The 72089-nt window shown below is 43.4% G+C and overlaps 1 pseudogene; it reads left to right on the top strand.

The window, feature by feature from the left end:
• The first annotated feature begins 28926 nt into the window (after positions 1-28926).
• Positions 28927-35253, top strand: LOC144753701 (G2/M phase-specific E3 ubiquitin-protein ligase-like; annotated as a pseudogene).
• Positions 35254-72089: the final 36836 nt, after the last annotated feature.

Below are 72089 nucleotides of genomic sequence, written 5' to 3'. Positions count from 1 at the left end.
AAAAACACGTGCAGAAACAAGGAGAACACAATCCAGACACACCCTTTTCTGCTTGCTATTGGGATCACAGGGCTGTCAATCTCCTGGAGTCAAAGCTCTACCAATGAGGCCCCTGCATGTGGCCCTGCCCCCGCGCTCCAACCCATAATTCTATTCAGGCCTTCTTCGTTGGCAGTACGCACGAGTTCCCTTGCTGAAGCTTCCTGCCATAGGCCTCAGCTAAGGGGAGTAGAGCCTTTGGTGGCAGTGGCACTGATCAACTGGTTGCCAGTGCCCAACATCCGCACCCAGCCCCAGCCTAGCTGAGCCCTGCAGCCCTGGTGCTGTGTCGCAGCAGCAAGGACAGAAATTTGGACTGGAAGCCAGGGTACGTAGACGGGATGCAGCCCTTTCGTAGAGGTCGCAGTGTTAAGTGTGTGACGGAGGAGTGGTTACATGGCAGGGTGGTGTGGGCTCCGACAATCTTATTTCGTGAGAGAGACCAGAGGCTTCTCCCTGTCCTAGGCAGCGCTGTTGTACTGTTCTGGGGGCAACAGCTCAGTGGGCAGACCTGCGGACGGAAAGAATGGACAAGCCACTCAGATCTGCCTGAAACAGTCCTGAGGACCGGTGTAAATGCCCCCAAGCCCTGCCCAGGGTGGAGCGAGGGTGAGCGGAGAATGTGTTGCACGAAGCATAATGTGCCCATAGTTGTGTGTGGCCGTTACATTTGACTCGAACACATTTTAGAATGGTGAGCAAACAAGAATCCGTTGCCCTACTTTTTTCATTTTCAAAATGTGTCCTAGGACGGCAGAATTAGCGAAGGCCTTTAGATAAGGCTCGGCCTTTCGGGGATTGGCGGTTGCGCAGAGAATGAAAACAACTCTCTTTCCCTTCTTGCCCAGAGAAGAAAAGGACAGAGAGATAGATAATACTTTTATTTGATTTGTAAAAAAAAAAATCATAAAAGGGTGAAACTTACCAACATGCGGTCAACATTTACATCTTTAAAACAGCACAAAATAAACAACAAATCGGATTAAAAATAGTAACGTAAAATTACACAAACTTTGCAGAAATGATCTAAGGGGGAAAGTAAAACTTGGGAGAGTAGTGTAAGTTGGATCACATTACACTTTTTAACTCAAATTAAAAATACTTGTACTATACTAGTGGGTGGAGAAAAGAGAATCCATTGAGCAAAATGAAGGAGGGTCCATGACCGGCAATAGCCAGGCCTGTTATCCTGAGTCCTCTTTGGTTGGTACCTTGTTTTCCAGCTCTTGAGCGGTATACTCCAGAAATTTTATAGTATTACAGGATAATTGGATCCAAGACCCGCTAAGGCATTTGATGACAGCCGCCCTGCAGGTTCTCACCTGAGCGTCTCTTAAAGAAAAGGACAGTACACTTCTGGAAGCTACTACCAGCGTTTCTCTCTTTCTCTTATTCTCTCCATGTCTCACTCCACATTTGCTTTAGACCGTGACTAAAAGTAACGGTTATCACCCTTTCTTTTCTCTCTTTTACTTGTTCACTTGAGAAAAAAATCTGAAAAGAAGAAACGCTTTTGCCGCAAAGTTAGTATTTTTCGGAAGTTTTTTTGGACCAAATGGCAGCCTCGGGACTGAGAGAAGATAAAAGTTTAACATACGGAAAAAAATGAAATAAAGCAAGATAGAGTGCTTTCGAAATCGACAGCTTCGTTTTAAACACACCCAAACACCTTAGCGCCACTTGACAGAGTTTGCCAGTGAAGGCTACTATCATTTTCTCCTCGTTCTTTGAACAGCATTGTTTTCCCTGGATGTGCACTGTTACCAGAGGTATTGCAATATCTGGTTGATGTATGGAGTGGAAAGCTAAACGTTTATTGTGATCCTTATCAGCTGTTTTTCCTGTTTTGGTATATGAAATGTGTAAGGCAGCTGTGTTTTCAGGGATGTGGTCTTTTTAAACTATAGTGCTTCCATTTTGTAAGTATGTAAGCAATGAACATTAAAACTTGTCCTTTCCAGGCCCTGTAGTCATGTCCTTAACTTTTCAGGCAAAAACACTGATTGATTTCTGGATAAGTTTAAAAGTGTTGTACCTGCTTACTTTTCACATGCTTTACTTAATCTCGCATTCCCTATAAGTGTTTGCTTTTTCCAGGATGTTATCACTTGTTTGTTTCACGCTCCGTTACTCCTTTGTAAATATGCCTCTACGTTTGCAAACTTTACATTCTCTCTGCTTCATGCACGATCCCTTTTAACCTCTCCGCTGCACCGAACGTTCCGCACTGGTGCGGAACGTTCTATTGCGCAGGCGGGGCCGCAACGTTCAGCGGACGTGCGCAGCACTACCGAGGTAGTGCACGCGATGTCCGCTGAACGTGCCCTGCACGGAAGGGGTTAACATGTGCTGCATGTTTTGGGGCCACTGGAATTATGCAGCAATAGAGGACAAAACTATGTTGCAGTGTTGACTAAATGATATACCAAAAAAGGCAGCAGCGTAATGCAGTAAATTTTCTGATACTTTATTATTTTGAAATTTTACACATACTAACAGTCTCTGCAAAGATTTTGCCTCATTAGAACCAGTATAACGTACAAATGCAGCAGTGAGAAAGGTCACCAGTCGACCTTTGCAAAGGGCCTTCCACTTTGCAGCGACATAAATCACATTTTTAGTATCTTTTAATATGTTCTAACTACAAAAAGCTTTTAGTTAAAACCGTCAGATTATGAAGCAGATGATGTAGTATGTGGCAGGTATGGCAGAGCCATAATTATGTAGAAAACATTTACCAACTGTGATATTTTGCCAGTCATGTTTGAACTGCTCTTGTTGAAAAAGGGAGAAGTGCTGATGACCGAAACTGCATGGCTCAGAGACAAATGGCTTGTGAGTCTACGTTTAAGCCTATTTGGGACATTCTGTGATTGGTAAGGTATCCCACTTTGTGAATGTATTTTAATGTCAATAAATCATATTAAACCTTAAACATGTGTGTCCATTAGTTGAATTAAATAATATAATAAGCTTTAACTGGTCAGTGAAATGCCAAACAAATACTAAAGCTTTGTATGTGCTTTCTGGACAGACCTGACTCCACCCAATGACCTAATCCTCAGGTTATTCCCACTATCTGATTCTCCTCCCACAGTCCTGCTACTTTTTTCCCCTCTTCGACAACTGCTTATTGCTCTCAGAATGTTGGCAAGAGTGAGCGTGGATGCACGAGAAGCCTGTGTCTAGGTTGCATTGTGTATGAATGAGAGGCTGTGGTCTAGGCATCAGCGTGTGTTAAACAGAGGGTGTCGTCTGGGCATCAGTGTGTGAATCTGAGGCTGTGGACTGGGCATCAGTGCTCACCTTTGGACCGGGGCCAAACAGCGTGTATTAATGAGAACCTGTTGAGTGGACATCAGTGTGTATGAATGAGAGACTGTAGAGTTGGCATCAGTGTGTATGAATGAGAGACAGTAGAGTGGGCGTCAGTGTGCATGAATGAGAGACAGTAGAGTGTGTATCAGTGTGCATGAATGAGAGACAGTAGAGTGTGCATCAGTGTGCATGAATGAGAGACTGTAGAGTGTGCATCAGTGTGCATGAATGAGAGACTGTAGAGTGTGCATCAGTGTGCATGAATGAGAGACAGTAGTGTGCATCAGTGTGCATGAATTAGAGACAGTAGAGTGTGCATCAGTGTGCATGAATGAGAGACTGTAGTGTACATCAGTGTGCATGAATAAGAGACTGTAGAGTGTGCATCGGTGTGTATGAATGAGAGACAGTAGATTGTGCATCAGTGTGTATGAATGAGAGGAGAGACAGTAGAGTGTGCATCACTGTGGATGAATGAGAGACAGTAGAGTGGACATCAGTGTGCATGAATGAGAGACGGACATCAGTGTGTATGAATGAGAGACTGTAAAGTGGGCATTAGTGTGCACGATTGAGAGACTGTAGAGTGGACATCAGTGTGCATGAATGAGAGACTAGAGTGGACATCAGTGTGCATGAATGAGAGACAGTAGACTGGACATCAGTGTGCATGAATGTGAGACTGTAGAGTGGACATCAGTGTGTATGAATGAGAGACAATCGAGTGGGCATCAGTGTGCATGAATGAGAGACTGTGCAGTTGACATCAGTGTGTATGAATGAGAGACTGTAGAGTGTACATCAGTGTGCATGAATGAGAGACTGTAGAGTGTACATCAGTGTGCATGAATAAGAGACTGTAGAGTGTGCATCAGTGTGCATGGATAAGAGACTGTAGAGTGTGCATCAGTGTGCATGAATGAGAGACTGTAGAGAGTACATCAGTGTGCATGAATAAGAGACTGTAGAGTGTGCATCGGTGTGTATGAATGAGAGACAGTAGATTGTGCATCAGTGTGTTTGAATGAGAGGAGAGACAGTAGAGTGTGCATCACTGTGGATGAATGAGAGACAGTAGAGTGGACATCAGTGTGCATGAATGAGAGACGGACATCAGTGTGTATGAATGAGAGACTGTAAAGTGGGCATTAGTGTGCACAATTGAGAGACTGTAGAGTGGACATCAGTGTGCATGAATGAGAGACAGTAGTGTGCATCAGTGTGAATGAATTAGAGACAGTAGAGTGTGCATCAGTGTGTATGAATGAGAGACTGTAAAGTGGGCATTAGTGTGCACAATTGAGAGACTGTAGAGTGGACATCAGTGTGCATGAATGAGAGACAGTAGTGTGCATCAGTGTGCATGAATTAGAGACAGTAGAGTGTGCATCAGTGTGCATGAATGAGAGACTGTAGAGTGTACATCAGTGTGCATGAATAAGAGACTGTAGAGTGTGCATCGGTGTGGATGAATGAGAGACAGTAGATTGTGCATCAGTGTGTATGAATGAGAGGAGAGACAGTAGAGTGTGCATCACTGTGGATGAATGAGAGACAGTAGAGTGGACATCAGTGTGCATGAATGAGAGACGGACATCAGTGTGTATGAATGAGAGACTGTAAAGTGGGCATTAGTGTGCACGATTGAGAGACTGTAGAGTGGACATCAGTGTGCATGAATGAGAGACTAGAGTGGACATCAGTGTGCATGAATGAGAGACAGTAGACTGGACATCAGTGTGCATGAATGTGAGACTGTAGAGTGGACATCAGTGTGTATGAATGAGAGACAATCGAGTGGGCATCAGTGTGCATGAATGAGAGACTGTGCAGTTGACATCAGTGTGCATGAATGAGAGACAGTAGACTGGATATCAGTGTATATCAATGAGAGACTGTAGAGTGGACATCAGTGTGCATGAATGAGAGACAGTAGTGTGGGCATCAGTGTGCATGAATGAGAGACTGTGCAGTTGATATCAGTGTGCATGAATGAGAGACAGTAGACTGGATATCAGTGTATATCAATGAGAGACTGTAGAGTGGACATCAGTGTGCATGAATGAGAGACAGTAGAGTGACATCAGTGTGCATGAATGAGAGACAGTAGAGTGGGCATCAGTGTGCATGAATGAGACGGTGTGACAGGGCTGCAGTGTGCATGAATGAGAAACTGTGGACTCTGCATCATTGTGCATGAATGCACATTTCAAATCACCTTCACTGACGGGTTCCACTCCCTTTTGATTCGTATTCAGCCTCCTCATGCTCATCGACAAATGGGGGGGAGGTCATTGTCCTTTCAAACATATTTCTCCCTCTGTTAAACATCGGACTTCACCCTCATTTATACTGTTGTCAGGTTGAGCCTAGTACACAGCACATGCACTGTCTGTAGCAAGGCATGTTGTGACTTAAAAAGTACATAAAGGGCTTGGAGCCTCACTTGATAATCATCAGCTTGGCTGGTATGTGGATGAGAAGCTGTGCGCTGGCGGTAGGGTACATCAATGAGAGGCTGTAGGATGTGCAGCAGTGTACATGATTGAGAAACTATGGGTTTGTAGACTATTTCAGTGAGAAGGTGTGACTGGACTGCAGTGTGCATGAATGAGAGGCTACTGACTGGGTAGCAGCACAGCATGCATGAATGAGAGGCTATAGTCTGAGCAGCACGTGCATGCTGGGCTGCAGTGTGCATCACTGACAAGGCGTGCATTAAGTGGCAGTGTGTGTGTGAAAGAGAAGCTGTGGTCCAGGTGTCAGTGTGTGGCTATGTAATGAAAGTGAAATACTGTATTTGCTGCTAGGGAGATCCTGTTACTGTCCAGCAATATTTACCTTGTGCCTGATTTGTTTATGTTTTCCTTCCTCAGTTGCCTCCTTCTTCCTGCTGGTGGTGCCTATCCATCTGACCGTCTCCTAATTACAGACTTAACATAACACCTCTTCCAACAATGACTGGCTAGGGTGCCCAGGTTAAGGGTAAATGTTTTAAGGCCCTTCCTGTGGCATCTATCCGGTTTAGGCTTGGAAAGGCCAGTTATGGTCTAGGGTTGAAATTTTGGCCCTTAACTGCCTGACGACCCGACCACAGTCCTTTTACCATTTCCCCCGTTTTCTCATGTTTCGTCCATTTTTACTTAACCTAACACCTTTTCCTACAGGTGCCCTTGACCCAGCCACTGTTGTGGTATGCTTACTGTTAAGGCAGTCATTATTCGGTAATACGCAAAGGATTACTCAGTGGTCTGTACTTAAAGCCCTTTGTAGGCTTATAGAGGTTGGGCGTATTCCGCACCAGGGTGGATTCTGTACAATACTTACATTGCTTTAGATTGCCTCAAGAGATTGGACACCTGTCACTTCTGGCTGGACTTTGTGAAGTATTTACTGGTGGCTTGATAGTGCTTCAAGATTCTGGGCTTATATCTTACATAGGTGCATTTCATATAGTATGTAGTGGTGACCACTTTAACGGCGACATCAGTGGTCGGGTTTATGTCACTTCCAGATGCCTCAACATCATAATCTCCTCTGGTGAAGCTCTTCCTCTTTCATGACATGCAAGGCCTGGAGCACACTTCCAAAGAGATTAGGGATCAGCAAGATCCATTTAAAAATCATAAAAAAAACTACAATGTGCCGCTGCAACAAGTCTAAAGCACATATACTCACAGCTGACACCTAAACCGACATCCTTCTCTGACCATGTCAAACAAATAGACTTGCCACATAATAGACCATTCTGAAAGTGCTTTGGCAATTCGTTAAGGTTTAAAAAAGCGCTACAGAAATACTACGCTACAATACGATACTTGGCAGCAGTGTGCATGAATGTGAGGCTATGAACTCACAGCATTGTGCATAAATGCGGGCAAATGGACTAACTATTTATTGAAAGTCTGTGGATTGGGCTGCAGTGTCTACGTGTATGAATGACAGGGTGTAGATTTGTAGCTTTTGCATAAAGGAGAGGTTGTGGACTGGGCGTTAAGTATGTATAAATGAAAGGCTGTGAAGGTTGCAGCTCATGCATAGGTGACAGGATGTGGACTGGGCTTCCCCTGCAAAATGCAATGAGGGGGCCTCTAAAATGGCAATTAAAAAGGTAATCATGTAGATATAGAAAAAGTTGTGCTGAGCATGGGTCCCTTGTGTGATGGGATTCCCAGCACTGCTAGGGTTGTAGGTGCCACTGTTATGGTCCATGATTTACCTCCAGGAAGACTCCCCCTTACCCGGACGTGGGGAGAGGCTGATCTACAGAGGCAGACAGCTTGTCTACCTCCATGGTCCTGAGTTCTGGAACAAATAATATCTTTCGTAAATTGAAGGTACGCAGAGGATACCCAATAAAAGGTAGCAAAGCCACGAGAATTCCTGCTTCCTTCTTGCCAGTGGGAACATTCAGCTTATATGCCACGCAGTATGGTAGGCTTGGTACAAATATTGAAACTGAACGAACTTAAGCCTTGGATACCACAATACTCTTTCACATATTGCATACCTCATCCCTTGCAAGTAGGTACTGGCAAAGGAGCTGAGTATAGCATTACCACGTTTTGCAGGTAAGGGGATTCTACTAGTCGGCTATGCTATGCTGTGTCAAGTTAAGCTGTGATTTATTATGCTACAGTAAGAGAGGCTCTGCATTGAACAATATGTTCTTGATGCAACTCATTTTTAGGTCTCGCCTGGTGTTGTAGCGCCTGCGAGAGCTATAGTAAACAAGATTTAGAAAGGGACTTGAATGACCGCCCCTCTTTCCGATTGGCTTGCGTCCTCCGTTATAGTTAAAGGTGGGGCGTGATTGGATATCGGGCTTTGTTGTTACCGCCCTTTCGCCTTTTGGTACAAAATGGGGTGGTGATGGACGGAGCATCTGAACCAATCAAACACTCACACCCAGTCAACAGATCTGGGTTTAATCCATCACCCTTCTTTAGCCCACTCTGCCACCCCAGTTCAGACATGGCCATATGCAAATCAGTCTGACCCTGTGCCTCATGGGAACAGTCCAGCCCGAACTGCCAAGCCATGCCTTCCCTGGACCAGAAACAAGCTTCCGAGGACCGGTTTCTGGCATTTCAGCCGTCTTCAGCCCGGCTTGCTTAAATCCAGTGGCAAATTGAGCAAGGGACTCACGTCTGAGCATACCCTGCCAACTTATGGCGAACAAAGTGGTACAAAAGGGGGTGGTGATGGACGGAGCATCTGAACCAATCAAACACTCACACCCAGTCAACAGATCTGGGTTTAATCCATCACCGTTCTTTAGCCCACTCTGCCACCCCAGTTCAGACATGGCCATATGCAAATCAGTCTGACCCTGTGCCTCATGGGAACAGTCCAGCCCGAAATGCCAAGCCATGCCTTCCCTGGACCGGAAACAAGCTTCCGAGGACCGGTTTCTGGCATTTCAGCCGTCTTCAGCCCGGCTTGCCTTTTGGGACGGTCCATGGCGACTGGCCCACGCCATCTATGTTTCGGTAGCTTGTTTTAACAGTTATTAACAGTTATTATTAAGGTGCTTGAAACTTAAGGAACAATCACCCAGGCCCCACTTAAGGGCAGGTATTAATGTATATAAATCGCCGTCTCCGTTGAATTACTAATGAAATTATGCCCCGCACTCTCCTTATTGTAAAGTTTTTAAAAAATCCAGTCCAATTCTTAAAAGGCAATGCACATAAATCCACATCCGATGATATAAAACATCCTTTTTTATTTTCTTAATTCTATTCATACAATTGCTAGGGTGAGTGTGTGGCGGAAACTCCAAAGCTCCAGCGGCACTATTTACCACTTGCTCTGGGCCAGTAATCCGTGCACCAAGCGAGCACAAGTTCACCAACTCCTTGCACGACTCGTATGACCCGCCGCGCAGGTAATTTACTAACAGTAAATTACGTTGATTCACGTTTAGTGTTAACTTGTCGGCCTTTCATATATAATGTGATCTGTGTCACCAGTATTTCAGTCTGCCAGCGGTCAAAGCCGTCTGTAATATTTTAATTTGTTTTACAAAATTATTTACTGAAATAGATCTCTTCAAACTGAAAAAGATACAATATAGGGTTCTGGCGTCAATCGCACGAGGAGAGGGTGTTGTTTAACGATTACATCGGCCGAAGTTGGGGAACCAGGTTCGAGTCTGGTGGGAAGCTCTGATTCTGGGCAAATCACTTAGTCTCCCCGGGCCTAAAAATAATGTGTCCGTCTGTAAAGCAACTGGTGCTCATGTAAAGCGCCCTGATATCTTCAGGTGTTCGTGCTATATAAACAACAAAAATAGCACTTTACCACTGATAAATTCAAATAATGCCAACAATAAAAAAAACGTAAATACCGCCAACATAAACGTGTTCACAAGATGTAGCTCCTGGTTAAAAATCCAGTGTACCCAGAGTTTCTCCTAATTGTGAAACAGGAAAAAAGTTCACAGATAACTGCTGCGTGTATTATCCAGGTACTGTCAACATGGCTCGGCTCCAGATAACATAATCAGAGCGGACGAGTGGCCTCGTCACACCGGTTTGAAAGTGGATTATCGGGCTGGACAAGGCAACGAGAAAAAAAATACAATCAAAACACTCGCGATTTACAGGCGAGAATGAACCTGGCAAAGCATGGTGTCGCCGCAGAAACATGGTATTAAACATGCTAACCGAGTCCCTCGGCTCACTCAACAAGCATTGAAAATGCAATAGGTCTTGCCTTTGATTAAGTTAAAGCCATTTGGTTTGCTAATGGTATTGTAAAGCAAAGCAAATGGCTTTAACTTAATGAAAGGCTCGACCTATTGCATTTTTAATGCTTGTTCTTGTTGTGTTTTATATCACATGTTTCCATTTGTAAGCAGTGAAATGTTGTGGTACCGTAGAGGTCTGGACCCTTCTTTATGAAATGGAGCCATCTAGTAGATGATCTTGATCGCGGTACGATTATAGAAGGCCAGACTGGACTATATGAATGTTCTTTTATGATGACCGCCTACATTACACAATTACATTGTGCTCGGGCTATCAATACCTCAGAAGGCCAACAAGTGGAATTGGCCTTTCCAGGTTTTAAAAATCTGGCCCACAGTATTAATAAAGATGCCAGCAATGAGCATTCCCTGCATATATCAGGCAGATGCATTTCTTCAAAGTGGTTACCCTGCAGATTTTAATTTATCTTGTTAATGACCTGTTTTCAAGATAGGTGAAACAACAATTGTCCACAGTGAAGATACATTAGCACAAGTCAGTAACTTACAGATGCCATTGCGGCTAGACCTGAACACTAACTGGATACTGATGCCAGTTCTAATACAGCCAATCATTGGGAATTTTAAAGGGAGGGAACACTATGATGATGAAGACCACACAGTAGGTGTAAGGGGACGCGGTGTTAATGGTATCTGACCCGCACGAATGACCAGATAGTTATACACAGATTTCCATGCTAGAAGCTCACGGCACTAGGCTATTGAGGCAGCTGCTTTTGTACAGCTATTTCGAAAGGTTTGAAGCAAGGTCACAGCATGCCTAGCTCATTGCAGCCTGGTTTTAAAGCAGAAGTTTCAAATTCACGTCTTGCGTTCCAGCTCTTGTCTTGGTCAGCGGTCTCTCGCAACCTAAGCTCTCTCGCCACCTCAATTCAAGCCTGTGATGCACCATTCCCCCAGTAAGACACATTTTGTACTTGCTGCTGCCATCTAGTCCAAACCCTGAATGGGCTGATGCATACTTTCCTTCTTCTATGTGAGTAATATGAGCACCCATGAGTTAGAAAACAACATCACCACTTTTTACCACCTCAAAATAAATTAGTAAAAATAGTGAGGTTGGAACATGGAGTGCATCTGGAGGGTTTGACCCAGTGGTGGGAAGGGGTGAGTGTGGAGTGGAAGGGAGTGCTTTAATTGAAAGGTTGTATCTCAGCTGATCAGGGAGTCATGCAGTGGCGACGTGCAGATTTCAGATTTCTCACAGCTGAAATGCACCAGGTGCAAAAACAAGTGCATAGTATTTAAATCTTGTCTCGCTTCGGTTTTGTGCAGTCACTGCCAGTTCTGTGTTGACACTGGATAGTTCACGAAGTCCGAAGACCAGTTACAGAAGAGAAAATATCTCATAACAAGAGGAGCTGTAGCTACCATGGTTAATGATGGGCAAGCCAACAGCTTACGTGCAAGCAAGATCTGTTAATGTTTGCAATGTAAATCATACAACACACATCAAGTAAAATATTATAACGTTTCTATAAATCTTTTTGTGAAAATCTTGATATTAATACGTCACATGATAACACTGCACTGAAAGTACTTATTAAAGGTGATAGCTTCAAACATGAACCAGTAGTGAACTAAGAGGCAAAATAGCTGTCATATAGACCTTTACTGCATGGGATTATTATAGCCTTTACAGACTAATGGAGTAACCCATTCAATGTTCAAGGACCTGGGTAAAGTGTAGGCTTCAATGAGCTATTGCCTTTGGTTGGTTGGGGTATTGGGAGAAAAAGAAAAGCGGATGCAAAGTCATATTGTTAACCGGTCTTGGATACATTTGTATGTCATGTATGCGCTCATCACTTCAATGGATAATGCCGCCCGCCCTCCGGGTTGTGGGCTGAATGGCCGTGTACTGTGAGATCACGTAACATACATATAGTATATATTGTTTGTATTGATGCTGCCCAGAATCATTGTTTATTATCTCAATCTGCAATAAAAATATATATATAAAAAAAAAAAAAAGGACCTGGGTAAAGTGTAATAAGAATAACAACTGGATCCTGACAGCCGTCGACAGGATAGGAGCGTTTTTGCCCATGACTCAACTGCAGTTTAAAGATCTACAAGCGTGATTGCTTTTCCTTTTAAAGGATGTTAAAATCGATCCTTTTTCCTTTTTAACGGATACATTCACATTGGATGGTATTTGGTTTATAGATTACCAAACTGGCATCCTGATTGATTTGGATTGCTCATTTGCTGCTACACTCTGCATTTCTATGCGGACTACCCAGCGTCGGGAGCTGTGACCTGGACCGCCACTACCGGGTGCCCGATATTGTTTGCCTTTTACACAGCCCCCTGTCCTGAAGAAAACTCGTAAGCGGAGGTTGTAAGTTACCCTCTACGCCTCAAGCAATGTCGAAAAGCCGACATATACCACCAATCCTGGGCCTGTCCTACATTATATCTCCCCGTCCCATCAACAGATGATGCTTTTCTGTGCTCAATAAAAAATAGATAAAAAATGACACACACAAGCCCTGCAGTGGCAGGCCTAAGACAGGTCTGATAGGCTACTTGAGTGGGCTGTACAATCAGTGCTATAGGCCCACTAGTAGCATTTAATTTACAGGAATACCATTTTACAATGCACCTACAAGTAAATTAAATATACCAATTGTGCATAAACCAGGTTTATGGCAGAAGCACAGGCACACTTTAGCACTGGTCAGCAGTGTTCAGAGTCCTAACTCCAACACAAATAATCATTAAAAAGTGGATGTAAAGAAGCAAAAAGTATGGGGAAGACCACTCTAAGGCTGACACGGATAACAGATTGTCAGCATTGCTAAAAGTTGGTCAGCTTATTGACAAACAGGTTTACTTCTCCCTTCATAGATGATATTCGGAGTGATACAGATTTAGCATTTCTGATATTTTAAGATATGTTTAAATGTATAATTTTAAAGTTCATGTGTAGTTAAACTAACACTTCACTTTTTGTTTTTATAGCATAAAACTTCTGATGCCATGCCATAACAAATTAGTGCAGCCATTGCTAATGGACAAAGAGTCAGTCAGGTCTTATATTCTCAAAACTCTTCAAACAGAAATCAGTCTATTTACAACCATTAAGGCACATTCTTCAACTTCCTGATTCACAGGTGCCTGTAAGTAATACTTGCATAAAGTATGCTCTGTGGTTTCCTTTGAAAGGTATAGGAAACATGTATATTAATAAATATGCATGCATTTCCATATTCCCATAACATTTTTTATATTGCATGTTATTTCTAGTGCAGTTAGAAAAATATTTTTATAGTGTAGCAATATCTATCTTATGCAGGAAGTAAAATACTGTACTATGTTGTTACCGAAAATAAAAAGGAGGAACATCACTTGATATTTAGATGGGAGTATACAACTTTATAACATAATTCAATATGATCCACTTTCTTTTAATTTGGGCATTGAACAGCACAGTCCAATATTTATCTATATTCATATAGCTATGTATCACCATCCTATGCGGTTCTCTCTTACTCTATATGGAGTGACTGCCAACAAATGTGAACAATTGATAGCTTTTACGGGACCAAGTCATGGAGTTAGGGATGAATGAAATACAACATCAACACAAGTATGGTTATTTAGTAAAATACTGAAATCTACAAAAGGGTTAGGTTGGTAGCCTGTGTGGCAAAAGCTTTGGAATAATGGGTGATGACGTGAGAAGTATTCTTACCATCTTGTGCTGATTCTGAAGTTGGTCTTACAGGGAGGTCAGAAAAGAATAGTGAGAAATACATTTGCCTGTGTTCATGCCGAAAGTACGACATTACAACGCGTTCTATTACAACGCGTGCTTTCACAACGCGTCCCTTACAACGCAAGTCGTTACCAAAACTTGGGTTGGGGGCACGGATTGAGAATAGTATAATTTACTATTCTAACACCAGTCCCCGTGGACACTAGGGAAGTTGTTGGAATAGTAAATATACTATTCTTAATCCTCTAGCGCCCTCCAGCGCAAGTCTTGGTTACGACTTGTGTTGTAACGGACGCGTTGTGAAAGCATTGTGGAGTAAAATCCGCGTTGTATAGGATGTTAACCGTTCATGCCTAATGTCTTGTGAGTGGGTCAGATTCTACTTGAAATGCAGGTGTTCTGGCTTTACTTTAAGGAAAGCATGGCATCTGTTTCAGAATAGTCTGGTTATTATTGCCTTCCTCAATTACATTTGACTATGTTTCAAATATTATGTGTGAAGAAAAGAAGTTGTCCCATTTTTTCAAGTCTCCATTAAGTACAAGATGGTCAGTAAATGGTATGTGGCTTGAGCTGAGAGTTCTATTACACATGTAATGTCGGAATTTACATTTAAAAAATATGGAGTTGTGCTATGGATGATCTGGTAGGCAGTTTAAACCACCTTATAGGAGTAGGATTTGTGTATGGTCAGCTGACAGTGAACAGTGGCAATGCTTGTGTGATGCTGTCCTGAAGGAGTAGTTCTTGCCTGGCTACTACACACTGGCTATTTGTAAATTGTTTGATTACTAACATTTCTTGTATATCTTCATCAAGATTCATGTGATGTGCCATTGATGTTTTTATAGGATAAAGGCATAGATGAAAAAACGCTATAGAAAAAGAGAGGAACCCCTTGATAAAGTTCAGGGGAAATAGGGTACTAAACCGAAATATACAATTCCCGTGACTTGTGAATAGAAATATCTAGACAGTAGTCAAACTAATACACTCATAATTGCAAATTACAATATTCATTTGTATTTATTAAAAAAAGTTTAAAAATGGAAGATACACATCCTGCTCATAAAAACAGATAAACAATACATTTAAAAGATTATTACATAAAAAACAATTCAAATCAATATCACAGGTTATCACAATTCATAAGAGTTCTTCTTTAAACATGCGTAAACTCTATCATACTATTTCTTCTCATGCCAGCATAAAAAGAGACAGTTTCAGTAGTTTGACCTATCCCCTTGTCAAATACTTTTACACATTCCGGAACCATCAATTTAAAACCCCACAATCAATGTTACAAAGATTTACACATTTGATCAGAAAGGGTCGTTCCTAGAATTATGTATCCCCAGCGTCGACGCGTTTCGATGGTATGTGAGTTATTCTCCCATCTTTATCAAGATTTAAAACAAATGTCTGTCTCTTTGCTCTTTAATTCGTGTCCAATTTTCTGTTACGCCTCCTTCTGTAAGGGATTTCATAGGCTGTATCTACTTCCTGGGGGTCGTGCTTTCCTAAATTACGCCTTCTCTTGGCTACTTTCTCCTCTATTTAATCTCAATCCCGAATTTGTCTAATATTTACTCCTTCCGACTTAATAAATACAAATGAATAATGTAATTTGCAATTATGAGTGTATTAGTTTGACTACTGTCTAGATATTTCTATTCACAAGTCACGGGAATTGTATCTTTCGGTATAGATGAAAAAACAGACATGGTGATGTGTCTGGAAAGTGAAGAACCTTTCAGCAATGATTCTGCTGAAACAGAATACCTGAGTACTTATCCATTGAAAGTCACCAACATTACAGCAAATCCAATTTCTGCTAACACTACAGAAGAACATACATCTCAGATATCGCCCACTCCCACTGTCATTAGCGAAGGATTTGATGACCATTATCAGTACTGCTTTTCTCAACCCAGATACTCAATTTGAGATTTCCTTGTTTTTTAAATATTGTCATATCGTTTCGAAAGTATTTGGCTTTCGTAAAAAAAGCTATTCTCTTGCAAGTTTTGTCATGACCAGCCCAGTAATGCTGGACCATGAAGAACTGTTTTCCCAGCTCTTTCCCGTGATGTAAGGCTATTGGATCATGCAGTTAATGTACAATGCATCTTAAGTGGTCAAATACTCTAAAAGAAAAAATAGTCAGTATATCAAGGCAGATAATGGTATGTACAGCAGTCACTTAAATGATGCAGGAATACAACAATGTAAAATGTACAATCCCAAGGAGTAGTTGTGTGGCATAATGTAGTGTGGTGGCAATGGCATCTTAGCATGCAGACAGAATTACCACATTCTTAATTTAAAAGATGTAAAACCAAATGTCTAGGGGCCAAGTAGTCAATATGGAGTACTTCCGAACTATAACACCCTTGGTGTGTGGCATGGCGCTAGTGGTTTGTTCTTGTTTCACATATTGTATGGATCTTAACTATATGCTACCACTAACCCATCTTCTGTCTATTAAAAGGCATTGATGGTGAAATTGTAATCTGCACTACTATGCTACATAAATGTGTAGGGCAAAGACAAGACTGGCGATTTCTACAAGTCTAGAGTAATTGGCTTACACAATTAAGCATAATTAGTCATTAAACATACTCAGGTTGGTTACATGATCATACCTTGTGTGCACAAATTAGACAATGAGTTCTCTAGTGATGATTGTTGCTTAATTTGGTAAAACGTTAGTAATCCAAACCTAGGAACATGTACATGTAGTCGCAAACGTCCTATTCACAGTATCGGGCCATTTGCGTCTGCAAAAATGCTTTCATAGAATCACAATTTGGGTTCTGTGGTTCTGTATTAGGAAGGGCATGAGGAGGGCATCCCTTCCTAACACCAAATTGGAATGGTATGTACGAATGTTTTGCGACTGAAATATGGTGGAAAAAACATTAGCAATTTACCGCCAATTGGTAACCCATTCACAAATAGGAAGAGGTCCCCAAGAGACCCCTTCACCTCTGAGAATGGTTGAAAAAATATTCAAGGGGCCACTGGCCTGCTCTTAATAAATGAAACTTGAAGTTTCATTTATTTCTTTTTTAAACTCATCCTGGTTTCCTGTAAGAAAAATGGGTCGCGCTTAGAAAAAAGCAATAGTTCCTTTATTTAAATACAATCACAGACATGGTTGTCTGCTGACCCCAGCAGGCCACCATCCCTGTGATGGCTACGATTCCTAATGGGTTGCAAATTGCGACCTACCTCCACCCACTACAAATCAGTAATTAAACTCAAAAGACGTCCATACATTAGGAATAGTGATTTCCTAATTGTGATTCACAGGGAATCGCAATTAGGAAATGGCTATTTCTAACTTTCACGTTTGAAAAATATCAATCCTAGGCAATCTAGAATAGCAGACTCAAGATAGTTAAAAAAGTAAAGCAAAACAGTTCGCACTATGTAAATAATTAACAGGCAATAACTATAAAAAATATTCACATTTTAATAAATTTGTTTAAAAGAATTTTTCCGTTGTGGAAAATACATAATATATTGCAATTTTTCTGTATATATATATATATATATATATATATATATATATATACACAATTAGGTACTCTATTAATGTGCAGTCATGAAAGGCAAACATAAAAAAACAAACATTAAAACACTGGCAATTTAATCACAATTTTGTCTCCGACGCGCGTTTCGGCGTACAACACGCCTTCTTCAGGAATAGCCACAATATATTCTTTAAGTTTATAAAACACATAATTTAAAATCACAAAATCGTTACAAATATTCATCATCGTCACAATCTATATAAAAAACTTTACATATCTGAATACAATATTATTTGTCAAAAAAAGCACATTCCCTATGTACATATATATGGCTATAATTATGTACTTCTCATAGATGCATACTATAAATCCAATACAGTCTGGGTACTCATATCTACGAAACAGCAACATTGATAAATCTAGGGACCTAAGATGCAACTCATAGATAAATGGTCCATTCTAATGAGGTCAACTAATAGTGAGACCTATTTATATTTATTATCATCTTATTGTGTTGTGCTTATATATTGGATATTGATTTATCATAGAAGCGAAAGTACAGATAATGAATCGATGTACTGTTATACATAAATCTGGTTATAACATTTCTAACTTTCATACATGTAGCCCTATAAGTCATGTATAAAGTTGACTTGTAACAGGAAGCTATAGGATGATACTTTGATTGAATGTTTTTTTTTAACATAGTAATAGTTGACAATATTCTTACTGTTTTAGATGTTACACTGAACTGTTGGTTGATAATGTGCACATTCCTGACGATGAAGAGTTTGATACCTCAAATATTAATATTGCTGAACAAAATGAGGCGCACGAAAGGTAATTTTATAAGTTTAAATTCTGATTTATACGTTTAATTTTGAACTAATACATTTGATAGCTTAGCTTTATTTCCTGTATTTCAGTGAGAGCAATGATGTAACGTTGAAGGATCTACTATCAAACCTAGCTTTACAAATTGACTCTGAAAAGGCATGCAAGTTCTACATAAATCGGCGAAACATTTGGGATGGAGCACGTTGTGCCTTCCTTCGCAAAACCTATAAAACAACCAACCGTATATCTGTTATGTTTACTGATTCCTCTGGTAACTCTGAAGGCGCTGTTGATTTTGGCGGTCTAACATGGGAGTTTTTGCGATTGTTAATGCATCATTCACAACACTGCAAACTGTTTGAGGGACCAGAAAATAGGAAGACACTAAGTTGTGATACCCAAGGTACCTTACATTTATTATATTCCAACCTTCCTAAACTGCTCAAATTCTAGAGGAGGGAAAGAATAATTCTTTAAAGTGTGAATAATGTTTATATTATATTACTTATTGACTTCTTCAAAGTTTGTTTGATACCACTGATCAGGCATTCTCAAAGAATTTGAACTAATAAAAAAGGGGAATAGTGAAGGGAATACTGCACTATACTATACATTTATGCAGCAAGAGCAGACTGATTTCAATTCCACCCACTGAATATATCCCTTGCAGCCTGTAAAATAATCTTTGCTAGCATGTACTCCATTATTTATTTTATGTTTGCTTTGCATTAAATGAGGGGCTAAGGTTTTCCTGCAGTAGTTACTGTTATCAATTTAGAGAAAAACCCACTGACAAGTACTTCAAATAATGGCTAACTTTAGAGATTCTGCATTAGGTAATCTTAGTTGATGCTCTGGTGCAGCAGTGTGTATGAAATAATCACCCAAACTGTACAGATGCATCCTGCATATTTGGAAACATAGGCCCGAATATCAAAGGCAATAACCCACTGCGTGAGTTAGTTTGATACATGAGACTTGAAACACTGGTCAGGTCATAAAGGTAGGAGTTCTTGTTGTGCGTAGAAATTAAAGTCTTCCAGTCCATTGTAGATGCAGATCTTAAAAAACAAGTTCTAGGATAGACTCTTTCCTCCACTGGAGCCCATCAAGACATCTTCTAGGAGGTTTGAGAACGGAGAACCTTTTGGGTACAGCACCTTACTTATGGTAAAGTTCGGAATATGTTGCAGCTTAAAGAAAGAAACATCTGGAAGGTCCAAAAATGGTATGTAATATTCTATTCCTGGTTAAACACCCTGTTGTGAATCTCTTTGGGCAGGAATGAGTTGTACATTTTAATCAGGTAATAAATATATAAGCACGAGGTGGAGACATTTAATCAGGGTTATTAATGCATGTTCCCAACAATCATCCTCCAAGGAATTTAACTTTGCCAGCTTTCATCCCTTATTGGAAGTTGTTCCTGGTGATGTCGGGTTCATTGGTGAGGAAGTGGATGGGTTGGGTGTCATCAGCGTAGGAGACGATGTTGAACCCATGGTTTCTGATGATGCTTGCAAGGGGGCCAACTTTGAAGAGGGTAGGGCTGAGGCAGGATCCTTGGGGTACTCCGCATCTGGTCTCTGTTGGTTCTAAAAGGAAAGAAAGAAGTCTTATTCTCTGTGTTCTGTCCATGAGGAATGAGCGGATCCAGTCTAAGGCCTTTCCTTGGATGCTGGCGTCGTGGAGTCTGGTGGTTAGTGTGCAGTGGGAGACAGTGTCAAAGGCTGCTGATAGGTCCAGGAGGATGAGGGCTTCCGTTTGGCCTTGCTTAAGGAGTGCGCGGATGTCATCTGTGGCGGCGAGGAGGGTGGTCTTGGTGCTGTGATTGCTGCGGAATCCGAAATTGGAATCCGGATTGAGAGATGTCTAGGATGTTGTTGACTTCAATGAAGTATGTTAGCTGGGTGCTGATGGCCTTTGCGATGTACTTGGCTGCGAAAGGAAGCAGCAAGATGGGCCTGAGGTACTTGCGGTCCGCCAGGTCTGCGGAGGATTTCATTCACAGGGGGTTGACTTAGGTGCGCTTCCAGTTGTCGGGGAATGTGACGGTCACAATGGAGAAGTTGATGGTTCAACATAACTGGGATGCGATGGTTGTGGCAGCCCTGTGTAATATGTGTGGTGGGCAGGGGTCTAAAGGTGCTTCGGAGTAGATGTTCTTCATGGTGTTTAGGGTGTCCTCTGTCATGAGTGGGGTCCAAGCAAGTAGGGTCTGTTGGGTGGCATTGCTGGGAGTGGGGGTTGAGGCAGTGCAGAAGTCTTGGTCGTCCAAGTAGTAATAGAGCGTCTTGATCTTGAGGTGAAAGAAGGAGCTGAGTCTCTTGCAGAGGTCTTGGGAATGAGGGGCGTCTATTGTTTCGCTGTTGGGTTTGGCAAATTCCTGTATGATGGAGAAGAGGTCCTTGGAGTTGTGGGTGTTGGAGAGTATTCTGTCTTTGAGGAAATTCTTCTGTTCGAGGCATGTGGGCTGCTGAATTCATATCTGTGCATAGATTGCCGCCTAGTGTTGGGTCCGGATGATTGCACTTTGTTGTCTTGGAAGAGTCTTCGAAGTATCAAGAGATAGGTGACTCCTCCCCTGGACTACAGTGCGCATGGGCATCTTCTCAATCCTCAGATTGTTTTTTTCCGCCATTGGGTTCGGATGCTAACTCCAAAACTCCAACTTCGGAATCGAAAACAAAACTTTTCTAAAGGCCAAAAGGCCTTCGACGGTATTGTTCTCGTTCGGTACCTCTCTACTCGATCCAGCCTTCCATCTCCTCGCGGTCGTCGATGCGGGCCATTGGGCCTTTTTGACACCACGTGAGCCGACCGTCGATGGAAAGAAGCTTGTTTAAAAGGTGCCCACAATGCCACTCCAAGTTCCCACATACTGACAAACACTCAGTATGCAACAAGTGCCTTTCCCCAGACCACAGGGAAGAAACCTGCCCGGCCTGCACCCAGTTTCGGTCGAAGAAAACCATACGGATCCGACGGGCCGCTAGGCAAGAGATGCAGCGACAGGCACCGGAACCAGACAACATCTTCGATGATGACCAAGAACTACCGGAAGCTCCAGATTCGGACCTAGAGATCGTCACCGTCGAGGACTACTCGGACTCAGATGACGAGATCCGGCCAGGGCAAATCGTGAGTACACTGCCCCCGACACCAATTAGCCAGTTACCAAAGGTTCCGGTCGAGGCATCTCCAAAAGGCCTCAGCCAAGACCATAAAAAAGTTTCGCCAGCCCCGCCATCCGGCTCGGCTCCGAAATCAAAACCGAAACCTTCAGAGACCCCAGGGCCCAGTACCATCGTCCCGAAGAAGGTTCCAGAGCCAAAAAAGGTCGTTGACCCGAAGGGCGTCGAACCGAAGAAGGCCGGACAGCCAAAAAGCGTGGAGCCAAAAATGACTGTCGACCACAAGAAGGCCGCTCAGCCAAAAACTGTCGACCCCAAGAAGGTAGTCGAACCGAACAAGGGCACGCAGACAAAGGGCGCCGAACCAAAGAAGGTCGCCGACCCAAACAAGCCTACTGGTCCAAAATCCGTCGACCCGGCAAAAGGTGCCGACAAACAGGGTGCCGTACCGAAGCCCGTAGCACGGCCGGAAAAAACTCTCGAGCCAAAGACAAGTGCTCCGAAAACACCAGTCGATCCGAAAAAGAACGTCGACTCGGGAAAGGACACTCATCCAAAAAAGCCCATGGAGCACAAAAAACGGGTCGAACCGAAAGTTCTCGCCAATCCCGAATCACTCGTCGATCCCGAAAAAGTGCCCGAGCCGAAGAAAACCAATAAAACACTAAGAGTCGTCGAAAAACAGGGTGTTACAGACCCAAACAAGTCTAACACTCAACCCAGGACTGTAGAGGAAGAACTCTTCCACCCAGATCCATCAGACGACCAAGCAAACATATACATTAATCCAGAGACTGGTAAAGTTACAATCCTGCACAGAAAGAAGAGGCCTTTGGACTCTGGCTCTCATTCGCCGATTCCATTAAAGAAAAAGGACTTTGGGACTTCTCCCTCTAGACCCTTCATTCCTTTTCAGCCTATCATGCCTACTACACCCTTTAATCCTTACATTCCTTACTCTCCTTCTCACCACGGGGACAATGAGGGTAACATGTGGGATGAGCCACAGCCTCAATATGATTTCCCCCAAGATCCTCAACCACAAGAGGAACCATGGGAGGAGCCAACAGACCCTTATGACACCCACCCCATCCCTGATGTACCCTCTCATCCTACTAAGCCGTCACCTACAGATGACCCCATAGTGTTCGATCAACTCATAGACAGGGCAGCACAATTCCACAATGTAGACATGCATAATGACCCTGTTGAGGAAGACTTCTTATTTGACACCTTCCCCACTTCAGAAAAGAGTATTAAAACACTTCCCATGTTAAAGGGAGTTCTAAAACATGCACCTGACATTTTTAAGGATACAGCCAGGGCACGGGTAATCAATCCCAGAATAGAAAAGAAGTATAGGGCAGCTCCTACAGACCCTACTTACATCATAGGGCAGTTAGCAGTAGACTCACTGGTAGTGGCCAATGCACGTAAAAGGGCCAACTCAAAACCAACAGGGGAAGCACCTCCCCCTGATAAAGAGTCAAAAATACTGGAGGCATCAGGAAAAAGGGTAGCAGCACAAGCCTCCAACTCATGGAGAATTGCTAATACACAGACCCTACTGGCTCGTTATGACAGGGCGCATTATGATCAGCTCGAAAGCCTAATGCAACACCTACCTGAGACTTTTAAAGCACAAGCTAATGGCCTCATACAAGAGGGAAAATTCATAATAAACGCCTCCATCAAATGCGCACTTGATGCAGCAGACACCGCAGCTAGGTCAATTAACACTAGCGTCTTACTACGCAGACATGCATGGCTGCGTATTTCCGGTTTTAAGAATGAGGTGCAGTCCACCATTCTTAACCAACCTGTCAATCAGGATTTTCTATTTGGCCCTGCTGTCGACACCATTTTGGATAAAATGAAAAAAGACGCAGAAACCACAAAATCAATGGGGGCATTGCAATTTCAACAACACAGGGGCTCCTTTCGACGCTCCTCATACAGGGCAACTACACGAGGAAATACCTCGCAAACATCTGCCTCATACAAAAGTAACACACAAGGTTCCTTCAACAAAAACACAAACAGAGGAGGTTATGGGGCAACAATAACAAGGGAAGAGGACGTGGAGGCAATAACACCAGAGCCTCCACTGCCACAAAACAGTGACTTCATTACGCTGCCTCCAGACCACCTAACACCGGTCGGAGGCAGGCTCCAACAGTTCCTACCTGTCTGGCACGCAATTACCACAGACAGGTGGGTGAGAGAAATTATTCAGTTTGGTTATTGCCTAGAACTGACTTCTATACAACCAAATATACCACCCAGACATCGTCCTATGTCCACGGAACACATCACCCTGCTCCAACAAGAGGTGAAATGCATGCTGGAAAAGGGGGCCATAGTGCAAGTCCCTTTCCACCAGCAAGGGACAGGAGTATACTCTCTATACTTCCTTATTCCCAAGAAGGACGGTTCCCTCAGACCAATATAGGACCTCAGACCCCTAAATCAATATATACTATCGGATCACTTCCATATGATCACACTACAGCAAGTGCTCCCATTGCTCCAACAAGGAGATTTCCTAGCAACACTAGACCTCAAAGATGCGTATTTTCACATACCCATCCATCCAGCCCACAGAAAATATCTCAGGTTCACAATAGAAGGTCAACACTACCAATTCAAGGTTTTGCCCTTCGGGGTTACCACGACTTCAAGAGTGTTTACAAAATGTTTAGCAACAGTAGCAGCACATCTCAGGAGGCAACACATCCATGTGTACCCTTATCTGTACGATTGGCTAATACAGGCAAAATCGTACCAGCAGTGTGCAGCACACACATCTCAAAAATTCAGTTGCTACACAGCCTAGGGTTTTCAATCAACTACCCAAAATCGCATCTGCAACCATCCTACGCACAGCAATACCTGGGAGCCACTATAAACACCTCAGTGGCAAAGGCATATCCAAACTCAGCAAGGATAGCCAGCATGCAGATACTCATTCGCAAATTCCTGCCACAACACTCTCTGCCAGCTCGAGTCTTTATGCAGCTCATAGGCATGATGGCCTCCTGCATATTTATTGTCCCCCATGCCAGACTTCAAATGCGCCCATTACAGGAATGCCTAGCACGGCAATGGAACCAGGCTCAAGGACAACTAAAAGACCTAGTGTTGGTAGACAGTCACGCTCCCAACTCTCTGCAGTGGTGGAACCCACAAAACCTTTCCAAGGGTCGACTGTTCCAAGAGCCGGTTCCACAACTAGTACTAACAGCGGACACATCACTGACAGGCTGGGGAGCCCATCTCCTTCCATACACAGTACAAGGGCTCTGGACAACCAAACAGAAAAAACTGCATATCAACCAACTAGAGTTGCTAGCGATATTCCTAGCCCTGAAAGCATTTCAGAAATACTTGTACAGCAAGACGGTGTTGATCCGTACGGACAACATGACCGCAATGTACTATATCCAGAAACAGGGAGGAACGCACTCTCCACAGCTGTCCCATCTGGCACAAAGCATATGGAAGTGGGCGATTCCCAAAAATATTTTTCTCCTAGCAGAACACCTTCCAGGGAAGGACAATCAAATTGCCGACCTGCTCAGCAGGCACAGCCAACAACTACACAAATGGGAGATTCACCCCCAAGTTCTCCAGCCATTCTTCGAAGAGTGAGGTCACCCACAAATAGACCTGTTTGCCACAAAAGAAAACTCCAAATGCCAGTACTTTGCCGCCAGATTCCCACATCCGTTGTCACAGGGCAATGCGATACGGATGAACTGGTCAGGCAGATTTGCGTACGCTTTTCCCCCAGCACCACTGATCCCGCTGGTGGCACGCAAACTGCGACAACACTCACTCACGCTAATCCTAGTTGCTCCCACGTGGGCGAGACAACCGTGGTACACAACGTTCCTAGAACTTTCAGTAGTTCCTCATCAAAGACTGTGCCTTGCACCCCATCTTCTAACTCAGAACCATGGAGAAATCAGACACCCAGATACCAATCGGATGAACTTAGTGATCTGGCTCCTGAGGTCTTAGAATTTGGATACCTTAACTTGCCCCCAGATTGCATGAACATCATTAGGGAGGCAAGACGACCAACCACACAAGCATGCTATGCAGCTAAATGGAAAAGATTTGTTATTTACTGCAACAATAACCAAATCAACCCATTAGACGCTTCCATACAAAACATTATATGTTACCTGCTGCATCTACAAAGATGTAACTTAGCATACTCTTCCATACGACTACACCTCGCTGCTATAGCAGCATACCTTCAAAACAGGCAACACCTTTCACTGTTTAGAGTACCAGCAATTAAAGCCTTCATGGAGGGTCTAAAAAGGGTGATCTCTCCAAGACACCCCCGCTTCCCCAGTCTGGAACCTAAATATAGTACTTACCAGACTTATGGGCCCTCCTTTCGAACCTCTACACTCATGCAAAATACAATTCTTAACGTGGAAGGTTGCATTCTAGTTGCCATTAACTCACTCAGTAGAGTGAGCGAATTACAAGCACTAACAATTCAAGAACCTTTCATGCAGGTACATGCCAACAGGGTGGTTCTTACAACCAAACCAAAATTCATGCCTAAGGTTGTATCCAATTTCCATATCAATCAATCAATAGAACTGCCAGTATTCTTTCGAAATCCACAGTCAGTAGCTGAAAGAGCCCTACACACATTGGTTGTAAAAAGAGCTCTACTTTATTACGTAGCATTCAGAAAGACAAAATAACTATTCGTTGCTTTTGCACCACAACACCAAGGAAATCCTATTTCAAAGTCAGGAATAGCCAGATGGATAGTTAAATGCATTCAAATATGCTATCAAAAAGCAAAACACACTTTAACCGTCCCCCCAAGAGCTCACTCTACAAGGAAAATGGGGGCATCCATGGCTTTCCTAGGAACTATTCCTCTTGAAGAGATCTTTTGACTGGGTGTGAGTGTTTGATTGGTTTAGATGCTCCGTCCATCACCACCTCCTTTTGTACCGCTTTGGCCGCCATAAGTGTGGCAGGGTATGCTCAGACGTGAGTCCCTTGCTCACTTTGCCACTGGATTCAAGCAAGCCGGGCTGAAGACGGCTGGAATGCCAGAAACTGGTCCTCGGAAGCTTGTTTACGGTCCAGGGAAGGCATGGCTTGGCAGTTCGGGCTGGACTGTTCCCATGAGGCACAGGGTCAGACTGATTTGCATATAGCCATGTCTGAACTGGGGTGGCAGAGTGGGCTAAAGAACGGTGATGGATCAAACCCAGATCTTTTGACTGGGTGTGAGTGTTTGATTGTTCAGATGCTCTGTCCATCACCACCCCCTTTTGTACCGCTTTGGCCGCCATAAGTGTGGCAGTGTATGCTCAGACGTGAGTCCCTTGCTCACTTTGCCACTGGATTCAAGCAAGCCGGGCTGAAGACGGCTGGAATGCCAGAAACCGGTCCTCGGAAGCTTGTTTCCGGTCCAGGGAAGGCATGGCTTGGCAGTTCGGGCTGGACTGTTCCCATGAGGCACAGGGTCAGACTGATTTGCATATAGCCATGTCTGAACTGGGGTGGCAGAGTGGGCTAAAGAACGGTGATGGATCAAACCCAGATCTTTTGACTGAGTGTGAGTGTTTGATTGGTTCAGATGCTCCGTCCATCACCACCCCCTTTTGTACCGCTTTGGCCGCCATAAGTGTGGCAGGGTATGCTCAGACGTGAGTCCCTTGCTCACTTTGCCACTGGATTCAAGCAAGCCGGGCTGAAGAGGGCTGGAATGCCAGAAACCGGTCCTCGGAAGCTTGTTTCCGGTCCAGGGAAGGCATGGCTTGGCAGTTCGGGCTGGACTGTTCCCATGAGGCACAGGGTCAGACTGATTTGCATATAGCCATGTCTGAACTGGGGTGGCAGAGTGGGCTAAAGAACGGTGATGGATCAAACCCAGATCTTTTGACTGGGTGTGAGTGTTTGATTGGTTCAGATGCTCCGTCCATCACCACCCCCTTTTGTACCGACATCTGTAAGGCAGCCACATGGACCACCATACACACTTTCACAAAACACTACTGTGTAGACGTGCAAGCAAAACAGCAAGCTGCTGTAGGCCAGGCTGTCCTCAAAACTCTTTTTCAAACTGCTGCAGCTGGCACAGGTAGCCACCGCTAGAGGAGATACTGCTGTACAGTCTATGCACAGATATGAATTCAGCAGCCCAGATGCCTCGAACGGAATATGCTACTTAACAGTATGCATCTGTTCTTGGCATGTAGGGCTGCTGACATTCATATCGGTGAGTTGGCGGTATGCCGTGGTGGCTGGTTTTTTTAGGTGTGCGTGTTTCCAGAGTTTTGCTGTTTCTCCATGTATTTTCCAGTCATCAGCAGGCGTGCTTGGATTCTTGGAGTGCTGTGGTGAACCAGTTTGCTTTTTTGTTGTATTGTCTTGTAGTCTTCTGGAGGGGAGAAAGTGTGTTGGTTCAGTTGTCGATCCATTGGTGGAGGTTGCTTGCCACAGCGTTGGCATCTGTTCGCAGTTAGGAATGGAGTGCAGGTGAAGGCGGAGGTGATGTGTTCTTCTGAGACTTTGTTCCAGATTCTGCATGGGAGGCGACACATGTGCTTGTGTGTGGTGCGTTTTCTAAAGGAAAAGTGGATGCAATGGTGGTCAGCCCAGATCAGTTCCATGATGTGACAGAGGAAGATGCTATTCCTCCTGCGAAGACAGGAGTGTGTGTCCTGTTGTGAGTGGGGGGAGAGATAAGATGCTTCAGTCCTATGTTGCTGAGGTTCTCTAGGGGGGCGGTGGTGTTGGGGTTGTGGTGGTTATTCAGGTGGAAGTTTAGTTCTCCAAGTAGTATGTAGTCTGTGGAGGTGAGTGTGTGGGATGTGATGGGGTCAGCAATGACATTAGTGAATGGAGAATGGGGCCAGGCAGTCTGTAGGCGAAGGTTCTACGGAGGTTTGTTCTGGGGTTGGTCTGGAAGTGGATGTGTTCCAATGGGGCGAGGCATCGTCCGAGTCAGTGGTTGTCATGCGGAGGGAGCTTTTGTGGATGCTGGCGAGTGGGGCGGGTGGAGCTGTCTTTCTTCGGGATCTTGCATTTGATCATTACTGAATATAAAAAAAACTCAAGCGTCGTTATATTTTGGCATGCAAAACCTGTCGAAAGATAATGGGAGAGAAAAACAGGGTATTTACTGTATCATGCGGATTTTGGTGCTTTAAACACCAAGAGCTGCATGCTATTCTCCACAAACTAGCAATAAGTGTTATTTATTACAACCAATATTTAATGTACACTATGGTAAAATTATTTATCAGGTGCCTAAAGTAACAGGTAAACTCGTAATCAGGTCATCCGTCTAAAAATCTTGGTCTCTCAAAAATATAATGGGGTCCTGATTAATAAAGTTACTCTTGAGAGTGCGGAGTCTTGAACTGCAATGTGGAGATTCTGCACCGAGTACAGAGACTATGTCCCAAGTACAGTGATTAAGCCCCGTGTGCGAAGGCGAAGGCTTTAGTTTCTCATTCAAAAAATGTGAATTGCAGTTTGGTAGATGTGGTAGATCCGGATACACGAGACATGTTGCAAGAGGTAAGCAATAGATACTAAACAATTGTGCTGATGAATCTTTATCAGTTTTTATTATTTTGTTTTCACTTAGTTGAGGGTCTATTAGTCAAAAACATGCAAATCCTTTGCGTTTAATTTTGTGGTTACTAGTTATTTATGGATCTGGGATTTATGTATAATTGCCATACGTACTATAAACGAATATGAAAAGAAATGACACTCATCTATTTGATATGGAATTGGGTCAATACTTAATGTCTATTCCCGGGCCTCCACACTTGTTTAAAGTTTCCAGAGCAACCTCTACGTACTTGCTACTCTCTCAACTGCCATACACAAATCCACATTCTTGCATCAGTGATCAATCAAGAACGTCCTACTGTTAACCCAATGTTGATCTATATTTCTTGGCGATACCACCAAATCAAAAGTATGTGATATGTTCTTGGTATGTCAGAGTCTTCACATTACAAGAAGACAAAGTTTCAGGCACATAACTAGAGTCATACCAACTACCACTTGCAGTTGCCCCATGAGACTTCCCTGGAATTGCTACAGTTTTCAGAACTGACTAATAACATAATAGACCAAGTTTCTGCAAACAATGTGATATAGGAGAGGACCTAAATATCTGTATTCTGTATTAATACACTCAGTGTGGAATTTTGCAATTGTACTAACAGAAAACCTACTGCCAAACACTTTCAGGTACATTAGGCCATTGTGCTAGTCATCTTTGTCTAATTTTCTCGCACTCTTTCCCAGTTGGTGTTCCATTTAGCGAGAGAGTGTAGCTAGTGTAAAAATACAGTAGCATTAACTACAGTAGCAGTTGATACTGTTTTAGTCCATTGACTGTTAAACTTTTATAAACATTAAACTTACTGAACAAATATGTTTATTTAGCAGATGGCCAAGACAAATTATTCTGCATCGTTACGGTTTAGTTACTAGTTTTTTTGTTACAGTGAAAAGGTGTTTTGTTACTATTTAATCAAAATATCACTATCTTAATTTTTCCAAAGATTGAGGATGCTTCGTCTCTTGAAACTCTTCAAGGATTGAAGTGTAGCAGGTTGCTTCCGTCCATTAAAATCTCTGAATGACAAAAAAGAACTATTGGAAGATATCAATTGGTACATTGTGGGGAGGACTGTTCCTTCACTAGTTAGGTACGGTGATATTTATATGCATATGCATTATAAAACAATATCATTTTGACTTTGCAATACATGTATGTCCATTTTTAAAAAGTAATTACTGTAAATCATTATCCATCCTAATGGCATCATACATATTCACACTGTCACAAGTGTCCCAACGACAGATTGTGAAATCATGCACATCGTGGTTCTCAAATATATTTTAAATTTACTTTGTTTCAGTTTTTATTGGCATTTTACAATACAACTTGTGCAGTCCTTCCTCCAGGGGGCATAAATAGAAGGCTAACAAAAATTACAGGAATCCCAACAATCCTATAGGTTCATCCCACGCAACACAAATCAAAATAGAGAAAACAAATAGGAAGAAATAAAAACCAAAGGCCTTCCCACCTCCCCAACTTTCCCAAATAGAAATTGCACTAAAAATTATGCAACAACTACCTTCCCTTCATAGTCACAATGAGCATCAGCATAAACAGCAGCGCATCAGAGATACTGGACTTCTCATATTCAAGTCTTGGCAGACCAAAAGGAGTTCTAAGAATGTAACAGATTCAGGGCTTGCATGTGTATGGGATAGAAAAGTAATGGCAGCCCTGTGAATAAAAACTTGATCAGCAGGCCACACATTACCTCAATGTTTTTAAATGTATTCACCAGGACATTGAGCAGTCTCATGGTTGTCCGAATAGTCCGAGATGTCACATTAACACTGGTGGAGGGTCCACTTCATACCGATCCACCGCCAGTGTTGTTTTATCTGTCCCCAAACAATTCCACATGTTCAATTGATCAGCAACTGTTTGATATTTTAACAAGTTACAGCATAGTTCCAACAAAGCAAAACCTGGTCTATCCAAGTATCACTTTAAATTCTGTAATGATTTCCAGAAAGGGGGGACATGAGAAGTTTCCCACCATATGTGTTTAAAGCCTCATAATAATTCACAAACTCCCCACAAAGAGTGTTGCCCTATTTTTTAAACTTAGTAGGATATAGATCTTAATCAAATATCACCTTATAATGAGCTTTCCTTCCTGCTAGCGTGTGCAAGATTGTTTGGGAATTGCGCCATTGCGTAGACCGGTGCATTACCATCTAACTAAGGCCCTCAATGGTATCTTAAAATTCTTGCAGATGCAGAGTATGTGTTGGGACCGAAGTCAGTAGCATATTATTTAGAAAGGTGATCCTAACTCTAGGCCCTCCTGCACAAACATCTCAACTGAAAGGAGATCTTTAAATCTCTGGAAGCTGCTTATTTGTTCAGGGTTGGAGAGACCAATTAGATCATTGAGTGTATCTAAAAATTTCTTATACATTTATAAGAAATGTACTATTGCAGGCTCCAACAGTAGGAGTATCTCTTTCCCCTGAAACATAACAGATAGTTTGGAAGCCCCTCCCTCCAACCGGTTATTAAAGGGACCTGGTTCTATTGCAGGTTTAAATGATGTATTCAAATCAATGGTGTGGATGGAGAGGGGAATGTTGTCAATGCAGATTTCTTAATAACCATGTCTAGACTGTGAAAGTTGCCTTTATGGGGGTGCCTAAGTATGCATTCAAGGGTTGATCAGATTTTGACTTCCAGAGCAGGTCCCAAATGTAGCATCCTATCACCACCCTTTCCATATGTGGCCAATGCTTCTCTGCATCTCTGTTTCTCAGAGCAACCAGTTTACTATCAGCCTCATTTGGGCTACCCTGTAGTATAAGGGCAAGTCCGGGTAGGGCAAGTCAACCCCCATGGTTCGGCAGTCATGTATATTTATGTATGTTTATCGGAGAGTGTAGTCCTTTCTGCCTGCCCAATGAAACAACTGTTCAACTGATTAAGGGAGGCCAACAGTTTCCTACAGACCATTATAGCAAGTGCCTGGAAAAGATAGAGAACTAGAGGAACTAAGTTTATCTTAATGGAATTGAGCCTCCACAATGAAGATAGGTAAAGAGAGGACCACCTCAGACAGTCCTCTCATATAACCTGAAGAAGCGGTGGAAAGTTAGCTTTGTAAAGGTCCTAAATCTTAGGAGTTAATATAACACCCAGGTATGTGCCTGCCTTATTTGTGCATTGGTACTGGAATTTTTTTTTGTTTTTTTTTGTTTGTTTATTGTACAGTTAATAAAAACTCACAATTATTACACAATAAATAAAAAGTCATTTGACTATTTAAAAAGAGGGTTAACAAAAAGGTATTGCTCATTGGTAAAATCACAGGGGGTCCATAGTAAGTTAATAAGTCTTCCTATTAGTCTTGGCCTTGATAATTGTTGTTCTTTTGATTGTAAGGCCATATTATCACCCAACTGTCTTTTCTGTTATTTTTTGTGAGTGGTTTCATATTTTATTCTAATTGCTGTGGCTTAATTGCTTATGGATCTTTATAGGTTCTGGGCCATTAAAGAAGTCTACTATTCTCCTGGTGCGGTGGGGCTGTCCCGCCCAAGTGTAGTTTCATTTAGTTTTTTTGCCACTAAATCAAAGTATTTGACTGTTCTGCAGTTTAGCTGTGTCTCTTCGGGGTTAAAGCAAAGCATCTCTGCTTGCCTGCAGGTTTTTACACCCTTCTGGTTCCATAGAGGCCGAAGCATGGAGCGCCTTATACCCATAAGTGCTTTGCAGATACAAATGATGTGTACAAGATCCTCCTTCGCAGATTGACAAAGGCGACAGGCGTTTGATGGATTTGGCCTTTTCCATGGTGCCTGATGACGTGCTATGGGTATATTGCCCAAGCGCATGTTTAGAAACTTGTTTTTTGTGTAAGGCCCGTTGATAGGTATTCTTGTGGCTTTGTGGTTCTGTACCCTTCAAGCACAACCCATCCGTGCGCTCTCTTGGTTAGGGTGGCTCTGTCCTCAAGTGAGGAGACCAATTTGATGGTTTTCGACACTGCTTTTTTAAAGGTCCCAAAGTCCGTTCTTGTTTCCCAAAGCGTATTTTACATTGGTACTGGGTGTTTAGTGCTAGTTCCTCAACCTTGCCCCAAGATAGTGTAAGGCTGAAAATTCTTGACTTTGCTGTGTTTACAATGAAGTTGTATACTCCCTCAAAGCGAGTAAGAAGTTGTTGAATGCAATGGAAAAATCTTGAGGGATCAGTAAATGATTAGAGGACATCATCAGTGAACAAGAATGCTTTATGAATCTCCTGCCCAAAGGTTATGCTTCCGACCTCCGTGTCGGCTCTAATGTGCTTCACAGGGTTCTATGCTAAGAGCATAAAGAAGCAGGGAGAGTGGGTAGCCCTTCCTTGTCTCGACCCATTGGTACCCTCTCTTTCATCTGCAATTCACTAGGATGTGAGACATAGGATTATTGTAATTCAGCCAAACCAATGCTATAAATCTGGGACCAAACCTCTCTATAGTCCTCATGAGGAAGAACCAGTCCACCCAGTCGAAAGATTTCTTGTGTCCAAGGCCACTATATGACCAGGATCTTATTTATGTTGACCTTTTCCACCAGCTGTTATCATATGTCTGTCTTAATTAGACAAATCCTGACTGGGCTGTGAAACAGAGCTATTCAGCTTTACTGCTGGAATTCCAGAGCAAAATTTAACATCAAGATTTAACAAGGGTGTCGGTCTATAGGAAGCAGAGCTGGTGAGATTTCTTTGGTTTAGGTGTTACTGTAATTAGGGCTTCACTCATTGTTTTTGAAAGTTTGCTTTTTTGCGGGATACTATTAAATATGGTTGTGAAGTCTGGTACCAACACCACTGGTTGTGTCTTAAAGAAATCACTTGTAATGCAGTTGGTACCAGGGGCCTTGTGAATTTTAGCTCCTTAATTGCCTTATTAGGTGGCAAGAGGTTCTATATTCGAATGCAGGTGTGTTAACTCTCCACTGATTAGCTATCCTCTGTCGGTCCAGCAATCTCAGGGAGTTCAGTGTACAAAACGGACCCCAGTCTGCGCTTCTGTTTAAGGAGAAGCTTTTGCTCTAGCACCAGAATCTCATGTCTCCAATAAAATGTGTACGTTCTGTTTACAGGGGAGCATCAGGCAGGCATGAATTTGTAGATTTAATTCAGGGTAATCACTGCATCATGCTGTCTTGCCTCATCACAATATCTTTGTTCAGCCAATTCGGGTCACTGCTGATCCCAGCCATGCTAAATATCTGACCACCAAGCGCCTCTAATGAGCAACAGGTTCTCCCCTGCAGAATGCCTCAGAGAGCCCTCTACATTACTCAGCCACAAGGCGCCATCTTACCAGGGTCGAACATAGGCAGCCTGCAGCTGAGGTATTTTCTACTTGTCCCCCCTTCCAGCAGTAGACAGGGTGACTAACTATCACTTGTCAGCAGAACGAAGGCCAGGGATTAAAACAGTCTGGAAAAGTTCCTAAAATGGGGTTGTGATGCCATACAAATTTGATATTTTGAAGGAGTGTATTGTAGGTGTCTCTTCAAAAATACTGAATCAATATCAGATGATTCAACATTTATGACTAAAATCCAGGTGGTCTTTTCATCTAATGCATAAAATAACAATTTATTATGCAGGGTTGGCCATGCCTTGTTAAAAGTCCAAGCACAGTCTCTAAGGTCCCATTCACACAATCCAAAGGGTCCACAGTTTGAAGTCGAAAATTGGCTGCCAAAAAGCTCAGAAAATCAACAGTTTGTCCTCTAATAATGTGCATGCTGGGTTTGGTTACTTTTTTCAGAAAAGCTGCAGGTCGTATGCTACCTTGCTGCTAGGAAATCATCACAAGACCACAGGAGAAAGAGAATTTGCCTTTGTCAGTGGTCTCTAACACCTAGCTTCAAATATTTCTATTTAGATTGAACTTTTTACGAACAGCTTGAACATAGGGCACTGAAGGACCTTTAGATGTGTCATAGACATAAATTAACTTTATAATAACTTTTACATTATAATTTGACCAATAGTTTGACTATTTATGATTAGGTATTATTTATTCTTTATTGCAGATTAAAGGAGGAGTTAAAAACTCTGGGAGTACTTCAGGCCATGGAAATTCATGAACAACTTTTTGAAGAGGCATTCATTTGGATGGAACACAAAATCACCACTGATATAAATGGAATGTTTAACATTAAATTCAGTTCATCTGGCAGTAACCGGTTACAGAAGAACACATCATTGGTTACTGGAGAGATTACCTCCAAGATTGTGAAGGCAAGTGAAATTGTTTCATTATATCATAGCTCAACTATTGATGAGTCACATCTGTTGAAACTATAATTTAAACCAGCCTATTATGGCAAACATGGTGTCAAAGACTTCCGAAAGATACTGTAGAGAAAAAGAGTTAGGAAGTTACATGCCAACCCGTTTTATTTGCACAGAGTAAAATCTATAATAAGAACAAAAGGATAATGCATCCATAATTATAAAGTCTATGCTTGCTTTATTTCAATCTTCAGTTTGCACAATATGTCTATTATTAATGTTGTTCAAGCTTAATTGTAGTGTCCTGTCAGTAAAATGTTAGCTACCCCATTAGAATGATGCTTCATGTACTGCATCAAGGAAAAGTACTACAAATCGATATATAGAGCATGATTGGGTCTGCTGTGTGGGTCTCTGACAGGAGAGATTGCAGCTACCTCCAGCCCCAAGCCTTTAAGATAAGGTTATTGGCTTGTCGGCATTGTTTGTATAAACAGTGGTGTGTGTGTTTGAAGACTCAGAGAGAGTGTCAGATGCAGGTCTAGCACCATGGAATATCTATGCTTACTCCATGTTGAACAATGGGAAGGGAGAGTAAGGCGAGCAGGATTGTAGAAATGGCAACATACTCTCACACCGGATCTCAAAGTGTTATGTGTTATTAACAACAGATAATCTTGATTTGATTAGTTTTTTGTCAAATGAAGCACACCAAATCAGCAGGGGTGTCATTATTCACTTATCAACCATTACTGAAGTATTCATTTAGGAGATGAAATTAAAAAAAATCACAATTGTTGCAGTAATCACAATTTTACTAGTTTGACTCATATTTCTTTTTTCTTTTAGAGCTTTCATGTAAAGCCAAATTAAAGGACATTCTGTGTTTTGTGACTGGCGCTAACACAGTTCCTACACTTGGCTTTAATCCTCAACCATCAAAAGATTTTCTGCATGCATGCGATGGCCAAGTCGAAATGTCTATGTTTCCAGAGGCAAACACCTGTGGAAATGTGTTGCGTCTCCCCCTTTCAATATCCTATGAAGAATTTAAAACAAACATGGACTTTGGGTACTGAATTCTCCAGGATTTGGACAAGCCTAATGATCATATTGAAATGAGAGGTATAATGTATACATATATGACAAAGTAGTTATGGATACAAAGGATTGATCATGCTGTTGTTGCAATGATGAATAAAGTTTTTTTCTAAACCATCTTTACCAATAAAACTACATTGGTGGTCAATAAATAGAAGTTCTTTGGATTGACAGAGTTCTTGGTTTCATCTTTTTAGTGTGTCTTGTGTTAGACCCAGTTTGGGTGGCCACTGGGCAAGCAGGGGCTACTGGGCCTGAGGCTTGTGGTAATTTACCTCTGATGTAAAGGGGTACACTGAACCTTTGGCTGTGCATATTGGGCTATGTACAATCTCTTTAACACTTCACTCTCAGTTGTAGCAATGGCAAGCAGTTGCAGGCTTCTCAGTGAGGTAGTATGATGGTATGTAAACTCAGAAGTCATCTATTGGCCTGCAAAGCAGTAACTGATCATCTAACCCATAGCTTTACTTTGCTTATGAAAAATAACTTTACACAAATGTAAAACTTACTGCTTCACAGAATAGGCTATAGGTACAATCACTTTACAGAGCTACTGTGCCTTGTGTCCTAATCCTCCTCTCCCAGGTGTTTCCATCCTTCTGGGGTCAAGCTCTCTAGTGTCAGTAACAAGGGTCAGGTGCTGATTATCATTTTGAATGGTCTCAAGCAGACCCGTGTGACAGTTCCCACCCAAGTGAAATTGGTTCAGCCCACCACGAGTGGTCAGATACAAAAAGAACAATTGATGGACAGAATGCAGAACAATGTCATACATTCACCCCAGTACAGAGCTCTGGGCCTAACGCCATCATTTTTTTTGTGCTCACCATGCCATTCCAGTTTGGACCTAGCCATATGCAAATCAGTCTTGACCCTGCACCCAATGGGAACAGTCCAGCCAGAACTGCCAGGCCAGGTGTTCCCTGGACTGGAAACAAGCATCCTAGGACTGGATTCGGGCTTTCAACCCTCATCAGCCAGGATAGCTTGACTCCAGTGGCATGGAGAGCACGGGACCCATGTAACCCGGAAACCGGTCCTAGGATGCTTGTTTCTTGTCCAGGGAGGACCTGGCTTGGGAGTTCGGGATGGACTGTTCCCATGAGGCACAGGGTTCGGGGCTCAGGGCAGAGGGCGAGGGCAGGCTTCGGGACAGCAGCAGCAACAACAGCAGCAGTTCCGGAGACCCTTCCAGAAGCGCCAGAAGGGTAGAGGCTGCCAGCAGTCCTCTACAGCGAACAAAGGCCCGGCTGAGCGGTTACTTCCCCTACATCCGTTACCCGCTCCGGTGGGGGGAAGCGTTCAATTTTTTCTGGCAGAGTGGAGAAAAATTACTCAGGACAAGTGGGTGCTGAATATTGTTTGCAATGGATAAGTCTTCGGTTCACCAGCCCGCCTCCATCAATTCCACCGGTCAGCTCGCAGTTTCAGCTGCGCGAGCTCCATGCGGAGGCCGATATCCTGTTAAGGAAAAGGGCGATAGAAGACGTACCTCTGTCTCAAACAGGAAGAGGTCTGTACTCCCGGTTCTTTCTGGTTCGCAAGAAGGACAAGAACGAGTTCAGGCCCATTCTGGATTTACGACAAGCGAACAAGTGGATTCGCAGAGAGAAGTTTTGCATGCTGTCGTTGCATCAGATTTATCCTCAGCTGAAACAGGGAGACTGGCTATGTGCTATAGACCTACAGGATGCGTACTTCCATGTGTCCATTGCACACAAACACAGGAAGTTCCTGCGATTCCAAGTCGGCGCCAATCATTATCAGTACACAGTACTGCCATTCCGGCTGAAGTCTGTGCCCAGAACATTCTCGAAGTGCATGGCAGTGGTAGCTGCACACCTAAGGAAGAACAAGGTGTTTGTCTACCCGTACCTGGACGATTGGTTGATCAAAGCCTCCTCCTTCTCGGAAGCTCAAGCGCACTCCAGAAGACGTGCGTTCTCTTGAACAAGCTGGGGTTGCACATCAACATGTCCAAGTCTGTCCCAACTCCGGTCCAGTGCATACAGTACTTGGGAGCCTCCATCAATACGCTGTCAGCAAGCGTGTCTCCTTCGGAGGAGCGACGGTTATCACTCCTTCGGAAGGCTCTTATGACCGCTCAATCTACAATAGTGAGGACGGTGTCTTCTCTACTGGGGTCGATGGCCTTTTGTATCTTCCTCACGCCACACGCATGGCTGCACATGAGACCATTGCAGGAGTGCTTGGAGGATCAGTGGGATCAGAGGAAAGGATCTTGGGACGACAAGATACGACTGTCTCTGCATGCTCTTCAGTCTCTGAAGTGGTGGTGTTCAGCGGAGAATTTCCTCAGAGGGTTCCCTTCCACAAGGACATTCCCACGCAGACTATCGTGACGGATGCGTCGCTCCACGGCTGGGGGGGCGAACTCCGGAGACTTACAGATTTAAGGGACGTGGTCCCCGACGGAGTCCACATACCACATCAATTTCCTGGAACTCAGAGCTGTTCACTTGGCACTGAAGGCCTTTCATCCGTCCTTCCGGACCAACTCTCTGCTTGTTCAGACGGACAATACGACCACGATGTATTATCTCAAAAAGCAGGGGGGGTCGAGATCACGCACTCTGTCGCAGGAGGCGCAGGCGATCTGGCACTGGCTTCTGGCCAGAGGACCGACGATAACGGCTACCCATCTACCAGGTGTGCAGAATGTTCAGGCAAACGCACTGAGCAGACTGATTCAGGAAAACCACGAATGGGTCATAAACGACGAAGTATTAGGAGAAGTCTTCGCAAGGTGGGGGACTCCAGACGTAGATCTGTTCGCCACCGCTGAAAACAGCAAATGCCGAGACTTTGCCTCCATGTACCACCACCCGGGGACGCTGGGGAATGCGTTATGGATCAACTGGTCGAACAGCTTTCTTTACGCTTTTCCACCCATTCCCCTGATTCCGACGGTGCTCATCAAGCTGTCATGGTCTAGGGCGCGGATGATCCTGATTGCCCCGGAATGGCCCAGGCAGTGGTGGTTCACGGACCTGCTTCAACGGTCTCTCCTTCCTCACAAAAGGTTGACGTGCAGGCCGGACCTTCTTACGAAGTTCGGGGGGCAGATGTTGCACCCCAACCTCTCGTCTTTGAGTTTGGCGGCATGGCTCCTGAGATAGTGCAATATGGCCATTTGAATCTACCAGAAGATTGCATGGACATACTGAAGGAGGCTAAGCGACCTTCCACTAGGACTTCCTATGCTTACAAGTGGAAGAGATTCTGCATTTGGTGCAAGTCCAAGAACTATGATCCAACAACGTGTAAGGAAGATATCATCCTTCCGTATCTTCTACATCTGGCGCAGTCTGGCCTTAATGTACATTCCATTAAGGTTCATCTTGCTGCACTGACTGCCTATAGGAAAGGACCTTCACAGACTTCCTTCTTTCAGATCCCTGTGATCAAGGATTTTTTGGAAGGCTTGAATAAAGTGTTCCCTCCTGTCCGGCTTCCTTCGCATTCATGGGAATTGAATGTGGTGCTGTCCAGACTGATGAAGGAGCCTTTTGAACCTATTCATAGGCTTCATTGCAGCACCTGTCCTGGAAGGCGGCGTTCCTCGTGGCCATTACAGTGGCCCGCAGGGTGAGTGAAATTCAGGCGTTGTGTTGCCAAGAACCTTATACTGTATTTCATGCTGCTAAGGTTGTTATGCGTACTCACCCTAAATTTCTTCCAAAGGTTATATCTGATTTTCATGTTAACCAGACCATAACTTTACCTACGTTTTTTCAGAATCCTTCCTCTCCAGCCGAAAGGTCCCTGCATTCCCTGGATGTTAGGAGGGTGTTGAAATTTTATCTGGATAAAACCAAAGATATTCGTAGGTCAGCCCAATTGTTTATCAATTATGGATCAGTCAGGACGGGTCTTGCTACCTCTAAACAGTCCATCTCGAGGTGGATTGTGTCCTGTATACAATTGTGTTACCAAAAGGCTAATAAGATCTTAGGTGGTAAACCTTAGACTCATTCCACCAGGGGCAAGGCTGCCACCACTGCTTTGCTCCGTAATGTTCCAATTGCAGAAATCTGCAAGGCAGCCACTTGGAAGTCAGTCCATACCTTTCCTAAGCATTACTGCCTGGACACTGATGCCAGGGCAGACGCTCAGGTTGGGCGGGCTTCCCTGCGAAATCTGTTCGCACAGTAGTGGTGTTGTTCTCTTTTCTCCACCGCCGCTTTGGTGTGGGGATGGGCTTGCCATTCTATTCACTAGATTATGACTATACACATAGATCCCCTACTACAGAAGGAGTAGTTTCTGTCCTGTAACTCCAGTTCTGTAGTAGGGGTATCTCTGTTATAGTCATAAGCGCCCGCCCTCCTCCCCGGTGGAGAGAGATATTCATGTAAGGAATGCTATAGGTCTGGCGTGTTACGCCCTCAAAAAGAACTGAAAGTAAAAGGGACCTGCAGTGCATTCTGGGATACTGTGAAGTTCTGGAAAGTTCTCTTAAAGGCACAGTATCCTGTTCTGAGCTACATAATGGCAGCCTATGGGTTTGTCTGTCCATGTCTTCCTCTCTATCATTCCAGAGGGTTTTTGCTATTAAAACAAGAGAAATCTGGACAGGCTGTGCTGTTTGTGGATTTTTGGTGGAATTTCTAGTTGAAGTACTGGACAGTGTAGCCTGTGGATATAGGCTGCATTATCTGTCTTTAATTCTCTCTTAAGTGTCTGTGCAGTTCTGCATTTTTCAACACCGTAAGAGATTATTTTTGATTGCTCCAGGGCCCACGCACATGGGCGGGACTATTCACTAGATTATGACTATAACAGAGATACCCCTACTACAGAACTGGAGTTACAGGACAGAAACCACTCCTTGTTGCCGCTTATCAACAATGCAAGCACCCTTGCTTCATGCTAAAAGAGTGCCTGCATTACAGCCAGTACTGTTTATGTGCAGGATCCTACAGAAAAACACATCAAAGAGGCATTTTTAGGTCTCGCCCCTGCGATTGCAGGGGCAAAGCCCCTGCTGTCGCAAAGGGAGCCTTTTGCGATTGTGTCAGCTTTGAAGGACTAAAAAGACTTGGACAAGAGACTGGCATGCGCACGCAGCCTGCCGGAATCGGATCAGGTCGTGCGCGTGAACACGCGCTCCGATTCCGGCAGGCTGTTCAAACAGACAGGTACACACACATACAGAGATCCCCCCCCCCGCCGCCGCACACACACCAGCGCACCTACACACACGCACACACACATACAGAGACTCCCGCCCCCCCCCGCCGCACACATACACACAAGCGCACCCCTCTCCCCCCTACAACTAAGCCCCAATTACCACCATTCTGGACTTCTGCAGCCTCCGCGGGGCTCTCCCTCGGGCATGGGAGCCCCGCTCTCTGGCACTCTGTGGGCGCGTGCGCAGGCTTCCGAAGACGGAAGTCCCGCCCCACGGAAGGTTTCGGTTTCCTGACTACACTTGTTTTTTTTTTGTACCGAATGGCGAGCGTTAGAAGGCCCTTTGAAACGAGGATTTTTCACCCCAAAAAATACAAATGTTAGCTACATGTTTTCACGGTACAGAACAATGCACTGCGGCACTTGTGGCAGCCCTGGGCGGCCCCTGAACATTATTCTGAATTATGATATCCCTGCCTGTCTCTTTCAATTCACCGGTGTAGGCGAGGAATGGTTAAGCTGTTTTCTATGACAGGCATGTGCTGCGTACGCTTCTTGCAGGGGCGCGCATCTGCGCTATGCTCCTCGAGGCCAGCCTGGATTTCCCTCGGTAGAAGCTTTGCTCTGTCATTGGTCCTGCACAGCTGCTGCCTGGGGCAGAGGTCGCACGCACACTGTTTCCAAACACAAATGTTTACTTCTGATGGAATTGTAATTCAGCAATTCCAGTGCAGGGACTAAAACGTCCCGTCAACTTGCAAGCATGAACATCCAGGCCGCTGCTAGTTAGAGGAGTAAAACGGCGTGCTTTTTGGTCGATACTGCTGTGAAGCATATGCGAGCACCCTCCCCAATGCCCCAGTGCCTCATTCGAGCTCATTTTTATCCGACGCTCATTCCCCCTGCAGCAGTCTCCGCTGTCAGCCATTAGCAGAGCACATCTGGCCGCTCTAATGACCACCCTCGCGCACACATACCTGACTGCCATCTAATTTAGACATCATCCACAAGACGCTAATGCGGAGGTCTCCAGGGCCACTTAAATTCGGGCTTATCGACTAGCTCACGTTTTACCGCATTTTATCTTTTGTAGTCGAATTAAGTACAGCTGGGGTCATCAATGGGTCACATATTTCTACATATTGCGCAGAACTCAAGGAAAGATTTTTTTTATTATTATTTGGACGTACCGATGTTTTAAAATGTACTTTAAAGAAAATGTATTTATTAGTTTTCACTTTTATATAGCGCAAACTTTACCCGCAGGTATCAGAGCGCTTTAAATCAGCATGCTTATAACAAGCAAGACTAGCACTCTATATTACTTGCAACTTTGCTTAGCATAAGCAACAGCTAACCATTCACAAACAATGTTTATATACCAATTGCAAATTTAAAAAAAATAATTAATGCGAAGCATTGTCATTTACAATGCCAGTAACTCAAACTTTAATGCTGCGAGACCTATTGCATTGTAAATGCTTTTTCTTTTGTGGGAAGAATTTGGTCTCAGTTCTGTTTCTATTGTCATTGAAGCAGGAGATAAAGACATCTTTCTTTGTCCTCTTTTGGCCTAATCACCTGTGGAAGAAAAGCCTGGCCCTGTTTAAGATGCCAGCATCAGTAAAAACCATGCTCTTATGACCATACAAGAATTACAGTGCCCCATAATTAGGACAACAGTTTTGAAATCGCTGTCAGAGCCAGCCTATGTGGTGATGGGGACTACCATGTGAAGACTGATGAACCTAGCAATGCTAGTTACAGACTCACTGCATATGTAATATAGGGTTTGTGAGAAATATGTTAGGTTTGGAAGTACTTATGATTGATTGTGACTGTGCTGATGTCTAAATACAAAAGTAAAATATTCAGAACTATGAATAATAAAGTAGAATTTTCTGTCCCTATCCCACCTGATGCACAAAACATTAACCCAACAGAGAGCAAGAGAGATTTACCAACTATTTTTTGTTTTATTTTATAAAGTTTTATATAGCGCGAACAAGATTCCGAAGGATATCAAAGCGCTTTACAAAAGGGTAGAAGGAAGGATAAATGCAATAACGATATCAAGTAAGAATTGAAAAAAACAGGAATATTCGCATAATTACAAGACAATTAGTCAAGGAGAGTAATACAATAAACATGTATATAGCGGGCTATGAAGGGGGGCACACTATGCGGTAAACCTGAGCGGCATCAAATGATGGTACAATGGTTGTAGGATCAATGACCTTCGAGCAGGTGAACCGAGCCCAATTAAGGTAAGAGTTTATTAATTCAGAATCTCTTAGCTTCCAGTTTGAAAGCAGTCGTTCAGGATACTCTGCATACTTCCAGAGGAAGGGTGTTCCATATCTTTGGGACAGCGCCAGAGAAGGCTTGGTGACAAGTTCTCTTTTTGCTATGGATGAGTGGTTCAAGAGGAAAGTTTTAGCACTTCTTGAGGCTCTACCACCACAGGATAATTAAAGCTTTTGCGCTAGGTACCTGGGAGTTTTGAAATGCAGGGCCTTGTGCATCAGAACGGAAATCTTTAACTGAATTTGAGCTTCGTAGGGCAACCATTTAGGAGATATTAGGACTGGGGAAATGTGCTAATTTCCTTTGCTACCTCTAACCAGTCTAGCAGCAGAATTCAGTCATTCCCTTAGTGGAGCCAGGGTGTATTTGGGAAGGCCACAGAGCGTAGCGCTGCTCTAGTCTAGCCTCGGTAAGACATGCGCTTAGACCACCTGCTTGAAATCAGATTGTGGAAGGAATGGGTTGATATTTTTAAGTGTCCTTATCAAGTGATTAGCTTCCTTACATATATTGCTGATGTGATTTTTCATATTCAGGTGCTTGTCCAGGGTGTTTCCAAGAGAGTCTATGATGAGAGGGGTGCAGTTGAAAGCAGTGAGGTGAATCAGCCAAAGGTCTGGCTTGGAGATGTGGTTCGGAGGAGAGATGAAAAGGAATTCAGTTTTGTAGGTGTTGAGCAGGAGATGGTTCTCAGTTAACCAATTTTGAGTAGACGTTAGGGTAGTGTTGAGTGAGATGATGTTATCCGGGGATGAGATTTTCAGATAAAGTTGCGTATCGTCCGCATACGTATGGAAGAGAATGTTTGTGGAATGTAGTGAATTAGCTAGTGGTTCCAAGTAAAGGTTGAAGAGGATAGGAGAAAGGGCTGATCCTTGGAGGACACCCATGAGTAATGTCATCCATAACATGAGTGAGAGACGATTCCGTACTGTGCCCCTTTCGAAAGCCGGATTGATGTTGGTCTAGGAGTAGGAAGTTCTCTATGTGAGCACAAAGTTGGGACTGTACATATTTTTCTAGAAGTTTGGCTACGGTGGGGATGTTGGAGATAGGGCGGAGGTTATTGAGGTCAGCTTTATCTGCGGTAGTTTTTTTTAGTATAGATGATACCTGAGCTGTTTTTAGGCAGTCTGGGATCGTGCCTTGTGATAGAGAAGCATTTACAATCTTTGTCCAGCTGTGGATGGGTGCATTCTTGATTTCTTTGAAGATGGCCAGGGGTAACAGGTCACTGAAGTGGTTAGATGGGTTGATATTCTGAAGAATGTTGTTCATGTCTTTTTCACTGAATGTGGTAAAGGTGCCCCACGACGCATTGTTCTTAGTGTTCAGGCTGATAGATTTGCACTTTTCTAAGAGGTCAAGTGGTGGTGGTGGTGGTGCGGACCCAGAGGATGACAGGAGAGCCTTCTTGGAGGTGAGTTCAGTGGTGATGAGTCTTGATTTCTCAGTGAAGAAAGCAGCAAGTTTGTCGCATGAGGGTGGACTGCCTCCAGAGTCAGAGTGGTTTGGACCTTCCACTGATTTCTGTTTGATCAATACAGAAAGTTTCTTGGGGCGGTTAGCAGCTTGATCAAGTTGGTGTCTGAAGTAGTCAGCTTTAGCGCTCTTGATTTGTTTGTTGTAGAAGCTCCTAACAGGAGTTTCAGTTGGTCCAGGGAGGGTTTGGATTTCCAGGACCGTTCAACAGCCCTGAGGTTGCGGCATTCCATGTTTAGATTGTCGTTTTACCACGGCTTGGATGTTTTTGTTGAGGCATTTTTTTGTTGGGGTGGTGCAATGTCATCGATGATGTTGTAGATGGGCGAGTTGTAGGAGTTGGTGAGTAACTGAACCTCAACCAAGTCAGCTTGGGAGAAGAGGGCACCTTTACAGTGGGCTGCTAGTTCATCTGAGTTTATTGATCTGAGGCCCCTTTTCCAAATCTTTGATTTCGTTGGTTGACTCTTCCTGTCCGACACCTCTGTTAATATAAAAGAGGATGCAGTGGTGGTTGGACCAGTCGCAAGGGGTAATGGTATCCAAAGTGATAGTATGTCCTTCCGAGATATTGAAGTCTAGAGTTTCTCCTTTGTTATGAGTAGGTTGGTCACAGTGCTGAATCAGTTCTTGATCAGTTAAGAATGGTTTAAGGCACGTTACTGCATGGTCATTGGGGTTAGACCAGTGGAGGTTGAAATCACCACAGAAGATTTGGGACACGGCAGAGCCGACATTGCGAGAGATGATTTCCATTATTTGCTCGATGAAGGAAAAAGTGTGAAGTTTGCAAACCTGACAGGTTATTACTTGAGATGCTGAGGTATTCACAGGAGGAAGGCGAAGAGGACTCCATGTGAGAAATCAAGAGTGTGTTCCTATGAATACAAGCTAGGCCACCACCCAGCTTCCGAGCTCTGTGTAGCCTAATTATGTCGTGAGTAGGAGGTACTAGGAGGTCTAAGATAGGAGTGGGGGCGTGATTTAGCCAAGTTCTACATTTTTGCATTAGTGCCGCTTCAGCAAGTTGGATATACCACATAGATTGGCCCCGCTAGGGACTGCAAGTAGGGAAGTTTAAAATAATTTCCAAGTTCAAAGGTTTTCGAATTTCTGAGGAATTTCAATCTGACTCTGGGAACTGCCAATCAAATACTTTTTGCCATTGGTCCCTTTAAACTTTGGAGCAAAGTTCCCAAACGTTGTGTGTCTGAACAACCACAGGAGGACACTTATAAGGTGGAGTAGTTTTAGACTTTAAGAGGCAGATTTACCAACGAGTTGCATTGCCTTCGCGACACAACTACTAAGTCAGATTTATGAAGCAACGCAAGGCCACCTTGCGTAGCCCAGCGTGGCTTGATAAATCTAGAGTAACGAAACACAGTGCAAATTGCTGTGTTGCGTTACACTGTCCAAAGGAGGTATTTCACGGGTGTAGCCTAGGTGTTCCCACGCATCCTACCATGCATTTTGGCACATTCCCAGATATATCATTACTGTCAGATCTGGGAATGGGTAAAAATGCTAAGCATCCCAGGTGAAGCATAAGGAGGAAAAATGTCTCTATTTCTCCTCTTTTGTTCCGTTTCTATGTGTGCTGAGGCACACACTGCACAAATAGAAAGAGAATATTGCTTCAGGGGATTTTTTTAGTGCAGGAAGGTGTCCTGCAAAAACACTCCTGTGTGCAAGGCAGCACATAGTGCACCAGTGCAAGTAAAGGGCAGGAATGCGCAGTTTCGTGTTAAATACGGTGCAATCGTGACCATTCTCTTTCACGCAGCATAGTGCAGCAAGATGGCTTGCTGCATCACACTGCATAAACTAATGATAAATCTGCCCCTCAGGGTGTCTGTCAGAGGGAAACAGCAAAGTTCAGTCCAGGTCCAGTTGCCACTGGTCAACTGGTATTCTTCACAGGAACGTTCTATTGAGGGTTTTTTTGGTTCCTCGAGCCGCCCAGGGGATCAGCCTCTTGATCTTTGGAGACCTTTTAGTCCTTAGGTTTCAAGAAGGAGGGGTCCAAACTCTTCAATATCTTCTAACAGGTCACAGGAGCAAAGTGCAGCAGATTCAGACTTTTAGCAAGTCTGCCATTTTTCAGAGAAAGGCTGGATGAGGGTCCAGACTTCTTTGGTTCACCAGCTTATGGGGGAATGTGTACACCCTATGACACTCCCAGTTCCTCTATGACCAATGGAGTAAAGTTTCCCAAGCAGTAGAAAAAAAACTACGTTTGCAGTAGTTCCTGTTTACCTTACTGTAAACTGGTCAAAAATGTGATGTGTATTAGAGAAAGTTCTGTACGGTAAAGGTCTCTGGCCACAATAAAATCAGGCTCTGAGGCTGGGGGTGTGAATGGGGAGTGTACCCTGGTAATCCTAGTGACGTTCCACATCTAAGAATGACGTTCAGTTTGAAGCACCCACTGTACCCACAACAAACCCAGAGACAGATGCCTGGTAGGTCACAAGAAGGGTCTTTCAGTAAAAGGCATTAAGTACACAAAATTGCCTTGGCATCCTGTTCTCTCCCTGGCAAGTGTTAGATGTGGCTCACAGACCTGTTAAGCAGAATTGACATTACGGTGTCAACAGGATGCCCACAGCCTCCTCTGTAAATATTCTGTGGCATTCTGAGGGGTCATCTGCCCATGCAGGTCAGCCTATTGTTTGCTCCTGTGATGCAGTTCACATTTGTTTTAAACCTCTAACCAGGCTTGAGTAGAGGCTGGGAGTTGACAAAGGTTAATGCTATTTAGCTTTCCGAAAGCTCAGGCATATTAATGCTAACTTTCTATCTATTATTTCCATTTATTACAAATTTGAAATCACTCTGTGTTTATACACAGAACAGCAAACTGATAATAGCCTTTAGGGACTTACTGCTTTAGGGACATTGGCATGTTAATTTTTAACATGTGGCACTTTTAAATGCCATCCAACCAAGCGTGTTGGCTACAACACAGAGGGGTGACTTCCTAATATTTCAAAGGGAGCTTTTTACTTATTAAAAAAGGTAATTATAACAGTTTACTCTGCAAGTATTACACGGCAGCAGTTAGGTTACAATGGTAGCCCCAACGTCATGTTTTTCCTTTGTTCTTACTGAGTGGAGTGTACAATACGTGCGGCAGTCCATGCCTTGGGTGCAGTTTCAACATCATACACTATGGCCTTAGCATGCCAATAAATGATTAGTCTATGTCTAAAGGTTTTAGGGTTCAGAACATATACACTGGGCATTGATAGCAGTGCCATGTTGTGCAGAGTCTAAAAAAGCAATATATTCAGCCAAAAAGAAGATAAGCATGTAAAGAGGAGCAATTCCTCATGTCCAACTTGACTTTTTCTTGCAGCAAAATGAGAATTTGAACACTGTAGGTGCACTAATGCACATGTAAACACGTAATGAGGACATTTCTAAAAGTGTCACCTTAGTTGTTGATCACTCGACCACTGCTTTTAATGTTTTTTCCAGTTCAGTCCCAGTGGAAAGTATTACAATGTGTTCTTTCACTGTATCAGGCATCAAATGAAAACAATCACTTGAATAATACCAATGAAGATAGGCAGTCATGTAAATTACAAATGTGTAACAATGGGCATACAGATAATATTGGTATAAGTGTTTTTCCATAGGTAATGGTAAATAGTGTCTTCTTGGCCGATGGGTATTGTGCGAGAAGAGTCTTCTCATTTTGGAGAGGCCAAAACAAAGTATCACCTACACTTAAGAGTGGCATTTCTTGACAATAATTAACAGGAAACAATCAGCAAAAAATAATTTCAAGTATAGTGCATTACGAACATACCCATACGAAAGTAAAGCTCTGAATCTATGCTCCACTGCTGACAATTTGGAAGTATGAACATGTATCCAACCAACATAATCTCTGCAACTGAGCCTCCAAACACCAGTTTCTAAAGTCAACAATGAGGAAAAGAGAAATAATTCCAACTGTCTATGGGCTCATATATCCTGAATATGCCTCTAATCTTTCACCAAGAATGTGCTATTTTTCCATATGTTCCATGGTATAACTATTTCAAGTCCTGTCATTTTAAGCCAATACATTAAGTTATTAATGTTCACTATGATATTTGTATGTTTGTGTATTTTATTTTAACTTACAGTGCCTGAACATTATACTCGTAGTTTTAATGATTTATGTAGCACTAATTTTATTCTATTTAACTTTACCTCTGCAAGGGTAGAATGTGTCATTGCTCATTATATCGTAAAAGGCATATGTTTAATTTACATCCTCTGCTGACAATATTCTGAAGCTGATTTTGCATTCAGAACATATTTAAAATTACTGCATGATTAGAGGTCAATGAAACACACAATTGCAACTAGCACCAACACTTTAAAGCTTAAAACTGTTTCCACTTGCTGTCCATCTCAGGGATCCCACAGTTTATTATTTTAAATAATGAGACCAACAAAGTCCATGTTTAATAACAATATATTTTTTGCTCCAGTAATTGTAAGTCCACAGTGTGGAATGCAACCACTGAAATCACAAATACTTTAAGTGTTGTACAAAATATGTCATTTTTACAATAGTAAAGAGATTGCTATATACCTTGCTCAATGATGCATAAAAACAAGAAAAGTATTTTTTTAAAGAAAACAAAACATTGGAACATATCGGAGAGCAAAACGAAATACTTTGAATTTAAGCATTGTCTACATTGTTATTTAGATTTGCAATAAAATTACATGTGCTTATAAAAATGTCTAATGCATGATTAGAATTATTAGTGTCTGGATCCATTGAATTCTCTAGTGCCACCCTGTTTTCTTCACTTAAAATTAAAACATTTTCAGGGACCTGTACAGAATTGTTCACTTCAGCAGTAAACGTGTGCCCATAGTTATCAACACCATAATAATCTCCTTCACAAAAGGTGTCTAACATTGAGGTGGCACAGAGCATACCACCAGTCCATAACTGTAAAGGAGTTATGTGCCCTTCTGTACGCAAATGGTGATTATTCCATTGGTTCACAAACTCAGCAACTGCTTTAGTTAGTCTTTTTAGGTAAATAAAGTGCAGTGCAAAAAGATGGACTTCATTTTGAATATCTAATATTCCATTTTGTTCCATCAAAAAGAACAAATCCTTGAAGTAACGAACAACAACTCTGTTTAACTCTGCCCACAATCGCTCAATACGTTGATTGTGGACACTTCGACCACAAATAAAACTGCCTCTGTTTAATCCTCTTCTACATATCATGTAACGTGCAACATCAACATTTTCAACACCCATGTCGTCTCTAACCCTCAATAGCAGTCCAAATCTGGATATTCCATCTCTGAAAAGGTTAAGAACAGTGCCTGCACGATTGTTGGTGCAACATTTCACATATATAATTGCTCTTCTGAATCCATCGATGTAGCCATGGAAGACAAACCTCCACCGTATCAGCTTGCGATTACCGTCAATATGCCTGATAAATAAAACAAACAAAAAAACGTTATAATGGTGAATAAATATTTCATACATGTATGTAAAGCAAAATAAACAACACAATGACCTTCATGATGAATTGAACGGATTTAGGTGCATATCTAAGGGTTGGATCTCCTCTTGTGGCCACTAGCCCCATACCAAAATCAATTATCATGTGTTTAGTGCCCATAAAGAAATACTGGAAACATTGATTGCTGATTATTAACATTACATAAGTAAAGGTGAGATCAAATCAAACCTTCTCTTTTTATCTAATTAACTTCTCCAGTAGGAAGAAATTATTTTGAAGAGAGCGAAGGCTCAGAGGTGAAAAAGATGTTTACGGAAAAGGGGGGGGGGGGGGTGCTGAATCCATTCAACAACAAAATACATCTTCATAGGTTGCTTCAGTCACAAGTAGAGAGATAGAAAGGAAACATTTTAAATGACTCACTCTTTGTTACCAGACTTACTCACCTACCAATTTTAACGGTAGAGAACATTGCCATTAAACTAGATTCACCCATATCCTCCTGGCTTAAGGAAGCCAGTAACGAATACGCCCTGAAACAGAAAACAAAACCAGTTCACCGCCATCAACCATCAAAATTGTACACAGAGGAACTAAAAAAGCTGAACTTGAGCAATGCCAGTCGAAAATGGCAGAAAACATCTACTCCAGAGAATAAGGAAATTCTCATGGAGCGACTAAAAGCCTACAAGACATCAATTTGGGGGGCTAGATATGCCTATTTATCAAATAAAATCCTATATGCTGGCAACAAAACTAAAGAAAAACTTGATACTGTCAGCGAACTTTCTAAACACAATCGCTCAAGTATGACTACTTGGGCTTCTTTTTCATTGACATATTAAGGTTGATGAAAGACAGTATTTCTCCCAGCCTCCTATCTAGCACTACTGGCTCGGAAGATGTGAATTTTATAACACTCTCAGTTTTACCGGCCATCACTATAGATGACAAGTGGAAATTGATGAGTATGGTCAAAACTGGCTCTCCAAAAGACACCTGCCCCCACGGAACCTAAAAGAAATCTTCTCACATTTTCCCGATCCTGTGATCTCTCTGCTCAATGTATCCCTAAGTCAAGGTATTGTCACCCATACCTTCAAGGAGGTGGTAGTCATCCCACTTTAAAAAAAAGGACGATCCCTCCATATTGAAAAACTACAGCCCTTTCACTCCTCCCTTACTTAGCCAAGTTACTAAAGGCATACATTAACCAACCTTCAAGAACATTCTTAGAGGACTTCTCTTTTCTCAGTCACCACCAGGCAGGTTTTTGCCTTGCCCACGCCAGAGACACAGTTATTCTCTCCGCAATTAGAGACATGAAAGAAGAAACAGACACAGGAATAACCCAGGGACTGGTCCTGTTAGACTAATCTGCGGCCTTGGAGACAGTAGAGCGCATGACATCTTAATCGAATATGTCAGGGTCACAAGTGTGCAGGTGTCGGCATAAAGGATAAAGTCCTTCCATTCCGGTTGTTCAAAATCAGTAAATCTCACTCCTTTTTCCTTGTAAAAGGTAGAACTTAACTGAGGAGTATCACATGGGTCCTCTTTGTACCCCCATCTTTTCAACCTCAGTATCTGCCCTCTAGTCCGCACTGTACGGGGACAGATGGTGAACATATACAAGTACGCCGATGATATTGAGTTGCTTTTCAACATCGATGACACAACCGAATCTGCAGAATGTTTCTGAAGCACCATGTTATACATCTGTGACTGAATGAGTTGTCATGAGTTAAAGTTGAATTCAAATAAGACTGAAATTGTGACGCCTGAAAAAAAAAATGCATAGCTTGAACACTTCCATTTGGCCAGTGAAGATGGGTGAACCTCCTTCCCCCAAAAAAGCAGTCAAGAGCCTTGGGGTCATGCTAGATGAAAATCAATCTATGAAGCCGCAGATAGGTGCAGTAACTTTATCTTGATTTGATATGCAAACTCACTCTATCTGGGACTTCCTAAGGGACTGAGTCAGAAGCTGCAGCTGGTTCCAAACCAGGCTCATGTGGCTCCACACTAAACCTCTGGTGGCAAAATCACACTGGCTTCCATTTGCCCAAAGATCCTTATTTAAAACTGGGTGCATTATTTTTAAATCTCGTAATGGCAAATATCCTACCTTTGTGAGCTCCAGAATCCAGGATTATACACCCAAACGTAACCTTAGATCAGCTCATAAAAATCTGCTTGTGGTTCCCAAGTACAACAAAAGAGACTGAGGGCCTAAGGTTTGCATGTGGAATTCTCTTCCCCGACTCATTATAGTCAGAACTTCCCATAGAAGCTTAAGGACCTCGCTAAAAACATGGCTCTTTAGACAGGGTTATGGATAAACACCGAGTCCCTTGCCTCTTTTGCCCTAGCCCCATGAAACCTTTTTGGTGTACGTGTGCATTAGAAATTCTTGGTAACATAACATACAACTCATTCCTTTTTGCTTGGCACCAAGTCATGTGAAAATTTGACAATCAACTTCCCAATAGTCAAAAAAGGCTGCATCAAGAGTGAAAACTCAATTGTGGTTGACTTATTTCTCCACTTCCCACTATCTTTCACCTTTTTATATACCAAAACATATATCATAGGTCAATTAAACAAACAGGTGATCTGAAGAAAAAACTGCAGGGACACAAAGTGCTCTATCTTGAATAGAAGATCATTACAAAATTAGCCAACAACATAAATGAACCCAACATTACTTGTTTAACAGCACATTATAATGAATCCATGATTGACATGGCAGATGAAATTGTTTCCCTTAAAAAAAAGACAAAATAATCCCTCTTCTTTGTACTAATTTGCAAATAATTATATGAAAAAAGGAAAATTCTTAGCACAACAAACAGAATATGAAGGTGATACACTTCCACTTTAAATAGGAAAACGTAAGATCAAAAAGGAAGGTATAGTTTAATCACATATTGGAGACCCACAACTTCTTTATTACTAAGGGATCTATATTGTAAAAAATTAACCCAAGAAGCTTTTGGAAATTGTTAAAAACTATAGAAAACCCCAACTGTTGTTACATGCCATCAAAGAATCCAAGAGACAGTGTGAAAAAGTATCTACCTTCTTCCAGTACAAAATAAGAGAAGTAGAACTCTCATAGTTGACACTCCTGAGATACTCTCATTCCTACTAGTCTGTGAGTCCACACAGATATGATCTTTGTTTTATAAGATAAAACAGGCAGTATTGACAAAGACTGTTGCTAATCCAAGACCCACCTGTCACTTCTGCCACTACATATCAGCGAAGCGAATAAAGCATATCAGCCATTCCATACATAACAATCTTTGTCAATTTCTCCCTGAGGCCAGGACAATTTAAAAATCAGCTAAGTCATTCTTGTGCTCAGAAAACAGTGATCCGATTAGGAAAATCGAGATAATTTCTGACCATTTTTCAAAATATCTTTCCTAGACAAGTTTTGGAAAGCTACATCATGAAATAATCAATGCTTTTTAGCAATTAAAAACAAACACGCTCCTCTATGATCTTCAATCAACATTCAGTGCTGGCTGTAACTCAACAACTGCTGTGGTACAAATAGTAGATGATGCTGTCAAAATCCTACTCTAATGATGTTTACTCATTCTTCCCAGTTTATCATAGTCAAAGTACCTTAATATAGTGAATCATGCCATCCTTTTGAAAACATTTGAACAGTGGTTGGGAATCTGTGCCCCAACCCTAAGAAAAACTGATCACTGAAAATAAAACTAGCAAACTTCCTGTCAAAAAACTTAGGGTCTGATTATGAGTTTGTGGTCCATAGACTGCTAGGCTGGTGGGGACAGTCTGAGAGCGGCAGTCCATCCACCATATTACGAGTTGGCAGTGTTGCCTGTACTGGAACCTTAGTTGAACCGTCGGCACTGCCAGCAGAAGGTCAACTGCCGGCATGGCAGTCACGCAAAGGCAGCCCCCATTGGACGATCAAGCGGTGCAAGACCGCTGACCGTATTACAAGTTTGCTCTTCTGCCAGCTCACCGTCACGGTTTGGAAGGCAGAAAGGAAGGGTTTGGTGTGCATACTTACACCTGTCCTTTTTTTTCATAGAGATTTTGAGGTGGATCTTCACCCTGAGGAAAAGGATACCATAATACAGGTAAGTGCATATCATAACAAATACCCATTGCCGGGACTGCCCACATATGGCTCAGAGCCCAGCAATGGGTAGATGGTATCTTACCATATATATATCTTGAATATGCATGCATTCAACACATATGCAGTCGAAATGAACACCTATGCATCGATATATAAGGGGATATACTACCCACCACTGCAGCCACTCCACTGGCCGCCCAGGTAACTCATAATACGGCAGGCGGGAGAGCTCCAGCACAGCAGTGTACTGGCATTCACAGACACGGTCCAACAGCGGTTGAACTACCAAACTCATAATCAGGCCCTAAGCCTAACTACCAAGGAGTACTCTAATAGTCTATGTTTTTCCTGACACTCTTTAGTGCATACACAGAACATCTTCTGAATCATTCAAACATCTACTGTTGCTTGTATGTGAACAACTGCAGCTTAGTATGAGAGTCTCCTCACTAGAAGACATTTGAAGTGGGTGAGACCCTAAAATTCTTTAAGTCATTTTATCACATCCACATAAGGGTAAACCCCTACGAAATTTTAGCTCCTCTTCTTCTCTACATTGACATGCACCACTCAAGTGAAAACATGGGTAGATTAAACTAAACATGCAGGACTGAAAAACATTTGTAATGATTGCTTGACCCTTGAAATAAAGGCACTTACAGGATCTCATTGATGCCCAAGCTCAAAACGCTCACCACCAAAACAGACTCGTAGGAGGCATTAAATCCATCATTCCACAAAATACCATCAGATCTGTCAAACAAACCTTTGTCCTCTCGAAAGTTTCTTAGAATCTTTCCTTCCTTTCTGAATTTTGCTAATTCACCTTGCTCTATTAAAAGCAGACCTCAACACTGAAGATGGGTTGATGTCTGATCATATCATATCACTCAAACAGATTTACATAGAAAACAGAAGTATTTACAAATTAGCCCTCATTATCCATCAGTCTATACTCAACACCTCCCCCAGCTATCTAGCCGACAATTTGGTAATCTCTGGTGATCAAGTATACTACAGAGTGCAGACTCTCTCCTACTGTAAACTCTAGCCTTCAAGAAAACCAGAGGTCTCACCCAGGATTTCTCAGAGAGTGGTGCTAGAATATGAAACTTAATCCCCCCTCTATGGGTATTGTTACATCTTTTAATGCCTTAAAAAAAAACTCAAAATGCTAGTTTCTAAATTATATTCAACTGGATAAATATGTGAGGTGATCCTCTCTCAGAGGGTTTTCAAATAATGATCTAGATTCAGCTATGTTAGACACCTGGAGGCAGTGACGTTACAAAAGTTGAGGGGGACCCCCTGCAAGACACATGGATGGGCCCCCTCACTGAATTTAATCCAGAACTCCCAGGCCTGAGTATTGTGCTGATGGGGCCCCCCACAGGGCCGTGGGAGCCTTAATGACTGAGGGCTAGTCATTAAGTGCATTGTGTAGTAGTACAGTAGCACTACTAACATACTGACAATGGTATTCACAAACCTCAGTGCATATGTTCCACCACTACTGCTCCTAACTTTTCTGGGCATAGATCTCCATCCTGAGAGTGAAGTCTCTGCACAGGTAAGTATTCTTTTTAGTAGTAAATTTGGAAGGGAAGTGGATGGACAAAACATCATACTTACTACTAAAGAGGAGGGATTAGGGAGGAGTTTAGGGAGGGGCAGTGAGAGGTTTAGGGAGCCCCCTGGGGACGCACCAGGTCTTAAGGGTGGCGGGGTCACCCATCAAGAACATGGTCATTCGCCGTTGACCGACCCACCCACACCTGAAATTCGGGCGTCGCAGCCACAGGCAGAGGTAGGGCTCAGGCAGGGCGGAGACATCACAGAGGGACAGCAGTCAGAGCTGAATAACCAAAGAGGAGCTTCTCAAACCCGTGTCCTTGGGATGCCTTATGACACTAGTCATATTTATTCCAAATGCTCTTTTGTTCATTTGAACATGTCATATTCATTTGAACATGGTGTGTATTTATTTGCTGTATGTCACGTCATGTGTGTCACAGTCATTTCAAAGAGTGTCAATTTCAATTTAATATATGCCATATTTGTTCCAGTGTGGATCAGATTCATTTCAGCACTGGTGTATATTATTTCAATAAGATTTATATTCAGTTTAGTTCTTTTCGTATTCTTTTCACCAACAGTCATATTCCTTTCAGCATAGCTGCTATACGTCTCGGTTTATCTTATATCCAATTCAAAGTATATTATTCATATTGTCCGATAGATAATATGTTTATTATGCCATGTTTTATTGATGCCAATGCATGTTGTATTCAGTTTAAAGCTTCTCATATTCATTTCAGAGTGGGCCATATTCATTTAAATTCCACACCAAATTTATTTAAACTGGAATCATATTTATATTAACGTGTCCTATTCAGTTCAGTGTTAGTCATTTTCATTCTGACACTAGGCATAAATATTTCACCTTATCTTGCATTCATTTGAATATGTGTCTTATTCATTTGAATATGGCTCGTATTCATTGCTGTATGTCAGACATTCATTTCATGTGTGTCACAGTCATTTTAAAGTGTCAGATTCAATTTAATATGCCATATTCGTTCCGATGTGGGTCATATTAATTTCATCACCATTCTATATCATTTCATTAAGGTTTATATTCACTTGAGATCTTGTTGTATTCTTTTCACTAACAGGCATATTCATTTCAGCGTAGTTGCTATACATCTTGGTATACCTTTTATCCAATTCAGAGTGTGTATTATTCCTATTGTCAACTAAGTAGTATATTCACTTTGCCATGTTTCATATTTGTTTAGACACTATTTACATTCATTCTGGTGTGTGTCAAATTTATTTTGGAGCACACCATGCATTTCAGGAACTGTCTTATATGGGGATCTGTAATTTTGACATGAATGGCTTCCCATATCTAACACCATTGAAACACCCAATTTAGTTATCTTTCAACCCTGCAGAAATGAAAAGTGGAAAACGGGGGTCTTTCAACCCTTGCACACTTGGAAAATGGAACATTAGGGCCAATGGAACCCTAGTGGCTCAGAAAAGGTACACATTTCAAATTCTTGCCAAAGTGAAAACATGCAAGATGACCCTTTCAATATCTCACACAAAATTTATCAACCATTAGTGGGGAAGACAAATAAGTTTATATCCTCAACACACTAAAGAAGATAGAACCTAGGTGCCCACCATATTAAAAAAGGGATCACCCTTAAAACCAAAAAGAAATCGAGTAAAACGTGTGTCAAAAATGAGCACATGGTGTGAGAGAGCCCTTGCAACCGTAAACAGGGTAAAAAAACACAGACAACTGAAAATAAGGTGCCAATAGTTCAGGAATACTTATTGTACAACCCTGGGGCTGCACGTGGCCTCCTGGGTCTTTGTATGTGGCAATGCATAATTTGAGCCAGTGGTTGCAGGTGGGGCCTACCAGCACTCATTTTTGGGGACCAGAATTATTCTCAAAATTAGACTTTGACTCAGAGAAATAGAGAGAATAATATGAAAAGGGGAAAGATGGGAAAACCAGTGACAAAAGGAGAAATGAGGGATGAAAAAGACCCTGTATGATAAAGCGGTACAGAGTATCATGGTGGTGGATGAAAGAGGCTTGGGGTGGAATCAAGACTATAAGCCTTGGTAATTCAGAAGCCCTGACATTCGCTAGCACACAACGCTGCCTTCTGAGTAGAACTTTGAGGCTAAGCACTTATTCCTTTTCAATTAAGCACGGCATTTGATCCCCGGATGAACAGCAGCTTTAAGCTTGTTTGAGCACTAACCTTCAAAAAGATGCTACACAAATATGCAAACATTTATTTACTCAATATTTGAACAAAAGGAAAAAGAAGCATATAATGTTGTCCCACACCACTTATCTTTAGGAACACCTTAATGTTTAACCCCTTCCATGCTGGTGACGGAACCGTTCCGTCATCAGTCACGGCTGAGCTGTGCTGATGACGGAACGGTTCCGTCACGACCGCGCCCTGTTCTGGAATGTCCAGCACAGGGCGCGACTTCGGCGCCGCGGTCAAGGTGTTAAAGATGTGCAAAAATTTGATAAATTATTTTCACAATTCAATAAAGAGGCATTCTCTATCATGGAGGGTTTTCACGGTATTACATCAGATTATATCACTGTACTGAGTGGCATTTATTAGAAGTGATAGTTATCAAACATGAACTTAGAAACATTAATGCCCTCCCTCCATGGCGTACAATAACGTCATTAGTGAACCATGAGGAAAGTCAGCGGTTATGTGTACCCTCTAGGTGGCCTCATTTGTAGTTATACATAACAACATTATAGCCTATGAAATTAAACAAAAGAAAACACCTTTACAGCTCACATCCTGCACTCATGTATTTCAGGCTGCTCTAATATGTGATAATGAAGAAAAGGGTGGGAACAAAAATAAGTGCCTAAGATCACACACTTTGGTCAAGCAGGGAAGCCTAGAGTGATCCCAGGTTTTCTGGTTTCACGTTGCACAATGTGGCCACTAGGTGGGTATCTCTTTCTCTGTCTCATTTTAAATCAAAACTTAATGCTTTATTCTTAATTCTTGGCACATGATGGCAGACTGTGGGTGGCAGACAGAAACCACATGAAGGTTTGGCTTGTTTTAGGCTCAAAGGTCCATGAGAGCCTCAAAATGAGTAATATCCGTCATCTGGCATACACTTGGCTGAAGCTTTCAGTGTACATCTCTATCACATAATGGAAATTAAGGGGACAGAGGCATTGGAAGGACATGATTTGGCAATACTCAAACAATTTGGTGAAGCAGGTCTTTGGGAAATGGATTTGGTTCTGACCTTTTGCTCTCTTAGCAGGATATAGATTGTTTTATCTATGAAAGAATTAGCAAGAGTATAACATAATGTGAACCCCTGTAAGTAAAGAGTTAAAGAGCAAACTGGGCTGCTCAGTTTAGAAAGTAGGACAAGTTGTGAAAGCATCAAAGTACAGAGTCAGTAAGAAGACCAATGTGAAGTCTGCCTCCAAAGAAAAGATAAAAAGCTCTTGAACATATCCCAAATAGGGCACTTCTTATGGGTTCACAGGAGTACAGAATCATGCCCTCCACATAATGTGAGGTGGTAAGATGAACTGAACGAATAAGGTATATCAACCAAACCAATGAACATTTCAGAAATTGCGCTATGTAAAGCAGGCTATCTTAAGGGTGTGACTAAATATTAACGGCTTCGATGCTCATGACGGAGCGGTTCCGTCATGAGCATCGGTTGGGCTGTGCTGATGACGGAACCGCTCCGTCATGAGCACAGCTCACCCTCCCCGGGGCATCGATTTTGCCCACACAAACAGCTGCCACCCCCGACCCCAATCCCCCCGCGCTTCCCCATGACGTCAGCGTGCACAGCGCGCGGCGACGTCATCAGGAAGAGCTGGACGCGCTGGAAACCATTTGTTTCCAGCGCGTCTAGGCAGAGGAGGTAGGTTTGGGCCTCCGGTGGGACGGGGGGCCCTTTCTTGGTGCCTTGAGGCATCGGGGGGTGGGGGGGAGGAAACAGTGTTTCTTCTCCCCTGATGTCCCAATGTAGGGTATTCCTGGTGCACGATTGCGCACAGCTTCGCGATCGCGCACCAGGAATGCCCCCACTAGACACCAGGGATGTCTTTTTTGGTAAAAAAAAAAAGCGAACCCCTTGGGCTAGGCTCGCTTCCTAGGGGGCAAAAATAAAATCAGAAATAATACCAGTATGTTTGGCTTCTGTTTTTTGAGTGTCTAAAATGTTTTGCATTTGTGCTTGATGTGTATTTTGTTTTCTGTAGATTAATTGTTTTTTTTTCATCTTTCTAGTGGGATATCGTTGACTTTTTGCTGTGTCTTTGCAGAGTAGGTGCTGGTGAGTGTAGCTGTCCCTTGTAAGTAAATTGTATAGTTTTTGAGTATATAGAACTTTGTGATAAAGGCACACATGTTTTACTTACTTTGCACAGTGTTGGTTGGTGACTTGTTTGTGCAGTTTCCTTTCTTAGTAAGGATAATGGCTAGCCGCCGAATTACTGCTCAGCAGGTTGTTGGAATGCTTTTTGATTCTTCCTCTGACCACGGTCCAGAGACTGACTCTGATTCTGAGGCAGAGGTGGGAGGGGAAGATTCAGGCAGTGAGTTCTCTCTCCACATGGCATCATCCGATGATGAAGATACTCTCAGTGCAGATGAAGCTACTCTTGGTGTGGATGAAGTGCCTGTGTTAGAGGAGGACATTGATGTACCGATAGTGCGTCAAGAGGCATCTGGGCTGCAGCCTGGGGCTGCAAGACCTCCCGCTGGTATAGTAAGACAAGAGGCAGCTGGGCTGCAGCCTGGGCCTGCAAGGCTTCCCGTTGAAAGTGCTGACCTCTGGGTTGCCCCAGGCATGGTGCAGCCAGCATTGCCAGACTTTACTGGTGTTCCAGAGTGTAGGGTGAAAACTGAAAACTTTTTGCCGATACATTTTTTTCAGCTGTTTATGGATGATGTGTTTTGGGCAGAGATTTTTGAGCAGACTAATTTGTATGCCGAACAGTTTTTGAGGGACAACAGTACCAGCCTTAAGCCCCACTCTAGAGCTACCCGGTGGACTCCCACAAATCTGGAAGAGATGAAGAATTTCTTGGGTTTAACTTTTTTGATGGGCTTCCTAAGGAAGCCATCAATGGCTTCATATTGGTCTGCTAGTCCCTTGATGGCAACTGCTATACTTCCGGCAGTCATGAGTCGTGATAGGTATTTGCTTCTGCTTCGGGTGATGCATTTTGTCGAAATGGTTTAGCTTTGCCACAAGATCAGCCTGATTGTTACCGTCTTTTTAAGATTCGGCCTGTCATTAATCACTTTGTTGATCGATTTTCTGAGATCTATGCTCCAGGGAAAGAAATTGCAGTGGATGAGTCTTTGGTGTTGTTCAAGGGCCACTTGGTTTTTAGGCAATACATTCCTAGTAAGAGGGCATGCTATGGAATTAAGCTGTATATGCTGTGTGACAGTGGGACTGGATATGTCTCTAATTTTAGGGTGTACACCGGTAAGGAATCAAGGATTAGCCCCCTGGTTGTCCGTACACTTTTTTGGAGTGACTGAGAAAATTGTGTGGGAACTTGGTAGAGCATTTTCTAACAAAGGCCACCATTTATATGTAGATAACTTCTACACTGGTATGCGGTTGTTCAGGGAATTGGCCAAAGTGGACACTGTTGCTTGTGGCACAATCCCCTCTAACTGTAAAGGTTTCCCAAAAGAACTTGTTTGTCAAAAGCTTGTGCGGGGACAGTGCAGTGCGTTGAGTTGCGGGGAGCTACTAGCTGTGAAGGTTTGAGACAGGAGAGATGTCTACATGCTGACTACCATCCATGATGAAAGCACTCCACCTGTGACTGTTTGGGGTCAGGTTAATGAAGCGCGCAAACCTGTGTGCATTTTAGACTAAAATTGGCACATGGGTGGTGTTGACAGAGTAGATCAGAAGTTGGAACCTTACGCTGCTTTTCCTAAGGCTTACATTTGGTCCAAGAAGTTGGCTATCCATCTTTTCCACTTGGCAACCTTTAATGCTTTTGTTCTGTTCCAAGATTCTTGTCCCGAGTCAAAGATAACTTTTGCTAAGTTTCAGGAGTCTGTAATAGGCAGCCTTGTTTTAGTGGAACAGGCAAGTGTTCCTAGAGTTGGAGTGGTGGAGGATGTTGCTAGATTGAAAGATTGTCACTTTCCTGATCACATTCCTCCCACACCCTCAAAAGACTTTCGCAGTAGGAGATGTAGAGTCTGTTGGCGAAGAGGTATGCGGAAGGAGGTTCGTATGTACTGCCCCGAGTGTCCTTCTAACCCTTGGCTGTGTGTGCCTGCTTGTTTTAGACTGTACCACACGCAAAATATTTTTGGGAGCATCCATGACTGGTAAAGTGAACTGCCTGACCTCTATTGTTTAATTTATTTTGTTCAGTTTCAAGGTTGGCATTTGTGTAGTGTATTTAGTTTCAGTTTTTGTGTTAGTAGATTTTTATCTATTTGCAATTTGTTTGTGTTTTCTTATTTATATAAAAAAAATCCTAAATGTTATGGCGGTGTGGGTGGAGTGGCGCTTGTCTGGCGGTGTGCGTGGTCTGGCGCATGGCTGGTGGCGTGTTTGGATTGGCACTTGGCTGGCGGTGTGCGTGGACTGGAACTGGGCTGGCGGTGTGCGTGGACTGGTGCTTGGCTGGGGTTGTGTTTGTACTGGCGCTTGGCTGGCGGTGTGTTTGTACTGACTCTTGGCTGGTAGTGTGTTTGGACTTTTCACAAAAAGGGGGAGGTCTAAGGATCAGGGCAATCACCACTCCTAATGAGTGGTAGGTCCAGCAACAGCGATGCCCTCAATGAGCAAGTGAATGCAAGGAATGCTGTGCTGTTCCTAATTATTATGCAGGAAGGTATGTGTCACTGTAGCGTGTAGGATGTGGGAAGGTCTCAGGGATTCCTACAGTTGGGCATCCATTTTGTTGGATATAATGCCCACACACCCTTTCAGGGGTCATGCTTCATCATCTGGGCTTGCTCCTCGTTGGGTCGGCGGTGCAATACCCAACGGGCAACACCTCAAAGAGGGGCTCTTTGGCGGAGATCTTCAATCCAACAGCCGTATAGATGAAGTGCGGGTGTGGGGCCACGGTAGCGTAGACGTGTAAGTGTGAGTTTAAAATAAAGCTAGAGGTGCCATGAGAGAAACTTTATTCAGGGGGTCCCCTTCTCTAATTAAAATGAACCTGAAAGGTACTCGCTGGAATATTATGCATACCCCAGTATTGGAACTTTCATAGATTCCCATGCTTTGTATCATTCCCCGTCGTCGGAATGGGAGCCTCTGTAAATAAAATAAAAATATCATAACCATAGGTACAAAAGAGAAAATCAGGCCTAGGCCTCATCTCATTTTGTAGCATATCACCCTCGTTGTATAAAAGAGCCCAAACTTTCTGCAACAACCAATCAGAATAGCCTCACCCCATAGAACCTTCCTGAGAGAGCCTCAGAGCCTCAGATTTTTCTATCGCACGTTGTGCTAGGGAGTCTCCACTGAGGTCTGCTCAGTTTCTTTCTTTTCAACTTGATTCTTCTACAAATTACTTCAAACTATAATGTCTGACAAGGAGAAAAAGGCTTTGTTCAGGGCCTGTGCTACCTGTGCTAAAAAGAGACTTTTTGTGGAGGACAAGCATGATGACTGTATCTATTGCCTGTATCCGGACCACAAGGCCACAGATTGCAAGATCTGTAGAACTTTTTCTACAAAAACATTAAGAGACAGGGAGGGCCGATTATTGACTTGGCTGCAGAAAATGGAAGGAAGGAGGTGCTGTCTTTGGATGAGGAGGACTCTTCATCTGCTACATCCTCCAGAAAATCCAGAAAGAGGGGTAGGTCACCTCCCTCTACTTCTTCTGGGGCCCCTGTCAAAGCCCAACATAAGATCTCTGATAGGTCTGAGAGGGCTAGTCCCATTAAATCTCCTCACCAAGGTGAAAAGGAGAGGCTTGGACAGGCTGCTGAAGTGGACACAGCCAAGAAGGTGAAAAAGGATGTTTCTTTTCCTGCACAACCATCCCAAAAAGTGAAGGAGAATAAAAAACTGGCTTCTGTCTCTCAGGATGGAAAGCCTGACAAGAAGCAGCGTCCGTCGACGACGAAATCAGCAGGTACGTCGACGACTTCTCAGAAAGACCTGTCTTCTTATATAGCTCCGTCGACGGTGGCTTCGTCGACAACTCCATTGATGGTTTCGTCGACGTTTAAGGTGCCTTCCTGCTCGTCGACGATGGCTGTATACTCGACGTCGACGATAATGACGACGATGGTAGTGTCGACGGCTGCATCGACGACAAGGACTACGACGACGACGACAGCTGCTGTAATGTTGATGACGACGAGTTCGTCGACGATGCCGTCGACGATCAATCCACCGTCGACGATGGAAGCTCTGTCGACGAGAACCATTTCTCCGTCAACGGTTCCATCGACGACGATTACACCGACAGTTCCGTCGACGACGACTCCGTCGACGAGGTCGTCAACGGTTCAAAAGATACATATTTCCATGTGAAAGCAGCAAATAACACCGGAGATGACTTCTCCTAGGCGAGTAACACCTTTGCCTCCTACTATGCTGTTGGATGAGGAGTCTGATGACGAGGAGGATGGTAATTCTTATGGGGATGCCTACTGTCCCTCGGACTTGAATGTGAAGTGTCAGGATACAGACACTGAGGAATATTACGAACACCAATATATCCAGCAAAGCAGACCTCCTCAAGCCTTAGGACAGGACATGGTGGCCATGCCATCCTCTCTAGTCTCGGATTTGCAATTGATGTTGCAAGATTATAGAAATAGGTTTCCATCTCAACCTATAACACAACAGGAGCGCTCTTCTTCTCCTTTTAGACCTCCTGTAATCATTGTGACTACGGTGGTTCCACGGATGGTGGAACCGGAACCCAGAGAGGAAACCCAGGAAGTTGTGGATGATGTTTCTTCTGATGACAATGTTCAGGAGGATCCTACGCATGATCCAGATCTGGATTATGATGATAGTGGCCCTTAATATCCAGATGTGACAGGACAGGATTCGGCTACATCTCCACCAGCTGACATTGGGGGTTTCCATAACCTCATGGAGAGGGCATCTAGAAGATTTGGTCTGCCGATCACGACTGTGCAGACAGACTGCTTCCTCTATGACTTTAAAGAACCATACAAGAGATCAGTCCGATCTATACCTATAATAGAACATGTATGGTCAGAAGGGGTTAAAGTTATGCAAAATCCGGCGACATTCATTCCTGTTCTTCCCCGGCTGGAGAAGAAATATAAGGCGCCGGAAGGCAGTCCAGCATGTCTGCTGGGACAGCCTAAACCGGATTCTGTCATATCTCAAGCGGCACAAAGCAAATCGAAAAATCCTTCAACGCCACTTACTACACCTCCGGACAAGGAAGGGAGGCGCTTGGATAATGTAGGCAAAAGATTCTCTTCTATGGCCAGCCTCCTAGTTCATGCTGCCAATGCTCTTACCATCCTGGGCAGGTATGATCGCCAGATGTGGTGCGATCTATCCCCGTTTGTGGAACAGCTTCCAGAATCAACCAGGGATGAGGCCAGAAAGGTGTTGATGGAAGGAGAGAGATCCTCGTCAGAGTTAATAGATTGTGCTATGGACATAGTGTCTACTGCTTTTCGTTCTCTGGCTGAATCAGCTGTACTACGATGTCAGGGCTGGTTGCGGGCGACCTGGTTTCGCCAGGGGGTCCAGAATAAGATCTTGGACTTACCATTCGATGGAGAAATGCTTTTCGGGAAGCATGTCGATGACGCCCTTCAAAGCATTAAAAAGGATACGGACACAGCAAAGTCCTTGGGATCTTTGAACTACCGTAAGGTTCCATTCAGAGGTGCGAGAGGAAGAGGTTTCTCCTCTTACAGGGGTGGTAACCAACAGAGATATTCATCACAATCATCCCAATCATACAAACCTCAGTATTCCAATCAATGCCAGGGCCGGTCGGCGTCTTTCTCTCGTCAACCGCAGAGAGGACGTCAAAATCGACAAGGGCGAGACAACTCCAAGAGGCAATAGCGGCCTTGCGGCTCTTACTACTGTTCCTGCTCCACCGATAACAACAGTGGGGGGCAGGATTTCTTATTGTCTAGACAGCTGGAGAATAATTACATCAGACCCGTGGGTCTTGAATATCGTTCAGTGTGGCCATACGTTGGAGTTTCAAAATCTACCTCCAACCAGAGCTCCAGGCGCCAGTCGAACAAAACATCTGGGATTGCTACGTCTCGAAGCCCACCAGCTTTTTATCAAGGGGGCGATAAAGCCTGTACCTCTCTCGCAGAGAGGGAGAGGGTTTTATTCCACGTTCTTCCTGGTTCGCAAAACGACGGAAACTTGGCGCGCCATATTAGATCTATGAGAGCTCAACACTTATCTCATCAAACTGTCCTTCAGGATGGTCACTCTCCAGGATATTCTTCGTCTGCTAAATCCAGGGGACTATATGGCGACTCTGGATTTAGAGGATGCTTATTTCCATGTGCCGATCCACCCAGCTCACAGGCAATACTTGCGATTCACAGTAGTCAAGAGTCATTTCCAATTCAAAGTACTTCCTTTTGGTCTCCGATCTGCACCGAGGATATTTACAAAGATATTGGCTCCAGTAGCAGCTTTCCTCAGGAAGCAATCTCTGGAAGTTTTTCCCTACCTGGATGACTGGCTAGTCAAAGCTCCATCTTTCCAGGGAACTTCCAGGGCCATGCAAACCTGCATTCAATTGTTCACTCACCTGGGCCTTCAACTCAACGAGAACAAGTCAGTTCTTCAACCGTCCAGGTCAGCAAGGTTTCTGGGGGCAATTCTGGACACGAAACACTGCAAGGCTTACCCAACAGACGAACGTCAAAACAAATTGATGCTCTCGGCTCGCCGATTACTAAAAAAGAAATCCCTATCAGTACCGCTCTACAATTCCCTGCTTGATCGATTTCATCCTGCATACCATTAATTCCGCATTGCAGGCTGCGAATGCGGCTGCTGCAAGTGCAGCTCGAAAAACAATGGTACCAAGCAGAGGGCTCTTTCGACAACAGGATTACTGTGACATCAGAGATGCAAGAGGCATGCGCATGGTGGTTAGTGAAAAGCAACATCGCGAAGGGATTGACTTTCATGCTTCCTGCGTCTCCCATGGTTCTCACCACGGACGCCTCATTAGAAGGCTGGGGAGCGGTGCTCCAGGAACTACAAGTCAGTGGACATTGGGATCCAGGTCAACGCCAGTGCCACATCAACCTATTGGAGCTCAAAGCCATCCGATTAGCCTTGCAGGCTTTTCTGCCCAAATTCGGAATCATTCACTGCTGGTCCGGTCGGACAACACGACAGCCATGCACTATATCAACAAGCAGGGGGGAACCAGATCTCAGGCTCTATCCAAAGAAGCTCAACTAATTTGGGATTGGGCGATTCTTCACAACATTGCTCTGACCGCAGAACACCTTGCAGGTTTGCTCAATGTAACAGCGGATGCGCTAAGTCGTCAGAAATCGATCAATCACGAATGGGAGTTAGACCAAACCATTCTAGAGGAGGTGTTTTCGATCTGGGGGACCCCGACCATAGACCTGTTTGCGACTCCGGAGAACACCAAATGCCGGTTCTATGCAAGCAGGGATCACCATCCGGGGTCCTTGGGGAACGCGCTTTCGATTGCCTGGTACGGCGCATTCTTTTACGTTTTTCCTCCGATACCTCTAATCCCGAGGTTAATCAGGAAAATCAAGGCAGAACCGTGCAGAATGATCTTGATTGCACCATCGTGGCCACGGCAGTTTTGGTACACGGAACTCCTCTTGCTCTCCCAGGATCATCCCATTCGACTGTGACTGGTTCCTTCTCTGTTGTCGAGGTCTCAGGGTCAAGTGCTCCATCCGGACCCGAGCTCGCTTCACTTGGCGGCGTGGCTCCTGAGTACAGAGAGTACCAAGATTTGAACCTCCCCAAGAAGTGCAGGGACGTCTTGTCTCAGGCTCGAGCTCCAAGTACGAACAAAATGTATAAAGCAAAATGGAAAAGATTCTGCCTATGGTGTCAGACACAACATCTTCACCCTTACACTTCAGCTCCACATCAGGTTTTACCATATATCCTGTCACTGGCTAAATCTGGGTTGGCTCATTCTTCTGTGAAAGTTCATCTGGCGGTCATCTCAAGATTCAGGCGGACATCTTCAGGTCCTTCTCTTTGGTCCGCTAGGATTGTCAAGCAGTTCTTAAAAGGCCTGTTTCGGATGTATCCTCCAGTCCGTCCTCCGCCGCCGATTTGGCAGCTTTATTTGGTGTTAGCTCAGCTAATGAAAGCCCCGTTTGAACCCATCCACAAAATGGACCTTAAATTCCTATCTTGGAAGCTAGCTCTTCTGTTGGCATTGACATCTGCCAGGAGAGTTAGTGAGCTTCAGGCACTGTCTATAGTGGAACCTTTCCTTCAGTTCAAGCGGGATGTCATGATCCTTCGAACAAATCCGAGGTTCATCCCAAAGGTTCCGTCTGAATTCCATCTGAATTAACCATTAATTTTAAAGTCATTCTTTCCGTGACCTACTTCTCCAGCAGAAAGATTCTTGCATTCTTTGGACGTTCAAAGGTGTTTAAAGTTCTATTTAGAGCGCACGAAACCTTTTAGGAAATCCTCGCAACTGTTTGTGTCCTACAGTGCCCCGTGGAAGGGATTTCCGCTAACCAAAGCCAGCATTTCCCGCTGGATCTCCAGTGCTATTCAGTTCTGCCATCAAGGAGCGGGCAAACCACTGGAAAGAAAAGTCCGTGCCCATTCCACAAGATCAGTGGCATCTTCGGTGGCTCTATTTTCTGGAGTCCCTATAAAAGACATCTGCAGGGCAGCAATGTGGAGCAGTACACATACCTTCACAAGACCCTACTGCCTAGAGTCTACAATGAAGGATGACGCTGCTGTTGGGCAAGCAATCCTCAGGAATCTTTTTCAATATGAGGTGAGCTTTCCCTACAATTCCTCCTTCCTGTATGTCACATTTTGTTTCAGCTATCGTGTTCTTTCTATGGTAACATTTTATGATTTGTTTCCTAGGAGGATAGCTATGTTGTCATGTCATGAGATTCATGTAACAAAATGTGCTTTTATGGCTTACTGCTAGCTACTCTGATACAAAGCATGGGAATCTATTAAAGTTCCAATACTGGGGTAAGAAAACAAGTTACTTACCTGTAACTTTGGTTCCCCAGTATAGGTAACTTTCATAGATTCCCATGCGCTCACCCTCCTCCCCTGGGAAAGCTCGGCCTTTTTACTGAGATAGTGGCTGTTTGCACAACGGGTACGAAAATCTGAGGCTCTGAGGCTCTCTCAAGAAGGTTCTATGGGGTGAGGCTATTCTGATTGGTTGTTGCAGAAAGTTTGGGCTCTTTTACACAAAGAGGGTGATATGCTACAAAATGAGATGAGGCCTAGGCCTGATTTTCTCTTTTGTACCTATGGTTATGATATTTTTTTTTTATTTACCGAGGCTCCCATTCCGACGACGGGGAATGATACAAAGCATGGGAATCTATGAAAGTTACCAATACTGGGGAACCAAAGTTACAGGTAAGTAACTTGTTTTCTTCCAGTGGCGAATTCCGTTCCAGTGTGTGCTTTTACTAGGTCGACATGTTTCTCGCTTGTGTCTAATAACTAGCGATTCTTCAGGACCAAAACTAAATATAAAGCAAGTATCTGAAATATTAACTGTCTACGTAAACGTGTACTCACTAGTGTCAATGCCAAGTGTACAGACTAGTGGAGTTATTAACAGAAAAAAGTATTCCCTGTAATTATACCTGTGTTGGGTTGCGTCTACCTGGTTAGGGAGAAAAAGACAAATCACAACATGTAGATAATACAGCATGGGGTGACTTTGTACATTCCTTGTGGCATGCTAGACTGTGTGTTATTAGCATGTGTACTAAAAACAATTGCAAACGTGTTCATGCAAATTCCTCAGTGAGTCACAATGTGGGCGTGCTCCTGTGGAAAAATGGTTAATACCTATACAGGAATAAAACAGATGCAGCAGTAATCAAGTAGGTGGCACGGTATCTGACTCACCTAATCAGTATGGTCTACAGGCAACAACAGTATCCAGCGGGTAAAGCATCAGGTAAAACCATCAACAAGTGGCTGCTCATGGAAGGAAATCATAGTTAAGATTCTATTCTCATGTAGTGTTCTAAATCAGAAGTGCTCGCCGCTACTGTGTGAGCTATATGGACACGGTGGAGGTGAAGCGAAGTCGATCAATGTAAAAGGTCTCTATGGTACATTTTATCACTACCATTGTTGCTCGATTCTATGACCGTTTGGCCTGGAGGGTAGTGTTATGTAACAGTCCCGGTCACCTTTTCACTGATGTAGGCAGCCGGTGTAAAGAACAAGTGGTACTCTGGTCCATATTATTATTATCATAAAAGCAACCTAAAAACCATCTAAATGTAAAGGCGCCGTTACTCCACATTAATGCTTACATGAGCCCCCCAAGTCGGTGCCGAGTGAGAGCCTAATGATTGATATCTGCAAAGGTGCGGAGAGATACGGGGCGTGGCGGCGGTATCCTAGGCTGCCCCGTTTTTCTGTCGTGATCTAAACTTGCAAGTATCGCGGCCATTATGGGTACTGTGGTTTCTATCCATAGAGAGTCATGTACCTTAGTGGGGGGCAGCCGGGTCCTGCCGCGGCGGTGGCCTACGCTGTCCCGTAATTGAGTCCTGACCTACACGCGGTGCAAGGGGATGAATACTGGGACGTCGCGTGCACCGGGACCGTCCAGTATCTGTACCAGTCTAAGGCCAATCGGCATGTAGTCACTTACTTGTGTCTCCTTGTGCTGCCTCCTTCGGCACCTACCCCTCGCCGCCGGATCCGGGTGGTGATTGAGGATTTATTTATTTATTTATTTATGGCTCTTATAAAGCGCACAGCTACCTCCATCGGAGGTGTCCCGGCGCTAAAAAACTGTCAACAGAGATAAGAGAAGCATATCTAAGATGAGGAGAATAGCCAAGTTTTCAGGCGGCTACGAAATAGTACTTCAGATGAGGCAAATCTGAGGTCCGGGGGAGCCCGTTCCGGCGGTTAGTGTTTTTCATTGCGCGCTTAGAGTCACGTGGTAGCGTGACTGTGCATAAATGGAAGGTCACGTGATGATTGTAGTATCTGTGGCAGCCATTTTGAAGTAGGGTCAAGTGCTCTATCTATAACGCACAACAAAGTCGTTACACATCTTGCCTCAGCATAAGGGGCGTAAAAGGGGTAAAAATTCATGTGTCGCTACTGTCACAGTTTAGCATCGTGATTGTATGCGAACTTGACGTCACATGGTAAAAGTGATGGTAGTGGCAGCCATCTTGTAAAGTGGTCATGCACACTACCTAGATGGGGAGAACCTGACTGTAATTTATCGTCATCCAAGACACATGTCATGGTAGGGGTATGTGTATATCCATTGTGACAGATGTAACGTGCTGATCCATGGACTGGATCACCCTCAGAGGTTATCGGATGAGTTAATGAGAAAATCATATGTATGCATTTGCTGAACATGCTA

The sequence above is a fragment of the Lissotriton helveticus genome, chromosome 5_1 (genome assembly GCF_964261635.1).
Source record: "Lissotriton helveticus chromosome 5_1, aLisHel1.1, whole genome shotgun sequence".
In the NCBI taxonomy this organism is placed as follows: domain Eukaryota; kingdom Metazoa; phylum Chordata; class Amphibia; order Caudata; family Salamandridae; genus Lissotriton; species Lissotriton helveticus.
Note: the sequence above shows the minus strand (reverse complement) of the source record. Positions and strands in the feature narration are given on the sequence as shown.